At 38.1% G+C, this 72,089-nt stretch overlaps 1 protein-coding gene across 1 annotated transcript; it reads left to right on the top strand.

Annotated features, from left to right (window-relative positions):
- Positions 1–20,721: 20,721 nt before the first annotated feature.
- LOC136864614 (aromatic-L-amino-acid decarboxylase) lies at positions 20,722–46,389 on the top strand. Its single transcript, XM_067141852.2, has 9 exons — positions 20,722–20,834; positions 27,311–27,529; positions 27,650–27,763; positions 29,218–29,269; positions 31,852–31,922; positions 34,245–34,481; positions 34,607–35,146; positions 36,867–37,032; positions 44,119–46,389. Exons 2-9 carry the CDS (start codon positions 27,329–27,331, stop codon positions 44,427–44,429), a joined length of 1,692 nt encoding a protein of 563 aa, XP_066997953.1. The 5' UTR covers positions 20,722–20,834; positions 27,311–27,328; the 3' UTR covers positions 44,430–46,389.
- The last annotated feature ends 25,700 nt before the right edge of the window (positions 46,390–72,089 follow it).

Genomic DNA, 72,089 nt, shown 5'->3' with positions numbered 1-72,089 from the left:
ATGCTGAGGAATGGCGGTTGACGTGGCGTGCGGGGCTGCCACCGCTTGGCGGCGGATGCGCCGATCCTCGCGTGCTGACGTCACTCGGGCTGCGCCTGGACCCCTCGCACGTGCCACATGTCCCTGCGCCAACCATCTTCGCCACAGGCGCTGCACCGTGGACACATCCCTATGGGTATCGGCTGCGATTTGACGAAGCGACCAACCTGCCCTTCTCAGCCCGATCACCATACCCCTCGTAAAGTCCCTTGACGGCGGCCTGGCATTCTTAGCTATACACGTGTCCTGTGGCACACGACAACACGTTCTACAATGACTGTCGGCTGAGAAATCACGGTACGAAGTGGGCCATTCGCCAACGCCGTGTCCCATTTATCGTTCGCTACGTGCGCAGCACAGCGGCGCATTTCACATCATGAGCATACCTCAGTGACGTCAGTCTACCCTGCAATTGGCATAAAGTTCTGACCACTCCTTCTTGGTGTTGCATTTGCTCTGTCAGTCAGTGTATTTAAGCACCTTAAAATACTACCGGACTGAGCCAGGATCGAACCTATCAAGCTGGGGTCAGAAGGCCAGCGCCTGAATCATCTGATCCACTCAACCCGGCGAGGTTAAAAAGTAATTGAGTAAATGTAATCGGATTACTTGCAACGTTTACATTCTTACTAATTTACTTCTTGAAAGTAAAATTGTAATCGTTACTTTCTAGTGCCTGATATACATCGCACGGAAGCAGAAACGGCAGTGGCGACGCGTGACGTTTCCTCTGAGGGCATATTGTCGCTCGCACCGCAACATTTTTATGAGCTGTACAAATGTCATTTTATAAAAGTGAAAGATTTTGTGATTGATATTACTTTTGTATAAGATAACGTCCTTTGAAATTGATGAAATGGCACATAATATATTGAACACTAGTGAGCATCAACGTCATAGAAACTAGCAGTCTCGATCATGCACTAATTGAAAATACTGTAGTTCACATCATGAAAAACGTATGGCCGGCTACTCATGCACTAATAAACATAAAGTTTAAAATTAATTTCTAACGGAGCTTCAAGGTTTACCTCAGTATTTCCTATTTGAACTTCAGGTCGATACGATGGCATGTTGTGGCGTCAAAAACATCTATCACAACAGGTAGAAATTAGGACTCTTCATTAAGTCACTCAGAAATTTCTTCTCAATCGCAATCAGAGAAAGTGCAGAGAGCCTGTACTGTACTTGTGAATTTCTTTGGAACGCCGAGAAGCTTCTTTCAGCGGAAGCGCTGGTTGCCGAGATGGTGAAAATGAGGTCAATCAATTTCGTTGCTTCTGGTGATCCTTTTTCAAGAACACTGGTATGCAAATATTCGTAGAGGTCATATGCATTATTTTTCACAAGGTCGGGCTTCATATAGAAAAGAGACAGCTCACTTTTAAGTTTCATGCAGTCAAAATTTCGTCCATAGGTCTTCACTAACGACTGATAGGTACTGTTCGGGAACTCCTTCGCGAAATTGTTAAACTGGTCAATATCAATTAACTGAAGGAACTACATCTTGTTAATATCAGAAAATCTATCTGATAGTTGCACGGATATGATGTCAATTATTTTCAAATACAATCGGAGATACGCTGTTTTCTTAGTTTCTATAAAATCAATTCTCTGGCGCTTTTGAGGGTAATCTTCGCTCCCTTCATTGTCTTGCAACTTTGACCACATAGTTTCAAAATGATTTCTGGTTGTCTACAAAAACGCTTTAAGTTGCTGGATCTCTTTGGAGCAGAAGGAAATATCACATATTTTCTTCTGAAGGGTCTGATACAGAACATCAGATTGAGAAAGCACTTGAATTCTCCTTCCACCATCCCATTCGTCTGCGTTATCTTTCATTTCTCTGAAGAATTCAAGGAGATCTGTATGGAGAGGGGACACAACATCAACGAGCCTAGAAGCATATATCCATCGGGTACTCTTGGTAATCGTCTCTGTATTACTTTGTCAAGAGCAGCGGCCCTTTTAGGTGATGATGAAAAAAACCGTGCTAACCCGGACAAGGTCTGAAAAAATACTTTGCATTCCTTGACGTGGTTAACAGATTGCTGCAATACCAAGTTGAGCCTATGATCATAGCAGTGAACAAATATAGTCTGGCCATATTTATCCCTGACTAACTTCTGCAACCCACTGTGCTGTCCAGCCATCACTGCTGCGCCATCAAATGTTTCTGCTATTAACTTTTCACCACACTGAAATTCTTGTAACACTCCAAAGAGATGTTTAGAGAGAGAAACAGCAGAACGGTCACCGCTTACATCACTGAATCTCAAAAAATCTCTCTTGAATTTCGCCTTCAGTCGAGAGTTGTGCTCTGTTAGGAACGTCTGTACTTTCATACAAAATAATGGAAATAAAGTTTGTTTTCTTAACCTCGTCTTTAATTTCGCTGCTCATAAAAGTAGCTATGGCTTCAATAATATAATTGTGTATATCAGATGAGAGTCCTGAGAAGACTGTAGATGTTTCTAAGTGGTGCCGAAATACTTCATCTTTCTTTGCAATTAATGCTAGTACGAAGATCGATCAAATATAAACGAGATTTTTGTTCCTGAACATCAGCAGTTGGTAGGACTGGCCCCGCGCTTCTGCTATGCTTAGGCGGGACCTTTAGGAGTGGGGAGAGCGTGCTGTTAGATATTTCCCGCCGTTTCGTCAGTAACACTCACGATGTCGGAGGAACAGGTGCACCTCCAATGCGCATCGCAAAGTTATAAAATTTCTTGCTCGTGAACGCGTTACAGCGGCGGAAATTTGCCGGAGATTGACTGCACAGTTCGGTGATCAAACATTGTCAAGGACGCGTGTGTTTGGCTGGCGTAAAAAGTTCAAGGAAGGACGAGAACGTGTGGAAAATCAGCAACAAAGACATTACTGACGATGATCGTGTCAGAAATTGCAAAACATGTCGGAATCAGTTATGGGGGCTGTCAAGAAATCATCACAATGCGACAATGCCCGGAACCATACTGCAGCTCTAACTGTCTCCCACCGAGCAAGTTGGCTGTGTGGTTAGGAGCGCGCAGCTGTGAGCTCGCATCCGGTAGATAGTAGGTTCGAACCCCACTATCAGCAGCCCTAAATATGGTTTTCCGTGGTTTCCCATTTTCACACCAGGCAAATGCTGGGGCTGTACCTTAATTAAGGCCACGGCCGCTTCCTTTCCATTCCTAGGGTTTTCCTGTCCCATCGTCGCCATAAGACCTATCTGTGTCGGTGCGACGTAAAGCAACTAGCAAAAAAAGACCTGTCTTCAAGCTATAGGAAATGTGCTGGACTACACGCGATCATCCTCATTATAGTCCGGACTTATCGCCCTGCGATTTCCATTTGTTCGGACCGCTTAAAGAAGCTCCAGGAGGGCAGCGATGTGAACATGATGAGAGTGTGGAAGACTTCGAGCGCAACTGGCTGGTGACACGACCCTGTCCTTTTTACGATGAAGGCATCAAAAAGCTGCCCATGCGCTGGGACGAATGCATTTCCAAAGCAAGAAACTATGTGGGGGAAGAAAATTGTAATTGCCTTTTGTTTTTCAATAAATGAATTTAAGTAAAAAATAAAATCCCGTTTATATTTGACCGAATCCCCCCACCCCCACCCCCTGCTCCCCGCTCGTAACTCCCTGTAATTATCTCTGTTGTCGGATTCTTCAGTTTCTCGATGACCCCTGAAAGGTAATCCTTGCTTTGAATGAAAACACACAATATCTATTAAAGTGCTGACAATATATCTGTCATTTTTACTAGCTTATTATGCTCATCAGTTTTCTTTCTGTAAGCTTTACTCAAACAGAAATCTATTCCGAACCTTCCGAACTGAATCCTATCGGCAACAGCGTTGATGTGTGCTTGAGACACTTCATGGCGTCTCTTTAAGACTGAAACTATCTGAACTGTCCACACCGTCTTTCTTCCAAGCATTATTTTCCGAGGAAAATAGAATACATGGCCAATAGTACAGTTTATACATTTTTTGCGCAACCACATAACCAGTCCTTATTTATGTACCATGAGTCATGAAAATATCGTACTGTTATTTTCGATTCCTTGAATACATTTTAAGAGAAGGTATGGGTCTACCTTTTTCAATTATGTTTTTGTTTTCTTCAAACGTTCTCAACGAAAATGGCGTGTTCAATAAGCTTTCTATTATACAAGAACATTCTGGGCCCGCCAACTCAATTATTTTAGAGGTGGATGCGACAGCACTCATTTTAAAGTTTAATACGTTGTACAGTCCTATAGCCCATCCTTACCTAACATGAATTAAATATAAATTCACACTTTCACAAGAGAAGTCACATCGCATTATAAAAGTAAACAATAACACAATAATAGGCCTATAACAATGCACTGTTGAGCGCGGCGGAAAGAACGGGCGGAACAGCTCAGCACCGACGTTATAAGCGTTTGTTTCCACTTTCCACAGTGGTGAAAATGAAATGGCGCATGGCTTTTAGTGTCGGGAGTGTCCGAGGACAAGTTCGGCTCGCCAGATGCAGGTCTTTTGATTTGACTCCCGTAGGCGACCTGCGCGTCGTGATGAGGATGAAATGATGATGAAGAAGACACATACACCCAGCCCCCGTGCCGGCGAAATTAACCAATTAAGGTTAAAATTCACGACCCTGCCGGGAATCGAACCCGGCAACCCTGTGGCTTAAGGCTAACACGCTAACCATTCAACCATGGAGCCGGACGGTAACAGTGGATAATAGCACCCTTCGCCACTGAGAAACGGGCAAAATAAAGTTGTAATCGTCACTTTCTAGTAGCTGATATACATCGCACGGAAGCAGAAACGGGGAAAATAAAGTTGTAATCGTTACTTTCTAGTAGCTGATATACATCGCACGGAAGCAGAAACGGGGAAAATAAAGTTGTAATCGTTACTTTCTAGTAACTGATATACAGTACATCGCACGGAAGCAGAAACGGGGAAAATAAAGCTGTAATCGTTACTTTCTAGTAGCTGATATACATCGCAGGGAAGCAGAAACGGGGAAAATAAAGCTGTAATCGTTACTTTCTAGTAACTGATATACATCGCACGGAAGCAGAAACGGGGAAAATAAAGTTGTAATCGTTACTTTCTAGTAGCTGATATACATCGCACGGAAGCAGAAACGGGGAAAATAAAGTTGTAATCGTTACTTTCTAGCAGCTGATATACATCGCACGGAAGCAGAAATGGGAAAAATAAAGTTGTAATTGTTACTTTCTAGTAGCTGATATACATCGCACGGAAGCAGAAACGAGGAAAATAAAGTTGTAATTGTTACTTTTAGTAACTGATATACATCGCACGGAAGTAGAAACGGGGGGAAAAGTTGTAATTGTTACTTTTTAGTAACTGATATACATCGCACGGAAGCAGAACCGGGGAAAATAAAGCGGTAATCGTTACTTTCTAGTAACTGATATACATCGCACGGAAGCAGAAACGGGGAAAATAAAGTTGTAATTGTCATTTTCTAGTAACTAGTGTTCATCGCACGGAAGCAGAAACGGGGAAAATAACGTTGTAATTGTTACTTTCTTGTGACTGGTATACATCGCACGGAAGAAGAAACGGGGAAAATAACGTTGTAATTGTTATTTTCTAGTAGCTGGTATACATCGCACCGAAGCAGAAACGGGGAAAATAACGTTGTAATTGTTATTTTCTAGTAACTGGTATACATCGCACCGAAGCAGAAACGGGGAAAATAACGTTGTAATTGTTATTTTCTAGTAACTGGTATACATCGCACGGAAGCAGAAACGGGGAAAATAACGTTGTAATTGTTATTTTCTAGTAACTGGTATACATCGCACGGAAGCAGAAACGGGGAAAATAACGTTGTAATTGTTACTTTCTAGTAACTGGTATACATCGCACGGAAGAAGAAACTGGGAAAATAAATGTTGAAAATAACATTTTCTGTTGTACTACAGCAGAACCAGTGGCCAGTGCTCACCGCTACTTCCAAATACATCACACTTTCCCCAACGATGTTCTAAAAATCAAATTAAACACAGCGCTCCTGTCGGGCGCCTCTTCACTATATGCAAAGATCAATGCCCGCAAAGAGGTCGAGTCTTATCGGTGACAATTATAAGAACCAATTGTTCTGTGAGTAAAGTAAATGACAAATTGTTCGAAACCCTACAAGTCATTAACTAAAATAAAAATAATAACAATAGTAATTCCATGTGGCCATTGCTAGCCTGGTTCAGACCTTGTAAGGCAGGCGCTTCGACGAGAGGGCCAGCATGTGCCGTGAATGGGAATCGTGTTATTGTAGAGTAGTTTTGTGTGTGCTGTGTGAGTTCCAGTGTATGGGACCCTCGCCAGGATTACTTGATTCAAGAACTGCAAAAACTCCAAAGAAAAGCAGTTCGATTTGTTCCGGGTGATTTCCGACAAAAGAGTAACGTTATAAAAAAGTTGCAACGTTTTGGGCTGGGAAGACGGGAGAAAAGAGGTGAGTTGCTCGACTAAGTGGTACGTTCCGAGCTGTCATTGGAGGGATGGCGTGGAATGACATCTTTAGACTGAAATGTTTGAATGGTGTCTTTAAAAGTAGTAAAGATAACAATATGAGGATAAAGCTGGAATTCAAGAGGATAAATTGGGGCAAATATTCGTTTATAAGAAAGGGAATTAGGGATTGGAATAACTTTCCAAGGGAGATGTTCAATAAATTCCCAATTTCTTTGAAATAATTTAAGAAAAGGCCACATGGGCGACTGCCCTAAATGCAGATCGGGATTGATTGATTGATTGATTGATTGATTGATTGATTGATTGATTGATTGATTGATTGATTGATTGATTGATTGATTGATTGATTGATTGATTGATTGATTGATTGATTGATTGATTGATTGATTGATTGATTGATTGATTGATTGATTGATTGATTGATTGATTGATTGATTGATTGATTGATTGATTGATTGATTGATTGATTGATTGATTGATTGATTGATTGATTGATTGATTGATTGATTGATTGATTGATTGATTGATTGATGTTGGGGGACATTTCAAATACCCAGTTCCTGAGCCAAACCTGGGGCCCTCTGAACCTAAGACGACTACGCTGGCCATTCAGGCAAGGAGCCGGACATAACAAATGATGGGGAAAGCTAATTTCGCAAGTTCCAAACTATCATGTTTAGTTTCACCTGGTGATAATAGCCACTTAATATAGGGTGGGCAAAGTAAAACTGGCCCGGCAAATATTTATAAAACCGACGCGGAATCAACCCTTGTTAATGAACAGGAGAACTGTCCGTCACAGGAAATGTTGGAAACCGTGATTTCGATGCACCAATCTGTTGTCACATGTCTGCGCGAGCTATGTCATTACGAGTGAGTGAGTGAGTGAGTGAGGGAGAGGAGCAGACGTGTTTAGTGACCAGCTGAACGGCGCTCACGACAAAACAGCGCGTGTTCATTGTCGAGTGTTGTATGGAGCACGATTCGTGAAAAAACTGTGCGAAACTGTTTGCGCAATAGTCTAAGATTGGAAGTGATTTGGGAAACCTCCAGCAAAGTCTGTAACACAAAACTTAGTGGCAAAATGGCGTGAAACGCGCTCTGTGGCGAATAAAAACCGTAACTATCCGAAAAGATTTCGAATACCAGAAAACACTGCTCGAGTGAAGGAAAGCCTTGAACGAAATCCGACGATATCTGAATATGGTTTATCTCTGCAAATGGTTTTTTTGCTATTGGCTTTACGTCGCACCGACACAAATGGGTCTTATGACGACGATGGGACATGAATGGCCTAGGAATGGGAAGGAAGCGGCCATGGCCTTAATTAAGGTACAGCCCCAGAATTTGCCTGGTGTGAAAATGGGAAACCACGAAAAACCATCTTCAGGGCTGCCGACAGCGGGGTTCGAACCCACTATCTCCCGAATACCGGATACTGGCCGCAGCTATCGAACTCGGTCTGTGCAAGAGGGAATTAAGAGAGCATCGTGACGAAACATTATGATGAAATGTCGTATGGCTTTTAGTGCCGGGGTATCCCAGGTGCAGGTCTTTCTATTTGACTCCCGTAGGCAACCTACGCGTCATGATGGGGGATGAAATGATGATGAAGACAACACATACACCCAGCCCCCGTGCCATTGGAATTAACCAATTAAGGTTAAAATCCCCGTCCCGGCCGGGAATCGAACCCGGGACCCTCCGAACCGAAGATCAGTACGCTGACCGTTCAGCCAACGAGTCGGACAACATTATGATAAAAGACCTGCATCTGCATCCTTACACATTTACTGTTGTGCATGCATTACGGCGTCCAGACGAACCTTCGCGTGTTGAGTTCTGCCCGTGGTTTCAGAGTGGAATCAGGACATTTGATTCCTCAGCTTTTCATTTCTTCAGATGAGGCCATTTGCAGCATCTTCTCTGATGTTAATTAACAATCTCGCGCCAGTTTTATTGTAAATATTTTCCGGGTCAGTTTTATTTTGCCCACCCTGTATCTCTACGCTAAAAAATGAATAATACATTTTCCCTGCAAACTTTAGCATTGTTACAGCGCCATGCGAAATAGTACAATAATGGCAATAATTAAGACACGAGTATGTTTACAAAACGAGCGAAGCGAGCTTTATAATTTCCATACGAGTGATGTATGTATAGTATCGTAATTTACGCCGAAACTTCTCCGGTATTTCGTATAGATATCCGTTCAAACTATCGCGAAGGTAATAATTGACTACATTAAAAATCACGATACGCCTGTAAACTTCCATTTAAAAATAAGTTAAAGAGATGAAACGGTAATAATTAACAGTCGTTGTATTGTTATTGACTACTAGCGAATGTACCCGTGCTTCGCTACGGTATTCTACATTGTATTCGGTTATCGAAGTAAATAGTGTACATGCAGTAAATAAGATTGTTTTAAAATTGCATGTCTCTTAGCGTTATCCGAGAAAGAGCATGGGGAGTTCCCCGTACCATGTTTCCAATGTAAAGTGTTTGTTACGGATTTGTGATATAGCGGCAGACTCACTTGCTTACTGCCATTCACAATCGAGTTGGGATGATTACGTAATAATTGCAGGCCCCATTGCCTACTACGCGGACAAAATCGATTTGGGGAGTTTTCGTTAATATGGCAGCCCCCTTCCTACTTCCAGACAGATTTCAGTTGAGGAGTTTTTATTATAATGGCAGGCAATTACCCTACTATCACTCGAAATTGAGTTGTGCAGTTATCATTATAATGCCAGGCCCATTTTCCTACTGCCAGCCAGCTTACTGCCAGTCACACCAAGTTGGTGAGTTTCCATCAAAATAGCAGGCCACTATGCCTAATGCCAGTCACATTTTAGATGAGGACATTTCTTTATAATGATAGGCACCCTTGCCTACTGCCAAACACAATCGGGTAGGGGAGTTTTAAACAAAACTGCATGCTCACTTGCCTTCTGCAAGTCAAATCGAGAAGGGAACTATTCATTATAATTGTAGGCTTTCCTTACTAATGACAGTTACACAGGAGTTGGAGAAGGAACCCTTTCCTACTGCCAGTCAAAGTCGGTGTGGGGAGTACTTATTACAATAGCAGACCCACCCTTTCTCGATCGCTAAAAATCGACATCAGTGAATATATATAGATCGACATACGAAAGTATATGCGTATTTACAATATTGAAGACCTTCATTTACAGATTAACTGCTACTAAACGTACGTCATATCGACAAAGGATTATACCATAAGACACGCCGGATTTAGTGGCCTAAATGGCCGATCCTATGATATGTCATCTATTCTTGGGTCAGATTGAATTAGAAACGTGGAACAGGGTAAAGGTTTTGTAAGATTATCTCACATTACATTACTTTTCGGATACATACATAGCATTTGGCACACATATGGCTACTGGTTGGGCCAATTTTCGTGAAGAGTTTAATGATTCTGTATTTCATATAAGTAATTGAAAGTATGAATTATGCATGTGAAAATTCCAAATTGACTTAACATCGATTAAAGAGAAAAATCAAACGTAAAAGGGATACAGATACGGCAAAAAGTCATAAGACCACGGTTGTAGATCATTCCAAATTGAACGGAGATTGTGCAATCCGTTATAGGATAGGAATTTCCGAAGGTCTGCACCATCATTAAAATTGCCTGCGTATTTCGATATTCTTCGGGGATTCAAAGTGAAAAATTTAATGATCTAGGAAGTTTTCCGTTCGTTACAGGCTTAAACGTATAATTTTGTCAAATTTCAATTATCTTCTTTTTCTTCTGGCAGATTATGGCGCAATTTGGATTTTGGGCGAGGCGGGTAAAAATTAGTACTTTCAGGAAACTAAACCAAAAATTATGGAGATGGTCATTATTACCCCTTAAACGGAAAGCTGTACGGAAATTTCGCCAAAATAGTCAGTGTAGAGGCACACAGTCGTTACGATTTGATTTATATAGATAAGGAATCTGCTCCATGTAAAACACCTTTTGGGCTATGTCCGCTGGACTTAACCTGCAAAAGTGACCATTCATGATATCTCCCTTAGTAATCCTCCTGACGAAAGAATGCACATGAAGAAAAGGTTTAGAGGTGGAATTCCATCACGTTTGGTCGATTTCCAGTCAGGTTGGTCTTGTTCTGTATATGTTGTGGAAGAGTAAAATCACCATTTCGGTTCCCTATAAACCGCCAGTCCATTCCGGAACATGAAATGTTATTTACGTTTAAAACCTACCTTTGGACAGGTGGATGCTAAATATAAATTTTGGTTCGAATGTCTTCAGTAGTTTTCAAATTGTAAGGAGTACGCTTTACACGCACCCGCTCGGGAGTTAAGTCCGATGGGACTTGTACAGAAAAACGGTCCGTTAATGATATCTCCCTTATTAATCCTCGTATCGAAATGATGCACATGAGAAAAAAGGTTTAGAAATTATTATCTACCAAGGTAGGTAGATTTCCATTAAGTTTGGTTGTGTATATTTTGTGGAAGTGCAAAATCACTGTTTCGGTTTCGTATAAACCCCCAGTCAGTTCAGGGATTTAGAAACAATATTTGCCCAAAACCTATCAAGGACAGGTGTATTCTAAATATGAGTCTTGGTGGAAATACATCCAGTAGTTTGTAGCACTCGCGTACATACGGCGTAATTAAGGAAGAAATAATACAGTTAAGAAAGTTGAAAGTAATAGAAAATGGATTATAACTGCGGACAGCCGGATAACGACAAATATGTAAATGCCAAGTGAATGTATTGGAAAATCAAATGCCCCTCAATAAATTATGCTAGTGTGAGTAATGGATATAATAAAGCGGTAACAGAGGAGAAATTTAGGTCAGTGATTCTTAGGTAAACAAATAATAAGAAGATGACTAATGGTGTTATTACTTAATCTATTCGAGGGCGGTTATAATATCCAACGATATTCCGCCAATATCCCGCAGATAGGCCGATTGACGCCTCTCTTGCCTTCTACCCAAGGAACAACCACGAATTTAAAAGCATGATGAGGAAAATGGCAATACGTTACTTCCCTGCTGGCATGCAGTCAGAGACGTTGCCATGGTAACCTGTAGTTTCGTTGTCGGTCTGTCGGTCATTCAATGCAGAGCATGATACCAGCGGAAAATTGTAAATTTCTCCGTCATGTGAAGAGTAAGGTAAATTATGAACATAACGAAAGTTGTTTATAATGAAGAGACGTTTCACGTACGGTAAACGAAGTTTACAGAAAATCAATAGTATAAGAGAAAATGGAGGAAACCCATTCTGGTTTTCCTATAAACCACCCGTTTATTCGACGATTGTAAAATAATATGCATATAGAAACCTTCCCCGAGATGAGTATTCTCTAAATATGAAGTTTGGTTGAGATCTATCCAGCCGTTTCGAAGTGATGGTGGAAAAACCATTCAGGTTTTCCTATAAACCCCCGTCTATTGAAAGATTTTAAAATGATATGCATATCGAAACCTTCCCCGGGATGAGTATACTCTAAATATGAAGTTTGGTTGAGATCTATCCAGCCGTTTCGAAGTGATGGTGGAAAAACCATTCTGGTTTTCCTATAAACCCCCGGTCTATTCAAAGATTTTAAAATAATATGCATATCGAAACCTTCCACGAGATGAGTATACTCTAGATATGAAGTTTAGTTGAGATCTATCCAGCCGTTTCAACGTGATGGTGGAAAAACCATTCTGGTTTTCCTATAAACCCCCCGAGTATTGAAAGATTTTAAAATGATATGCATATCGAAACCATCCCCGGGATGAGTTTACTCTAAATATGAAGTTTGGTTGAGATCTATCCAGCCGTTTCGACGTGATGGTGGAACAGACAAACAAACAGACAAACAGACAAACAGACAGACACGAAACGAAAAAACCACCGATTCGGTCTTGAGTTGACCTAAAACGGATAAATATCTGAAAAATTGGCAAAACTAAAGAAATTACAGACAGCGGACCCCCTACAATTTTATTTATATAGATTGTCACTCTTCATATTCAAATATTGCATTGTTGGCTAAGTCGTGAACAAATAGTGTATAAAATAGTGTAGTCAAGTAAATATAAATAAAATCAGCTGATCTTGTATTCCAATCATTTGTAGTTCTGAGTAGGTAGTTAAAGTATCCGTAATTTATATTTCGCTCCCTCGATCTTTCAGTATTTATGAGCAGTTACCTAATAATAATAAAGTTCATATATCCCAGTAATTGCAATTCAAGTCCCTGGAGTAGTAGGAGTAGTTTTGACAGAAATATTTTTGAGAAATTATTGTAGACAACCTCGTATTTTTCAGTAGGCCTAATTAAGGACACTTTTATTCTCCGTCCCGTGGAGTAGGGAAAATAATAGTAATCCACCAGCTGTAATAATCACATAACCACATTTCAGTTGAGAATTGTAGTGAAGATAAGGTATATTAGATAGTATCTTGCCTGTTATATTCGTGTTTTTCTTTGTGTACGGCCATCCTTTCGATACATAAGCATTTAACCATACGCAAGGTTTCATTTCTATTAGATCATAGTAGGATAAAGTAATACTAAAGAAAGTTCTGTCTACGCGTTTAACTTTGCTGGTAATCCTTGAGTACGGTAGTCCTTGCGAATTTCAAACTTAAGGCCTAATTGCAATTTTCATTTCCATTTGTACTTAATAATAACCTATTTGTAATTAGGATACATCTGAACGTAGTTTTTAAACTGTTGTAGTGTATTGTAGTGACTTATTAGAAATTAGAGTGCTTATTCTATTATTTTGAGTAGTCTTGCAAATTTCAAACTTTAATTGTAATTTCCATTTCAGTTTGTGCTTAGTAATAACCTGTTGTATTATAGTTAGGATACGTCTGAACTTAGTTTAAAATCATTGTAGTGTATTATAGTAGGTATCTTATTATAAATTAGTGTGTGTATTATATTACTGTGAAATGTTTGTGTAGTATAGTATCTGTAGTATCTATGGTATCTGTTGTATCTGTATTACCCTCTTACTAGAATTCTGTATCAGTAATTAGGGTAGACTTAACTGCAGTTTAGAATTGTGAAGACCTAATTCTTGTGTATTACTTTCGGTTTTCAGTAATTAACAGCAATTTTCATTCTGTTAGGGTGTAGTAGAAAAAATCGGACAACTAAGTAGTATTGTAGAGTAGTAGTGCTTATATTAATTACCTGGTTGTTGTGTGATCTTTGTGGACTATCCTAGACAATATTTCTTTCCTTTCATTTTTATAGGCAATATTTCTTTCCTTTCACTTTTATTTGCACAGAATGAGTTATTTTATTTTTCCTTTTCTTCCTATTATTCCGTAATTAATGGCTACGCAGTGCAGTTTAGGAACTGTGGGTGTGGCCAGGCATTAGGGAGTATGAGGGAGGAGTTGGAGAGTTTGAGGGAGATAATTAGGATTCTCTCAGAGGACAGGAAGGAAAGTAGGCCTCCCTCAAATAATGTACAGGATACAGTAGGTGTAGAGGAGGGATGGGAAGGAAAGGGGGGAATTGTGGAAGACAGGTGGTCTAATGTTTTAAGGGGAAGGAGATTGCAGGCTAAGGGCTCCATTCAGGATCAAAATTCAGGACAGGTGTCGATGAGAAATCGGTACGAGTCACTGCAGGTAGAACAACCGAGGGAAGATGAAGAACAGGGAATTGTTGCCGAGAAGTTTGGAAGTAGGAGAAAGGGAAGAGGTAGGAAAGGGAAATGTGGAGTAGTGGATAGGAAAAGACAGGTGGAACAGGGTCATGGGATGGAGAAAAGGGAGGAGGTAGTAGCTTCTGCAGCTGTCAGGAAAGATAGGACTGACCAGGAGGGGAGGGGATCAAATGAGGTGGGTAGGGTTGAGGCTCTGGTCATGGGGGATTCTACCGTTAGACATGTTGGGAAAGTGTGTGGAGGAAAGGGTACCAGAGTAGAGTGTAATCCAGGAATTAGGTTAAGGCAGATGTTGAGGAAAGTAGAAGAGAAGGAGGAAGGAAAGGAGAAGGTGGTAGTGTTTCACGTTGGTACTAACAACGTAAGATAAGCAGGTATAAGTACCAACATAGTTGGGGATGTGTGGGATCTGGTAAATGCAGCATGGGTGAAGTTTATGGAAACGGAGATTGTTATCAGTGGGTACTGTGTAAGAGGGATACTGACTGGAAGGTGATTGGGGATTTAAATGGGACTATTGAGTGGGTATGTGGGAAACTGGGAGCAAAATTTTTAGATCCTAATGGGTGGGTAGGAGAAAGGTATCTGCGCTCAGATGACCTTCACTTAAACCGCAGTGGTACATATAAGTTAGGAAACTTGTTTAGAAGGTTTATAGGCAGGTACATTCAGGCAAACGGAGTGGCCTAGGGAGCGGTGTTAAGCAAACAGGAAACTGGAAATCAAGTAGGGATGACATAAAAATTTTAGTGCTCAATTGTAGAGGCATTGTAAAGAAAGGAATCGAATTAAGTAATTTAATAGATATATACTTACCAGATATTGTAATAGGAGTTGAATCATGACTGAGAAATGATATAATGGATGCAGAAATATTCTCACGGAACTGGAGTGTGTATCGTAGAGATAGGATAGGAATGGTAGGAGGGGAAGTATTCATTCTGGTGAAAGAAGAATTTGTAAGCTACGAAAAAGTTAAGGATGAAGAACATGAAATTCTGGGTGTAAGGCTCATCTCTAAAGATAATAGGCAACCTGATGTCTTTAAAGTGTACGCGCTGACGCTGATTCAGAATTACTTGATTAGATAATCAGCTATGTGGGAAACGATAAGGAAAGGAACGTGATTGTAGCGGGTGATCTCAATTTACCAAATGTCAATTGGGAAGGTAATGCGACCGACAGGAAGCATGAACAACAAATGGCAATAAGTTAATATGGGAAGGGCACCTGATTCAGAAAGTGGTGGAACCAACTAGAGGGAAGAATATTTTGAATGTGGTGCTGATAAAACCAGATGAGCTCTATAGAGAAACCGAAGTAATAGATAGTATTAGTGATCACGAAGCTGTTTTTGTCGTAGTTAAAAATAAATGTGAAAGAAAGAAAGGTATTAAAATTAGGACTATTAGGCTGTACCATATGGCTGATGAAACATGCATGAGAGAGTTTTAAAAAGTAACTATGATCGCTGGAAAATGGTAAATAAAAATGTAAACAGACTCTGAGATGGGTTTAAAGCAATTGTAGAGGAATGTGAAAATAGGTTTGTGCCTTTAAAAGTGGTAAGGAATGGTAAAGATCCACTATATTATAACAGAGAAGTAAAGAGACTAAGAAGGAAGTGCAGGTTGGAACTAAATAGAGTTAGAAATGGTTATGGAAGTAAGCAGAAATAGAAGGAACTTACTAGGAAATTGAATCTAGCAAAGAAGTCAGCTAAGGTTAACATGATGGCAAGCATAAATGGTGGTCATACAAATTTTAGTGGAAAATGGAAGGGTATATATAGGTACTTTAAGGCAGAAACAGGTTCAAAGAAGGACATTCCAGGAATCATTAATGCACAAGGGGAGTGTGTATGCGAGGATCTTCAAAAGGCAGAAGTATTCAGTCAGCAGTATGTAAAGATTGTTGGTTGGTGAGATGGACGGTGGGCAGTGGTATGATGATAAACGGAGTTAAAATTCAGGTTGAGTTTCACAAATGGGAAAAGTCCTCTCATTTCTAATTACTGTGTTGATGGGGTAAACGTTCCTTTTGGGGATCATTGTAAGTACCTAGGTATTAATATAAGAAAAGACCTTCATTTGGGTAATCACATAAATATGATTGTCAATAAAGGGTACAGATCTCTGCACATGGTTATGAGGGTATTTAGGGGTTAAAGTAAGGATGTAAAGGAGAGGGCATATAAGTCTCTGGTGAGACCCCAACTAGAGTATGGTTCCAGTGTATGGGACCCTCTCCAGGATTACTTGATTCAAGAACTGGAAAAATCTAAAGAAAAGCAGCTCGATTTGTTCTGGGTGATTTCCGACAAAAGAGTAGCGTTACAAAAATATTGCAAAGTTTGGGCTGGGAAGACTTGGGAGAAAGGAGACGAGCTGCTCGATTAAGTGGTATGTTCCGAGCTATCAGTGGAGAGATGGCGTGGGAGAACATCAGTAGACGAATAAGTTTGAGTTGTGTATTTAAAAGTAGGAAAGAAGATAAGATGAAGATAAAGTTGGAATTCAAGAGGACAAATTGGGGCAAATATTCGTTTATAGGAAGGGGAGTTAGGGATTGGAATAACTTACCAAGGGAAATATTCATTAATTTTCCAATTTCTTTGCGATCATTGAATAAAAGGCTAGGAAAACAACAGATAGGGAATCTGCCACCTGGTCAACTGCCCTAAATGCAGATCAGTAGTGACTGATTGGTATGTATGTATGTATGTATGTATGTATGTATGTATGTATGTATGTATGTATGTATGTATGTATGTATGTATGTATGTATGTATGTATGTATGTATGTATGTATGTATGTATGTATGTATGTATGTATGTTAATTTTGTAACATGTAGGATTCTAGGTTGTCCTCCAATGGATTGTAACGGCCCAAGTGGATGCCATGTAATGTCTTAAGGATGTATGACTGTGGACCCGCGCTTCCCTTCTTCATTTTCGTTTTGATGACTAAGCTTTTCTGAAATTCTAAATTTCAAATATTTTTATCTTGCATGACGGTCTGTAATGTCTGTCCCGTCTTAGTCACCAACGTAGTATAGTTTATCCTCTGTGTAACCGGACCTTATGCCCCGTTAGATTTTATGGCAATTCATATCTCGAGATTCCTTGGGTGGGTTCAACATCCCATTCTATTTTGTTCTCGGCCTTATGCTTTAAATCGCACCAACACAGATAGGTCTTGTGGCGACGACGGCACAGGAAATGACTAAGAGTGGGAAGGAAGCGGCCGTGGCCTTAATTAAGATACACCCCCAGCATTTGCCTAGTGTGAACATGGAAAACCACGGAAAACCATCTTCAGGACTGCCAACAGTGGAGTTCGAACCCACTATCTCCCGAATGAAAAGATCATTTAAGAAATATCATCAAAATGTAACATTTTTGTGTAGCCTAGGCCCTGCCGTCTCTTCCTATGTGCTGCCCTTGTTGGCGTAGTAATAATAATAATAATAATAATAATAATAATAATAATAATAATAATAATAATGCTATTCAGGCAAGGATTTTCCTTGAGTCTGGCGCCTAAGACCGCTCGACCATCCTGACGTAGAGGAGAATCGGGTAATATGGAATAGTCGGGTAATATGGAATACCACAATATCTTGCCTGTAATGTACTCTTCTCAGGTGGAAACTCGTCGAATTACGGTAAATGTTCTCATGATGCTTTGTATTCAGTTTCGATATGCTCGTGAGTGAGGTTAGTGCGTGGGGCAAGAATATTTGTTTTTCATATTTTAAAAGCTTTTGCAGGTAATTCTTTTAAAGCTTGTATTAATTACCAAAACTGAGTTTAGTCCTGGGAAATCCAATGTTACATATTGTACAAGAGTTGCTTTTATTGCTACACCAGTGTAACTTCCTTGTTGTGCAAAGTTTATGGCATGACGAATCCTTTAATTCAAACATGGTGTGTCGGGGTATATGGAATACTGCTTTAGTTTGAAAATAAAATGACGTTTAAAAGTAATTGCATTAATCCTGGTATAGTATAACATTTAATTACCTATAGATCTCAGTTTCTGCATCTGTGACTTTTGTCACTGAATGAACAAGTGGCTATAAAAAGAAAACTCTGAATAATTAGTGTATACAGATTATCATTTAAGTTAATTACCAATTTTATTCTTTCGATTTTTTAAAATTTCTGTACGTCCACCTGTAAGAACGTTCCTTAAATATAACTGAAAGAATTTATTGAAGCTGTATTTTAATTTACATATTATTTACCCTACTATTCCATATTAGCCGACTATTCCGTATTACCCACCAAGTGCAACTTTTTGAAAGAAATAATTTTGACGTGAAAACAATAAAACTTTACAGTTTAAAAATATAGAGAATCTTGGCTAATTATTTGAATTTTCAAACCATATTAATTTATATTTCATAACTGATTTTGGTAAGAAGTTATACTGCCAGAAGTAAATGGTATTCCATATTATACGACTCTCCTCTATTATTATTATTATTATTATTATTATTATTATTATTATTATTATTATTATTATTATTATCATCATTATTATTATACTATTGTTGTTGTTGTTGTTGTTTTCTCCCACAAGTCCAATCTCACCTCCCCGTGGTGGGGGGAGACGGGCAACTGCATGAAGTGGGGAAGGGCAGGTTTCCCTAAAGCCTAAGGGCGAAAACTCCTACAGAAAACTCCCGCATGCCTGGAAGCGGAAAGGAGCAGCCCCCAACCAGGATAAGGCGCTTGGACCGGTCACCTGCGCTAACCATAATAAACCTCATCAAAGAAACCGGAACAAGAAATAGCCGGACTGATTCTAAAGATGTGACATTCGCTATGCAGGACATTCGAATTGGATTCCGGAACATTCAGACCATGTGGCAGACTGGGAAACTTGAAGTGTCAAGAGAAATGATGCGGTATCGGTTGACAATATTGGGTCTCAGTGAGACAAGATGGACAGGTTTTGCAGAAATAAAAACTAGGAATGGAAGTATTCTACTGTATTCGGTAAGAAAAGATGACAACCATACCGAGAGGGTAGCTCTACTTCTGAGTAGCGCAACAAAGAAAAGTTTGTTAGAGTGGCATTTCATTTCTGAACGGAAGACATATTTCATCCAAAAATGGCGTGGAAGCATAATGTTGGTGATCATAATATTGCATCAGTTGTTTTTCTTCTTTCTTTTTCTTTTTTACAAGTTGCTTTACGTCGCTCCGACACAGGTAAGTCTTATGACGACGATGGGACAAGAAGGGGCTAGGAGTGGGAAAGAAGCGACGTGACGGAAATGGGAAATCACGGAACACCATCTTCAGGGCTCCCGACAGTAGGTACGGTTCGAACCCACCATCTCCCAATACCGGATGCTGGCCGCACTTAAGCGACTGCAGCTATCGAGCACGGTGCAACAGTTTTAGCAGTTTCAATACCATATTTTGTGCCGTTAATACCAAGTGGTTTTGTTTGTGTTTGGTTATTTTGAGCTTTATTTCCTTAGGCGTGTTTTGTGATTAAGTAAGGTTTGAAGGAAATGAGACCTGCGAGCAGTAAGTTGTCAAAATAGAAACAACAAAAGAATGTTAGGAATGTGAGCAGTTTGCTGTTGGACTTCTAAGCAAATTATGTTACCTACAATATTTAATTTCTTCTGCATCATATTTGCAAGTTCTTATATCATACTTTGGTATTTAGTAGGTCAAAACTGGATGTCCAGCTCTTTGTCTGAATGGTTAGCATCGAAGTCTTTGGTTCAGAGGGTCCCGGGTTTGATTCTTGGCCGGGTTGGGGATTTTGATCGCGTCTGGTTTATTCCTCTGGCTCGAGGAATGGATGTTTGCCCCAATACATGTAATTGGTCATATTTGATAAATAAATATGGTTTAGAAAATACACGCCTCTTCATATACATACATCAAATGACACTACCAACCACAACAGAAACAAGCAATACCGGTAGTGAATTCATCTCTCCATATAGGATTAGCGACAGGAAGGCCATCCGGTCGTAAAAATAGAGATAAGTCCACATTTGTGACATTGTTCGCAACCCGCGACCTCAGCAGGTAGTGGGAAAAGCGGAAGAATAATAATAATAATATAGGTCATACGTGGATGCAAATTTCCCGGAATAACACTAGGCCTACTCTTCCTGCTGTGTCTCTGCCTTCGCCCAGAAATTCTGCATACGGTTTTCTGTGCAAAGAAATATGTAAACGAAGGGCTGTAGACTCCAGAATGTCTGTGTGTTATCCTAAGGAACGAACTCCGTTCTGTCAGACGAGTGATCAGCACGTTCTAGTTATCTCAGGATGAATGGCACTTCACTTTCACTCTGGCTGCGATGGTATCTTACAGTACTTCTAGTTCCAGGACATCAGCCTCAAAACTACTTCAGCCACTACAATAACACAGACCATATAGCAACAATGACGCACGAGGTAATCCCAGTGCCTGATCAGCTTGTTCCGTCCTCACCGTAGGTCTCAGGTATTACCCAGTCCGATGCCGGGCCCGACTGGGAGGGAGCAAGTGATGACGCAACCTGAAGTGCAGTTATAAATGCCGTGCAGCTATAGCTGCTCGCCACAACTCCGTCTGGTAGTGCGACGACAGCTTACTAACAGTGAGTACTCCAACATCAACTTGATACAGTACTTTTTAGTGTGCATGCCGGTATTTCAAGTGCTCAAGTTTGGGAATCCTGTCATTTCCGTTCAGAAGCTTGGCTGAAGAGCGCCGGAAGGTGTATCGAACGAGTGGCTAAGATGATCCATCTTTAAAGTGTTCCCGTAACTGATAGTTCAGCTAAGAAAATAATTATCATTACAGAGAGAGATTAATCTAGCATGTTTCCATTGCAATATAATACGTATAAGTGTATTTGCACGTACTATATAGCAACAAACGGCAGATGTATAATTTCTTCACAAACGTTGTTACATGGCGTAGCCTACATTTATTGTTTTCAGATCAGAAGAAACACCTAGGTCAGGAGGTTACCTTATTGGATCTGAATGGTTCCCTTCAAATTCTATGAAATCATTTATACAATCCCTACTGATCTGAATTGGCTGTGGATAAATCTTAAAGTGAATGTCAGCTTATTGGCAATTTTTAAAAACCAAATTTATGAACAAAAATACGGACGCATGGACTTGTCATTATGGCAACCCATAAATCGGGAAGCAATAATAATAAACAGCGCAAAGTAGGTTCCGTAATATCAATGTTCCCTGGAACAGAGGAGATGTGGTAATTATCGCTTCAAGAGGCAAACCAGGATGTCAGCACCCAATAACTTAGAAAAAAGGCAGTGTTTCTCCATTATTATAATCGTCACTACCATTTGGCGGGCTGAATCCCTCCCGCCTTAGCGCCTGTCTGCAAGAACGACTGCATTTCAGTCTCAAATCACCATTTTCTTTACTTCGCACCGACACAGACAGGTTTTACGGCGACGATGGGACAGGAAAGGGCTATGAGTAGGAAGAAAGCAAACGTGGCCTTAATTGTGAAAATGGGAAACCACGGAAAACCATTTTCAGGCCTGCCGACAGTGGGGTTCGAACCCACTATCTCCCGAATGCAAGCTGATAGCTACGTATCCAAACCGTGCAGGTACTGAAACAATCTCTATTGTACTGCACATTAAAGCACAATTCATCGATCACAGTAGCTCAGTAGGTCTCTGGCTATGGGCCTGCCCTTAAGAACAGAACGTAATGAGACAGAATTCACTGATATAGTGATCACACGGCATGGGCGCCCATATGACAGTTTCTAGAGGGGGGCCCAGACCTGTGGGTAAGTAGTAATTTTAATATTTTGGAAGATAAATGGCCATTTGTATTGTGCGATAGAATAACCTACGGTATCCCCTGCCTGTTGGTGGGGGACGCTACTTCCGCTTTTACGTAATACTGACTTTTAAATCATTTTCTTGAAAGGAAAACACGTGATTACACTAGATTTTTGCCTTTCCCTGACAGCTAGAGGGGGACCGTGGCCCCACCTTGCCCCCGAGTATGGGCGCCCTTGTCACACGGGACTGAAATGGTGACAAAGTTTGCTTACGTTCAATTCTGTTTAACTCAGATTTGTAGAGACCTTACCTCGGCTTTAGCTCTTAGACAACGTCTGCTGAATGAAACGGCATCTATATGATGTCTTTATAAATGGACGTAGATTTACCAACATCTTCTCAGAGACAAAGTCTAATTTTCCATTAGTTCTGGGCACAGTGAGGGGTGAAGAGTGACCTAAGTCAAACCAAAGCAAATTGTAACAAATTACTTGCGAAATATTTGAAATATTCCTATGAATAGGAGAGTAGCATGTGTTTGGGCTGTAGACTGTCCTTCCCCGAACCCGCGTCTTCAAAGTGTTATTGTATTGGTTTGATGGAGTTGAGATACCGTATAGGCCTATCATATTAGCATTACTGTTGAAGGGTATCGCATTTATCGGTCCTGCGCACTTGTATAGGCCTATTAGTAGCAATATGAATAATTATTTGGATTTCGGATGGATGGATTTCCGATCTATGACTGGTAGGTTATAGCTTCAGAGTGTAATTTCACCGTTCGGCTATGAAGGTATACCGGTATATCCTACCATACGCTGGTCTGACTGCCACTCGGTTCGAGCAAGACGTACCGCAGGAAGAGCATCTTTCGAGGAGCGTTCAAATAGAAAGAAGTAACAGAGCACTAAAGAAACAGCATTCGTACATAATTTGTCACTCTTAAAAAGGATGCGAGGAACGATGGAACCACTTCCAGTAGCCACAGTAGCATATTCTTGCAGGGATCGAACAACTTGGAGATGTATTGCGAGGGAATAATTACACACAAAAATGGTTTTGGGTTTGCAGTCACGTTATTGCGCACTACAAATCTGAAATAAAAACTATTGGATACATAGTATCACTACTGAATACTGGTCGTCTGCTCTCCCCGTTCGCATGTGTTGTTATGGTAGCGTTAGTTGCAACGGGTAAATAAATTACATTGTTCTTGCCTGTTCTCGATACGCGTGCAACTCCTTTCCATAAAACTGGGGGTGTCTCTCGTTCGAGTCACTTGCTCAACTTTTAGCTAAGTGATCCCACATTATGCTAATGACGGGTTTCTCTTTCCCCACGATCTCTGAGGAGGAGAGGGCTCATACGGGAGACGTATTGGCTCAACGTTAGTACAGTGCTTGATATAACTTTTGTGCTTCGTTTGTAGTAATAATACGGTAGTGGTATTTGTTTAACGACTCTTCAATTGCTATACATTTTATGATACACCAGAGTGTTTGAATTTTGTTCCATACGAAGCCAACTATATGGAGCTGTTGCATTTAAACATACTTAAATGCTTCCACCTTCAGCCGAATCGAACCCGCTATCTTGGTACACTTTTCTTCTTTTTGCTAGTGGTTTTAACTTTGCACCGATACAGATAGGTTCTATGACGACATAATGATGGGAATATAGCAGCCCTAGCCTTAATTAAGGTACAGCCCCAGTATTTGCCCGGCGTGAAAATGGGAAACCACGGAAAACCATCTTTAGGGCTGCCACCTGCGGGATTCGAAGCCACTATCTCCCGAATGCAAGCTCACCTGCTATGCGTCCCTAACCGCACAGCCAACTCACTCGGTATTTTGGGACAGGACAACAGCCACTGAGATCGGCTTTTGTTGGTTTTCTAATATTTCAACATGATGAATGTAAATAAATTTACCAACATGTTCTCAGAGACGTCTAATTTTCCATTAGTTCTGGGTACAACGCGGGGTGAAGAGTATCCTAAGCCAAACTAAATCAATCTTCATTTCGGGGGGGAGATGCTGTCGAACTTTTAATAGCAACTCGAACGACTTCGAAAGCACACATAGGTGGTGGCTTCACAAATAAAGGTTGAGAATACACTCATGTCTGTAATTTGTAAGGTTTCCTTCAACTTACTTTGAGTGAACAAATGAAAATCACCCAACTGCTTAATAACATCTACTTATTTAGTGTAAAATAAAGTATGGTAGGTCTATAAATTGGGGAGGAGGATAGAGGGCAGAATCATCATAATGACAGAAAGCAGGGGGAAAAGTATTATTCTTTACACAAACATAATTTCTCTCTATGTTCATGGTATTAGTCTGAGGAAATTTGCATTGAGTTACTAAAGGGAGCCACCTCAATGGAGTCTTGCTAAATAGAAGACAAAATATTCATATTATTTACCAGTATATTATACGCAGCCAGTCCATGAAATTAATGGTGTGAAAGTATTTTTTACATTTCACTGGGCTGGCCAGACTGATTGGTAATAGCAGTTTCTGGCTCAGTGAGAAAAGCAACAGGAAATTACCTTGCTTCTCATCTACCTAGCGTACCTTTCCAGAGATGTTCAGGCTCTTTGTGACAGCTAATAGTGGATTTGGTTGGGAATTCAACCACTTTTGAGATAAGGACTGAATATAACATACATTCATACATACATACATACATACATACATACATACATACATACATACATACATACGAGTAGAAAAGGAAGTTCGGCCCCTGTAGCCACCCTGCACGCCAGCTCTCAGTTTAGAGTACGCCTGTGTGGGATTCACATGAGACTGATGACAAAGATGTCTCTATACCATAATTAAAGCAACAATAACACAACATGTGGTGTACCATTTATATTAGTTGATAATCATAGCCAATTCCCTAATAACAAATGATTTCTAAAAATCTTAGTTAAAAGATGATAGGAGTTAAACCTGTGTGTCAGCTGTCTTTAACTCTTTGATAATATTGTTGGTTTCTTGAAAGAATGGCAACGGCACACTTGCATAAAGAGAGGTTAAACATTTTTACAAGCAAACTATCATTCACTGATTTTTGTAGAGAAAACTGTATATTATTTTCCTGTCTCCTGTTTTAAAACTGGATGGTAGCAGCAACATGACCTCATAAAACAGGGCCTCTCAAACGCCCAAAATCTCACGCATGCAAACTGAGGTGCAGAGTTCCTGTGCACAGTACAATGAACTGGTGCATGCACCCTGAGAGGTCCTGTCTTAAAAGAAGGGCAAGGTGTATCACTAGACACAATAATGATTGAATGGATGGCCAAATTTATACAAAATAGATCTCAGAGAATTAGACTAGTTGAAGCATTATCTGATCCTGTAACTATTAAGAGGGGTGTTCCTCAAGGCAGTATTATTATTGGACCTTTATGTTTTCTTATGTATACAAGTGATATTTAGTAAAGAACTCAAATCGCAGATAAGGCTTTCTACGGATGATATTATACTCTATAGAGTACAGTAATAAGTTACAGGATTGTGAGTGACTACTAAAAGAGCTCAACAGTGTGATGGTATTACAAGATATTAGAATCATTCCGTATTGACGGTTTTCACTTGTAAAGTGTGATGGTATGACGGTAAATGGGATGAAGGGTCAGGTTACTGTGTCAGTGGGGTGAAAGTACCTCTTGGGGATCACTGTAACTACGTAGGTGTTAATATGGAGCAATCACATTAATGAGGCTGTAAATAAAGGTTACACATCTCTTCATATGGTTATGAGGGTTTTTAGGAGTTGTAGTAAGGATTAAAATAGAGAGCATATAAGTATGTGTGCATGTCTACCCTTTAGTCCCATTTCTTGATACGGGGAGGGGGGGGGATGAAGTGACGTGAATTTATATGGCATGTTTTCACAGCCAGATACCCTTCATGATGCCAGCCTCAGTTGAGAAGCTAATGAAGATGAAATGAATGTTGGTGAATGAAATTGAGTAAGGAGGTGGAAGGAAGGAATCAGCTGTGGCCTACAAATAGGAACTGTCCCAGCATTTGCCTGGAAGTGAAAATGGGAAACCACAGAAAACCAATCTCAGGACAGTCGATGGTGAGGTTTGAACTCACGCATCTCCTGAATGCTGAGCTTGGTTTCACAGCCGTAGCACATTAATGCATATGACAATTCTGCTTGGTAGAGAGCATATAAGTCTACATAAGCATATTAAAATATGGTTCCAGTCCATGGAACACTCACCAGGATTACTTGACCAAGAAATCATAATATGAAGTTGGAATTCAAGAGGACAAACTGGGGGCAAAATATTCATTTATAAGAAGTGGAATTACAGATTGAAACAATTTATCATGGGAAATGTTTGATAAATTTCCAAATTCTTTGAAATTAGTTAATAAACGATTAGGTAAACAATTGACAGGGAATGTGCCACCTGGGCAGCAGCCCTAAATGCAGATCAATGGTGAATGATTGATTGATTCACCAGCAGAAGTAAAAAGACAGATAATTCATGGAAGATACCAATTTGAACAATAATTTGCTATAATTCCCAAACAGAATCATGGCACAGATTCTGATCTAGTTTAACTTTGATGCTTATGAAAGCTGGAGAATTAATGTCTCAGCCGGCACACTGCTTATTGTGTATAATTTGTACGACAATAACAATGATAAATTTGAGGGCCCAAACTATATTGTTGCAAAACTTTTAAATACACTAAACATTCACCATGAGGACATTTAAAACCATTTTAAGGCCTAGATAGTAAATAGTTCACATGAAAAATATAAACCAGGCCAAAGAGTCTGTTTGAACGACCAATTTCCAGGCAAAGTCCAGCATGTACCGTGTTGTATATTTGGATGTCTCTTATGAGCAAGGAGGTATCTGAAGAAGTAAAACAGACTCTTTTTCTATGAACTGCTGTTTCATTTAGTGGGTAGGGACCATATGGCCATCAAACGTGTTCTTTGGTGTGTAATTATAAAATCCCCACTTATAGCAGAATGAATGTGAAAAGTACTTAGAGACTAACCAAATAGCAAACACGCGGTTGAAACTTCCTATAATCCAGAGTATCCAATGCTAGTTATCACACTCAAATTTGCTTCCCGTTGGTTAAAATGACTCTCAAAAGGATAACCATTACATGTCAGTAGTGTTGATAGGCCTATTAAATCATTAAGATTTCTGCTAAGTTAAGTAATTTGCACTTGCAAGATACAGTATGAATCTAAAATATTTTCTGTAGAATTTTCCATAACTTTTCCTCATTTTCTGCTTACAGCATAAACATAACTTCAGCATGGACACAGAAGAGTTTCGTGTGAAAGGAAAAGAGATGGTGGACTATATCTGTAACTATATGGATAGCCTTGGATCACAACGAGTTACACCTAAAGTTGAACCAGGTTACTTAAGAAAGCTACTACCAGGTGAAGCACCTCAGCAACCTGAAGACTGGGACACGATCATGAAAGATGTAGACAATAAAATCATGCCAGGAGTAAGTGAGATATCAGTACTTAAGGCCTCACAGATCATATGAAATTAACAATATGCATTACATTTTGAAATGAATCGAGCCACTTCCGTGGATTACATGGTAACGTTGCCCTTGTTCCAGGTAACCCACTGGCAACACCCAAGGTTCCATGCTTACTTCCCATCTGGTAATTCTTACCCATCAATTCTTGGAGATATGCTCTCGGATGCAATTGGCTGCATTGGTTTTTCATGGGTGAGTAGATATCTTTATAAATTACTAGTTTTTGTACCCATCTTTGACAGCTTACTTTGGTCAACCATATTGACCAAAGAATTCTACAAAGGGCAAGGATGTATGAATATTGGTTTAATGTCTTTATTTTCTGAGGTGTTGAATGTCAGATAGAGTTCCCATCACCATATCTGAATTCAGGATATGAATACAGTGCTGGATCATACATTTTGCCAATACGAAAACACAAGCATTGAAATATGGCAGTCATATTTCTTCCTGCCATCGTGAAGTTACAATCCTATAATCCCATGAATGTAACTCTGATAATTTGATGCTCAGTCTTTCTATGAATGTCTCTTATTCCAGAGCTTTTTACACACAACATACTGTACAGTTGATGCTTTTGTTTTGGGAATGATGCGATAGAAAAAGTTAGAACTGGGAAGAAAGGAACTGTGGCCCCAGCATTTACCTGGTGTGAAATTAGGATACTATGGAGAACCATCTTCAGGGCTGGTGATAGTGGGGTTCGAACCCGCCATCTCCTGAATCCAGAATAATAGCTACGCACCCCGAACTGTGCAGCCATCTTGCGTGATGAGGAGGAGGCTGATCTGAGCCTGGAGTAGCCAATGTAAAGAGAAACAGTAGTGATTCCAATGACATATCTTTGGATAAAGAAGATTTATTGACCTTTATTGACAGTATAGAGCACCCTTAGCAAACAGTACAAATGTACTGTTAACAGATGTGGCAAACTTCCTGCTCCACTGAGCAAATCAATGGTACAGCTGTTTATTAACTACAGGGAGTAGGCCAATAAACACTCCAAGCAATAACTCCTAGTAATACAAAACGAAAACCTTGAGCAGACTTGTTCATCTGGATGCAACCATACGTGGTGAACTTGACAATCAGAATGACTCGGACAGGAAGGTAAATCTGTTGACCCCCACTACACCCTCCCTTTTTCCAGTACATCTTGCCCAGAATTAAGACATACTGTTTTGTTATTTGTCATATGAAGTAATGTATAGGAGATAGATGACAGAAAATAACATTTAATGTAACCTACGTTCTACACATTATTTCTAATATACTAATATTAAATGAGGCATTAACAATTATTTGGTTATCTTTATGTTCATACCATCCTGACACCCTTCCCAAAATGAGTAACTAAGATCAGATTGCCCTTTTCCTCAACTTAAAAACCAAGTTTCATGAAACTCTAGCAGTCATTTTCTGGTGGTGCTGTAACAGGCAGACAAATAGACAAAAATTAAACTGTTCTTTACTTTCCTTAACCAATAGAAAAATCAAGATTCAAGTTAATATTCAAAACGTACAGTCAGAAAGATAATTTTATAATTATATAGAAAGTTATATAGGCTACAGTACATTATTTCTATTAATTTATTAATGGGTTTTGTTGAATTAGATTATAATGACTGTAATCTTACTTTGTACAGGCTGCAAGTCCAGTGTGTTCAGAACTGGAGACCATTGTCTTGGACTGGTTTGGTAAGTGAACTACATATGTTTTAAACTTAAAGAAATTGACATTTGATCCACATTAAATCTCAAAAAAATAATATTTAGATACTCAGTAAAATATTCAAATTGTTGAACAATGTCCTCTAAAAGCAGGAAGTTGCCTAGCTCAGGTGGTAAAGAACACTTATTCCATCTGGAAGGTTAAAGGTTCAATTGTCCCTCAGAAAGTTAAGAAATTCAGGAACAAAACTTCCATTTCTGGAGAGACTGATAACTTCTAAGATTCACTCACCTTACGATACAAATGAGTACTACACCACATTTATACCAGGAGCATAAAAAATTGTCCAGAAAGCTAATTGCAATATCACTCTCAACACCAAGGTTATGATTACTGTAAGCTCTTACCTTCTTCTTTTCCATAGGTCTTCATATTTTGTACGAAGACGACATTTGGTCTCTACAAATCCCAAGAAAGTATGGTAAAAGGAGTTCAACCAAAGCTAATACTTAGCTATTACTTCTTGTTCTCAGGATATGAGGGGAAGTACAGGCACAAACTATTTGCAGTTGATATTGGTGTATAGTTTTGTTTCTTGTCCATTTCAAAGTATGTTCAGTTCCCTTGATCTCAAAGCATGAGGGAATATCTGAGTTTCAATTGAATGTTAAATTAATTGCCAATGAATTCAGATTAAGCAATCAATTTTGAAACAAAAATAACATTATAAAGGGGTGTAATTAAAGCAAGTAAGTTTGTAGCTTTATGTATCTGCTGATATTGTGACCATAGTCACAGAACTTTCAGTTTAAAGTAACTGTTGATATTTTGATCATAGCCACAGGACCTTCAGTTTCATGTGACTGTTGATATTGTAATCATGGCCACAGGACCTTTAGTTTCCTGCGACAGTTGATGTCATAATCATGGCCGCAGGACTTTTAGTTTCATGCGACAGTTGGATGTCATTATCATAGCCACAGGACCTTTAGTTTCCTGTGACAGTTGATGTCATAATCATGGCCACAGGACCTTTAGTTTCATGTGACAGTTGATGTCATTATCATGGCCACAGGACCTTTAGTTTCCTGTGACAGTTGATGTCATAATCATGGCCACAGGACCTTTAGTTTCATGTGACAGTTGATGTCATAATCATGGCCACAGGGCCTTTAGTTTCATGTGACAGTTGATGTCATAATCATGGCCACAGGACCATCAGTTTCATGTGAGAGTTGATATACGGTAATCATGGCCACAGAATCTTCAGTTTGATATGACTGTTGACATTGTGATCATAGTCACAGAAACTTCAGTCTTATGTGACTATTGGTAATGTGATCATAGTCACAGAACCTTCAGTCTTATGTGACTGTTGATATTGTGATCATAGTCACAGAACCTTCAGTCTTAAGTGACTGTTGATATTGTGATCATAGTCACAGAACCTTCAGTCTTATGTGACTGTTGATATTGTGATCATAGTCACAGAACCTTCAGTCTTATGTGACTATTGATACTGTGATCATAGCCACAGGACCTTCAGTTTTACATAACTGTTGATATTGTGATCAAATCCATAGATCTTACAGTTATATGCAACTATTGATATTACAATCTTAGCCACAGAACCTTCAGTTTCACATGGAATACCAACAGTTAGGACGTGACTTTTCATTTTAATAATCCTTCATGCAATGGTTGGGATTGGTGCAAAGCAAGACCTAATCGCAATATCGCTCTTAGTGCCAACGTTACAATTACTATAAGCTCTTGCCTTCCTCTTTTCCATCGGTCTTTACTCAGCCACCCCTGTACCCAAGGGAGGAAGTTGCAGTAGTGTTCACGGTTGTTAAGGTGCCCCCTCATATCCAAATATGAAAAATAGAAAAAGAACTCCAATGTCCGACTCGTTGGCTGAATGGTCAGCGTACTAGCCTTTGGTTCAGAGGGTCCCGGGTTTGATTCCCTGCCAGGTTGGGATTTTAATCACTTTTGATTAATTCTTCTGGCTTGGGGAATGGGTGTTTATGTCCGTCCTAACACTCTCCTCTTCATATTCAGACAACATACCACACTACCAACCATAACAGAAAGACGCAATAGTGATCACATCCCTCTATATAGTGTTGGCGTCAGGAAGGGCATCCGGTCGTAAGACAGGGCCAAATCCACATGTGCAACGCAGTTTGCACTCACGACCCCACACATGTGGGAAAAAGTGGTAGGAAAATAAGAAGAGAAAAAGAACTCAATTATCACATTGGACCACCATTATTTATAGTACCTTGAGTTTGCAAAATTTGTTGTTAAAGAGAAAATACACTCCAACTCACTCTAACTACCTACCAGCTGAATATAAATAATGAATTTCAGCCAATCAATTTAGCTGAAATGTAAGATGTTGTATGTTGTCAAGAATATGAATTTCATAGTAGGTATATTAGTACCAATGATCAAAACTACATGTATTTTACTACATGTTGATTTAGTTTTCCTCCTTGGTGTCTAAAATAAAAATAAATAAATTTTAGAAACCTCTAACTTGTGGTACCTATTGTTGGAAAACCATGTAGGGGTATGTCTTCATGAAAACATTTATTTCCAGGCAAAGCAATTGGACTTCCCGATTACTTTTTGGCATCATCTAAAGGAAGCAAAGGAGGTGGAGTTATTCAGGTGAGAGGCATGATATAGACCCTGCTAATAAACTGCTAATGTGTTTGATGTATCCTAAAAATTGTTGTCTTGTAGTTGTTAATTCATTTTGTGAGTTGGTAATAATGAAAACATCAGCTTCCTTTCCATTAAGCAAGACTAGTATCTTTAAATACAGTTCACTAATTCTTATCATAATGGTTTAACATTCCACCTACTTAGGTTTTTGGCAACTATGGGATATTTATGGGTAAGGGTTGGGAAGGAAGCAACTTCGACGTTAATTAAGGTATAACCCCAACATTTGACTGATGTGAAAATTGGAAACAACTGAAAACAGTCTGCAGGGCTGGCAATAGTGGGGTTCAAATCCACCAACTCCCAAATACATGCTAACAGCTACATGACCCAATCTGTGCAGCCTTTCATTATGGTGTCTGTTGTAGCATGTGTGGCTATAATTCTTCAAAAACAGTATTATCAAAAGAGAAAATTTTATTTTTAGTGACAATATGACATCTGAGTAAGATTAAATTGATCAGCCAATAAATTTATTTTGAAATATTTTGACTGGCTGATTAATTTAGCTTTCTTAGATTTTCTTGGCATGACTTTGAAATAAAGCATGGAAGAGTATGCTCAGTATGATTGTTAAAATATGCCTTGGTCAGGGCTCATACCAGTTGACTCTGGCTTCCAAGTCCTCTTGTGGTATATAAACATGGCTGTAGAAACCAGTTTCTGAAAGGAAACATTATTTTACAAGTATGAGTTAGGTGTTTCATCATATCATCAGCATAAACAGTATTTCCAGATACAGGTCAATTCAAGCATTAAAGAAGCTGAGTGTGTCACTCTTATGTGTTAACCATTAGTTAATGCATCCATCCTCAAAATGGGCAAGGACGGCTTCAATTTTAGCTCATTCATCTTTGAAAAATACCTACACATTATATTCCAGCAAAAGTTCAAAATTCACTAGTGGTGTATTACAGTAACTATGTTCATTTACTTTCCTTCCTCCAAGTTCTTATTTATTACAATGAACTATGTTTGAACCTATCAAACATATTTTCGTAAGGCAATATGTTACCAAGACAGTTACAGGAAAGAAACTGCCTCCACTTTGCAGTCTCAGGTGCCAAGATTTGGCAAGGTTGTTGGCCATCTGTAATACATAAACCCTTTCCTCATCTAGTAATTTGCGTACCAAGTTGCTATCCGGGAGACTCAGTGTTTGATCACCTACACTGCCAGTAGCAGCTATTGGGAATTTAAGGTGCGGGGGAAAAATATATACAGACAAGAAACAGTACCCGGGTTTGTGGGATGCAGCGGAGGGGAGGAAGGGGGTATATACATCAATCCTAAGTACCAGTAGCCTTTTTTTATGCTCTTTCAGCTAATTTCGACAGAGAGGTAAAGATTGACAGTTTACCAACTTAAATGTGGTAATAAGAGTTTGTTTGAGATTTTGATTCAATACTATACAATAAAACTTTCACCAGAGGAACAATATTTTACATTTATTATAATTAAAAAGAAATACGGTGTGATTATGCAATTAAAACAATTTAGTATTTGACTATACACTAAAAAACTAACAGACACTAAAGAGACTGCCAGTTTGACAAATGCACACGGCAAGGTGGTGAATCATACCTCAGTATCTATGACATTAGCAAAAACAATATAGCCCTGGTACCCTTCCTCAAAGCACAGGCAAAGTCTCCACTATTTGCTGTTGCATTATACAAATCAGTTAGCCGGGACGAACAATAGTTTGTGCATATTTCCACTAATAATTTTGGTAATGATTAAAGAAAATAGAGAAAAGAATTATCTGATAAAACAACAGGGCTTGTACAAATTGCTTTTTTTAAATAATTCCTATAATTCCTAGTTTCATCCAGATAAAATGGAATAAAAATGTAATATTTTCTCCAAAAAGTGTGGGGGCAACCCCCCCCCCCCTTGCCTCCCCTAATCACTGCTACTGTACACTGCCACAAATATAATACTGGTTTTGAGGTTGATCTAGAACAGATTTTACTCTCCTCTGTGATGGCAACTGCAGGGGTATCTACTAAATTACTAACTGTGGTCCAGTGAATTGCTATCTGTAACAATGCAGTCCATAAGGTTAACCACATGACATTCAGTTCTTCCCAATAGAAAACAACCATTAGGAACCATAGTACTTTTATCAGTGAGAAAGACAGATAGGTAACTTAACACTGAATTGTGAAATCACTCAGAGTAAGATTAATTAGGCTAATGTTTATCAAAAGTCATTCTCATTTTGTTTATTTCACTCTTACAAAGATATTCATGATGTTACAGTCCTCTGCAAGTGAGTGCATCCTTGTGTCAATGCTTGCTGCACGTAACCAGGCTATAAAATACCTCAAGGAAGAAGAACCAGATGTGGAAGACAGTGCCTTTCTGCCTCGTCTCGTGGCATACTGCTCTCAGGAGGCACATTCTTGTGTAGAGAAAGCAGCAATGATCTGTCTAGTTAAGCTCCGGATTTTAGAGCCTGATGAAAACTGCAGTCTTCGAGGATCTACTTTAGAAAAGGTAAAATAGTGTGTATAATGTAGACAGTTTGAGAGGGAAGTGGGTATCTTCAGTCAGACTCTAGTAATCTTATCATATGATCTCCAAGTGATTATTCATCATATGTGTTTGTTTTGGTAATACAGGCTATGGAGGATGATGTGGCTAAGGGACTGGTGCCGTTCTTTGTATCCTGCACATTGGGTACAACTGCCAGTTGCTCCTTTGACAACCTTCTTGAAATAGGACCTGTCTGTAAGCAGTGGCCAACAGTATGGATGCATGTTGATGGAGCATATGCAGGAAATGCGTTCATATGTCCTGAACTGAAGCATCTAATGGACGGAATTGAATGTGCTGACTCATTTAATACCAATCCCAATAAATGGTTGCTGGTGAATTTTGACTGTTCAACAATGTGGGTGCGAGACCGAATACGCCTTACTTCAGCACTTGTTGTAGACCCTCTGTACCTTCAGCACATGTATTCAGATGATGCTATCGACTATCGCCACTGGGGAATACCTCTCAGCCGCCGCTTTCGTGCTCTGAAACTTTGGTTTGTTATACGCCGTTATGGACTCCAAGGTCTCCAACAATACATTAGGAATCATATACACCTGGCCAAGGTATTTGAGAGCCTTGTAAAGAAGGACAGCAGATTTGAAGTCATCAATAATGTGCAGGTAAGAAAAGCTACTATATGCAGTATCATACATTAACGAACGTTTCCACTTGATCGTTGTTACTATTAGCAAGTGTCACATGTGCATATAACAGTGAGGGATCTATCTCACCTACAAGTACAGGACTTTCTCACAAAGCTTTCCTGTTATATTCACAGACATGTCCCAGTTTCGTGCCCATTTCATTATTTATAATGACTAAATTTTAACTGCAATAACGGAAAGAAAATAAATATTGTTAAAAATTAATGAAGTATGTAGCTGAGAAATTAGCTCCACATATTTTTCTGCTTGTGTTGTCAAGTTCATATCCTTAACTAATCCCCCAGGAACACGGGTGATGATCAAAGTGTCTATGCCTATGATAGTTCACATCAGACTTGGAGCAAAAATGGCAACACAAACTGCTTCTGGGAAAATAATAGCATGGTGACGAGAGACAGTAACATTTCATCAACAGAACAACGGTCAACTGAATTAAAACATTTTATCACTATTAGAACAAGATTGTGGTCAGTCAAAATTCACATATCAGGAAGCAGGGCTAAGTTTGTATCTTTCACAGGGATAATCTAATAATAATAATAATGTTATTTGCTTTACGTCCCACTAACTACTTTTACGGTCTTCAGAGACACCAAGGTGCTGGAATTTAGTCCCGCAGGAGTTCTTTTACGTGCCAGTAAATCTACCGACACGAGGCTGTCGTAGTTGAGCACCTTCAAATACCACCGGACTGAGCCAGGAAGGGATAATCTAAAAGATATGTTGAGTATAGGGTCATAGTTTCCAGTATAGCCTGCTAACCTAATATGTAATTATACAATTTACTTTCTAATTAACTCAAAACTAAATATCAGCAATTTGTAGCTGACTTCATAAACAAAACTGCTTTAAGCCCATCTCAAAGATTCTAGGCTCACTTGCTATTTCAAAGAAGAGATTGGACTTAATATCAAAGGAGAAGCAATTATGAAGTACTGCCTCCAATGATAAGCAAGAGAAAGGAGACTGCATACCTGAAGTAAGATTTCAATTGGATATACTGTAACTGAACATAATACATTTCCAAGATAAGTTCCATAGAATTTAGAAATAATTTTCTTCACTACATGCTTCTTTCTTCCAATACAAGTGAGGATAGACATTCTGTAAATCCATTGGACAATATATGAGTTAACATATGTATAATCAAATTTATTTAACTAAGTCCATTTTTGGAAGTTTATTTTATTACTGCATCAGCTCACCTAAATGAGTCAAACTATGCCATGCTTCTCTTACAATTTTCTTCTTCATGATTTCCTGACAGAATGCATTGAGAGAATATACTGTATTACTACAAATAAATCCAAGTCATTAAATTTTGGGAATACATACATATGTCCTGTTGTTATTTTTTATAAAAGAAATACACCTGTGGACTAAAATTGCACATCAATGCTAGATATGAAATTTTACATTTCAAATTTTGGCCTTAAATTTCATCATAACAAACACATTTTTCACATCCTGCAAACTGTTATGACCAATTTGTTATGACATGTATGTCCCTTGGAAAAATATTGTTTTTTTAATGCACAATTACACAATTACATGTCTTAGAGATCTATACTGACCTCTACAAAAGGTGTAAATCTTACTTTTTACATTAAGAATAAATCTGTTTTCAAAATAATATAACACATGATAGTAATGAACTTCCCTACCTCTTTTTCAGTTGGGACTGGTATGTTTTCGACTGAAGGGTACTGATAGAATCAACCAAGATCTACTTGCATTGATTAATGGCTCAGGCAAACTACATATGATCCCAGCAATTGTTCGTGGAAAATATGTAATACGATTCTGTGTTGTGACTGAACACGCATGTAAAGCTGACATTGGTAAGTGTCGTGCCTAGCTGGCATTACAACTATTGAGATAAGTCTGTAAATAGTATCAGTCAACAGTCAGTGGAATCTCTAGGAAGCAGAAACTGTATTTACTCACTCCTATGAAATTACAAAACGGTATAAAATCATCCTCCTCCTTTCTCCTTATCCAGCTCCTGCCAGGTCAGGGCATTTATGGTATTTCTCCACCTTCCTCTCTCCTTCCACCATTCTTCTTCCATCAGTTTGTCCCATGTTTCTTGCACTCCTCGATCCACCTTGTTCTAGGTCTCCCTCTCACTCTCTTTCCCTCAAACTTCATCATCTATTTCGGTATTCTTTCCTCTTCCATCCTCATTACATGTCCAAACCATCTTAGTTTACTCCTATCAATTCTCTCATTTAGGTTTTCCATTCTAACCTCCTTTCTCACATTTTTGTTTCTCAATCTGTCTTTCCTTGTCTTTTCTATCATACTTCTTAGTTATTTCATTTCACTGGCTTGAATTCTACTCTCCTCCCTACTTGTCATTTTCCATGTCTCAGCCGCATACATCAATACGGATGCATAGTACATTTTTTACATTATTTTTTTATGCTTCTTTGGTTCTTCCTTATTCCAGACAAGGTTTCTTACACTCTGGCAGATTGCACTGCCCTGCACCCTCTTGCTAATCGCCATGTCCAGCCTTGTATTCTGCATTCATTCACTCCCTAGGTATATGAAACTGTCAGCAATTTCAAGGCTTTGATCACCAATTTTCACAATGCCTTTCTCTTGTCTTTCTCCCCTTGATATCACCATGGACTTGCTTTTCTTTGTGCTAATTTTCATACCAAACTCTTCAATTTTCTTGTTCAGTACATCAAGTTGTTCTTGTACTTCTTTGCTGTTCATTCCCCAGCCCACAATATCATCTGCAAATACTAATACCTTCATCTCCCTATTCACATATGCTTCCTTTGTTTTCTTTCCAATTTTGTCCATAACCATTAGAAGCAAAAGAGGTGACAGCACACTTCTCTGTCTTAGTCCAGTTTTATTTCTAAACCATTCTGTCTTTCCAAACAGAGTCTGTACACTGCTGACAGAGGTTTTGTACATTGCTTGCACAATTTCTACAATTTGTGTACCTAGTCTCTTTCTGACCATGGTTTCCCAAACCTTCTCCCTGGGAACATTATCGTAAGTCTTTGTTAGATCTGTGAACATCATGACCAGATCCCTTCCATATTCCCAACTCCTTTCCATTAATTGCCTCATGCTGAAGATTGGATCCACTGTAGATCTTCCACTTAAGCCATACTGTTCCTTTTGCAACTCTCCTTCTACCTTTCATCTCATTCTCCTCTCTAATATTCTTTCCAGTACTTTGCCACTTGTGATAAGAGTGTGATTCCTCTATCATTATCACACACTTTTTGTCCCCATTCTCAAAGACTGGTGTTATTATTCCCTTTTCCCAGTTTTTTGGAAAGTGTTTCTGTCTCCATATGCACTTTAACAAGACCCATTGTAGTCTTACAGGTCCAGCAGTCTTAATCATTTCCACACTAATTTCATCCATTCCTGATGCCTTTCCCATTTTCATTTCTTGGACTGCTAATTCTACCTCTGATATTATTACATCATCTTCTACTGTTGAGACATCACACCGTGTTATTACTGCCTCCCCTACACAATTTCACCACATTCAGCAGTTTATCAAGGTACTCCTCTCCACCTTCATCTTTCATCAGCTTTGTACAAATTCTTTCTTTCCTATTACTACATATAATTCCATACAGCATTCTTTTACTGCCAGCTCCATCTGCTTCCATCTTTTGTGTAAATTCTTCCCAGAATTTCTCCTTTTCTTCTCTTAGAATTCATTATATTTCCTTCTATTATCAAGATACTTCTTTTGCAGGATTACACTTGGTCACCAGTGTAAAATAACCAGCAGAAATAAGAAGGTAGACTGGCTATTCCTTAAGAAAATTTAGTCTCTTTCTGTGGTCATTATCTTTCTTACTGTTAGCAAGTAGATACTAAAAAGCATGGTTTCTCACCAATCACATGTATTACAAAGTTCTCAAACTGTTAATTCCACAGTTTTGCCAACCATACTGGCTTTAGATGGAATATAGGCAAATTTCAATTCAAAACAAATTCCGCTATGGTAGATGGAATGGGTTAGTTCTCAGTTCTCATTTCATACACTAGCCAACCTCAGCACAACAGCTGGTCTTTGTCTTTATGTTCCCAAGATACCAAGTTCAATCCCAGGGTATTTGACTTCTGACATGTTAAAGAATACCTGCAGAATAAAATTGTGATACCCTGGTGTCTACTAAGACCATTATCAGTTTTAACATACAGTATGTTCAACAAATACCATCCTTACATTATTATTATTATTATTATTATTATTATTATTATTATTATTATTATTATTATTATTATTATTATTATTATTATTATTATTATTATTATTATTATTATTATTATTATTATTATTATATCCTCCTTTATAGGAAAGTACGTGCACCCTACTCAGTTTTTTCTCTTCCTTCCACAAAATCTATTGCATGTCTACAAGTTATAGAAAAATTCAAGAACAATGAATGCATGTGTCTTTCAGAGGAGATCATGCTTCAAGTGAAGTTTATATATGCCACGAATTTTGTTACAAACATTTTATTGAAAATTATATTTTAATTTTTATGAATAATGTCAACTAAAATGCAGATGCTTTATATACGATATACAGTATATAGCACCAACAATTTTGAATTTATTTCACTTCTAAGACTTTCTAACATTTCATCCATTGAAAACTTGATGGTCTCAATAAGAAAATCTATCATTACTGATCTCAAGGAGAACCTCAAGCTAACATTGTGGAGTGTACATAATCATACAGACACAGTTCTGAAGTACATGTCACTACTAGACAATCTCTTTGCAAGATAAATACAAGCTGGCAAATTTCTCTGAATCCATGCTTTGGAGGACTTTAACGTATATACCATTGCGAGGACTTACTTGAAACTCCTAAGTACAATGAAATGACATGTTTGATAATATATTCAACATATTGCCATAACAGACTCTGATAAATGTCTCCACACCCTGTTCACAGTCGCATGCCTACCTGCTCTCATGATTCTCACACCATCATTATATTGAGGTAATGGGTACTTCTCACAAATATCTCATGCTCATTTAGTGCATACCTTATCCCTGGAGGTGGTCTTTAGCCTCATACTATAACACCTTGCCTTTTGATTTGGGGCTGGACTTCTTCAGGAAGTACTCCTTTACCATCTTCATCAAATTAGCCCGAAAGGCATATGGTGTTCTAAAATTTAGGTCTAATATTTGTGAAATCAGTGATAATTGTACACAAATACAGTATAGGTAAAATGCTGTATTTTGTATTGTAAATAATAGACTGCCATTATAGGGATAAATAATGATAGAATGCTACAAAATCCTACACTAACCTGATGTAAATCAAAAATGACTATGGTATCAGTACTGTACCAATAATTTTTTTTTGCTAGTTGTTTTACGTAGCACCGACACAGATAGGTCTTATGGCGACGATGGAATAGGGAAGGGCTAGGAGTGGGAAGGAAGCGGCCATGGCCTGAATTAAGGTACAGCCCCAGCATTTGCCTGGTGTGAAAATGGGAAACCACGGAAAACCATCTTCAGGCCTGCCGACAGTGGGATTCGAACCCACTATCTCCCGAATACTGGACACTGGCCGAAATTAAGCGACTGCAGCTATCGAGCTCGGTTGTACCAATAATTATAATGATGGAGGCAGTTGGAAGCTATTGTTAATTTAAGGACTACGAATAACACATTAATCTTGTGTCCTTTGTTTAAATGACTGATGTCTGGGTAAAGAAAGAAGTAGACTAAATGGGTTAATTATTAGTAAAAGATGAGATGGGTGGGACTGTAATGCCTTAGAAGTATTGTTTATAAACTGAAAATACCTTTGAGAGTGACAAGTAGTTCTACACCACAAGTGTTTCAGATTCCTTCAGATTGTATCAAATAATAGTTCTAAAAGTGTGTGTTTATGTCGTTTCTATGTTGAATGATGTATGACTCATGGAAGTCAGCTGATCTAATAGTTTTAAGATTACAAAATTATTTGTGATTATTTGTCAGAATACCATTTGTAGAAAGCTTATAGTCAATTTGATGAATCCAGTATCAGCGATCTTGATACAAAAAAGGTGTGAGACGATGTTGTATCCTCTCTCTAATTCTATTTATACTACGAAGCCATTTTTCGAATTATTCTTGGTGAAGTTGATGAAGGAACCAAGATGATACCATGATACTTGCTAACAATTTAGAAGACTATCAATTCTTTTTGAACAGCATCAGCAAAGTAATCAAGAAGATTGGCCTTAAATTAAACATTCAAAACACTACATTCATGGTAATCAGCAATCAGAAAGTCACCAACACAGTTATCACATTGGACAGAAAAGTCATAGAAAGGTTGTCACACTTCAAGTAGCTAAATTAAGAAGTAAACCTGTGCCAGAGGTGGCACACCCTCAGTGGAAGTGAACTACATATACCATTTTAAGCATATACCAGCCTTCCTGACATTCTGGCAGTACCAAAAATCAAACCGGGGCCTCCAAGGACAGCAGCTAATAGTGCTAACCATTGCGCTGAGTATTTAGGATGTTGGTTCACACAGGAATGAGATCACAAATTTAGAAATAAAAACCAGAATCAACACTGCAAGGAGTGTGTTCATGAAATTAAAACAGATTATGTGCTATTGTGACCTCTGATTTGAAACTCTACGTGTCGTCAAGTAATATGTGTTGCCGGTGCTGCTTTATGGTGTCGAACGATGGACACTAAAGGCTTTGTGAGTGAACCAACTGCAGGCCTTCAAAATCTGGGCAAATCGCACAATGTTCAAGATCCCATGAGTAGCCACATAACCAACAAGGAGCTACTCCATCAAACTGGAAATTCAAATACACAGGTAAACAGCTTATTTCATTTCCATATTCCAAAATGGCAAGTCTAGCCTGCTACAACAATTGTAGAAGTCAAGATAGAAGAGAAATGAGGATGCAGGCAGAGAAGATTATCCTTAATGCGGAACTTCTGATAGTGGTTCAACATCCACGATACAGGAAACACATAATAGAGAAACTTTCTCCATGATGGTCGCTAATCTTCTGTGAGGAGACGGCTTGTGACGACTGTCGCCTGATGTCCTATATACATATAAGGAATGTGTAGCGGTACTCATATTCTTGATGCTTGTATTGGTTTTAAGACATCAGATTCTCAAAAGAAAACATTCTCAGTGAGAACAGTTAAAAACTCAAAAAGCCCTGAAGGTCTATAATACACATATTACTAGTAATAATTTCTCTAAATTTTTTGTTCATGGCATCAGGATCACCCTTGCTTACCATACAATTAGTAATGATTACAGTTATTATTATTATTATTATTATTATTATTATTATTATTATTATTATTATTATTATTATTATTATTATTATTATTATTATTATCATTATTATTATTATTATTTAATCTCCAAAGTGCTGTGAACCCTATTTTACCATAAGGTATGTTAGGGTTGTAGTTTATACAAAATATACAATTTCTCTGATAAAATTCAAAATACATAAACAGCAAAATAGACATGAACAGAAATGGAAAAATTAAAGTATGATATATACAATCCTTAATACTAAGAGTACCGTGCTAATATTTAAAAATACCAGACATACAATATATATACAATATATACAATACATATGGTAAGCAGCTAATAAAGCAGACAGTATCAAATTATATATGTTTGAATACATTGTCAATAAATTCTGAAAACTGAGAAGTGCAGCATTTTTTATAAAATAGGAAATTTAGTGGTTTTTCAAAATAGCAACTGCAAGTTAACAAATGCATCTGAAGTTCAAAACGTGGTCTCTCAAAAGCAGGACAGTTGAACAGAATGTGTTCTACAGTTTGAATGTCTTCAGTGCAGAAGCACAGTGAGCCATTTTGTGTTGGAATTTTGAATCGCTCGAAGTAAGCATTGAATTTACCATGACCTGATAGCACTTGAGTTAAATGAAAGTTGCACACTATATATTTACATCCCAGCCTATATACATTTGGAAAAAACAGGTCTTTGGTTACTGAGCCATTTTTACTTGTTAACCACAGTTCATTCCAGCGAGAGAGCATTTCATTCTTTACGGTTCTTTTGACAAAAGAAAATGGGCATTTAGTATAACTCTCTGACAAGTTTGAATTACAAGCTTCGTTGGCCAATTGGTCAGCTCTTTCGTTCCCTTTTATGGCGGAATGACCTCGCGCCCAACCGAAACATGTATGTTTATTGTACTTTGATATATTCTCTCTTACATGTACTGCCAAATTGTGTAAGTTATATTTATCTTTTATGGAGTTCAGCGCCGCTTGTGAGTCACTGAGTATAGTTGCACACGTATTTTTGTTTATGCACCACTCGACTGCTTTCAGTATTGCAAGCAGCTTGGCTTGAAACACGGAACAGTATTCCTTTAGTTTTATTTTCTCAGAATGAACTTCGTCTTCTCCCTCATATGCCACGAAGGCGCAGCCCACTAGTGTTCCATTGCTGGAAATGCGAGAACCATCTGTGTATATTGAATGGCTGTGATCTCTGGTACATGGTTGGTCAAATACAGATCTCATATAGTCTGCTGGATGTCCGGCGGCAGTATGATGTGCAGGAAGTTCAAGTTCCACTCCTTCCAAATCCCGCAGATGTATTCTGTTCTTCTTATAGTTAACAGAAGTTGACATGCTGAGTCCTGTGAGATGCAGAGGTTCTACAGTGATTAATATAGAATTTCATAAAGTACAGGTACTGTTAATTACTAATGCTGCAGTACAGAGGTTTCAATAACTGTGGTTATTTTTCGTACAGTAGGCTGGAATATGTTTAACAGATTTCTTACTAAGGGTATATCTATATTTGAATAATTAATCATGGTACATTTATAAATTAAAGATAGTATGCACTGGTAACATTTTGCTTCTCATTTTATTACAAATAGATCATGCATGGGAGGTCATTCAGGAGCATGCCAGTGAATTGCTTGAACCTGTTCCTGAGAAGAAACCGGCTCCTGAGGCTGTTTCTAAGCCTGGTCCTCGAAGATTATCTCGGCGTCACAGTTTTACTCGCAGTGTGTCACGAGAAGTTTTCAAGCGATCTATGTCTCGCTCTAGCCTGCATGATGGAGCTACTCCTATTATTGTTCCTGACGATGAAGACAACATTACCACTGACATATTTGATGAGGATGTGTTCAATTCATTAAATCTCGAAGAACCAATTTTACCAATTTTAGAAGAGAAAGAATGAGACGACATCTTGTTTGTTATTGAACAATTTATTTATTCATTCCTTAATTTATTTCCTTCATTTACTTCATAATGTGTGTTGATCATACTGCAATATTTTACTGATACATTGTACACATGAAATACAAATTGCTACTGCTGGGACCAGGAAATTACCATGCACAGAATATTTGTGAGAAAGGAGGTAAACAGTTTGAATACTTTCCACATACTATCTACCAGAATGTCAACATAGTTGTATAGAAAAGATACTTACCAAAGTAATTTTTAAAGTGATAATGTTAGACTTTGAGATGAGTGACAGGAAAAATACAGAGTAATTTAAATTAACTTATACAGTTTCATGTAATATAATGTTATATATGGTACATGTCCCCACTCCATCCTCCCCCATTCTCCTATATACTTGTGAAAATGAAGTATAATAACTGTCCTTCATGAAGAACAACTGTTAACGAACATCAATATTTCTCTGAACACAAGTATGAGGGGAAGGAAGGAATGTAATGTAAATAGCACAGGATTTGTAGCATAATTGTTAGGGATTAGCTCAATATATTAGTCAGTAGAGTAGCATTATAAACAGTCCCTCAAATCCATTTGGATTAGTTGCTGCTGCTCATAAAGAACATTATCAACTGTGTTGTAAATATGTAATTACTGTACTGAAAATCTTACACCCAGTTATAAACAAATTTTAGAAGAAATAATATTCAATTAAAATATGTAATAATAATTTGTTCAGAATGCAAGCAATACAAGTTCATAATATGTTATATTCAAATTTCAGAAATCATCACATTCAGTACATTAAAACAGTACATACTATATGATAAGAAATTTTTGTACATGTTCTAGGTCTAATGACACTTTATTTTTGTATATTATAAGCATTTTTCACCACCATCAACATCACCACCACCACCATTACTATTTAAAATGACAAAGACTGAAAATGCATTTTTTAAATTTAATATATAATGAAAATACTAATTGTAGGGGCAGTCTCATAGCACAGATAAAGTTATTAACCATATTTGATAGATTCAAGTAGGTATAATGTGTCAGACTAGCGATCTGTTTGATAAACCATCATCAGTATTATATTCTGTAAATTTTAGGAAATGTCTAGTAGTGTGTAGCACATGAACTCATTGTTTATGGTATTATATAATTATGCTGAAATATACTCCCAATGAGCATATTTCTAGGGAGATACCACATTGTCATCACTATTGTAATGAAATACAGGGTTAAATGTAAGGTGGAAACAAAAGAAAGAATTCACAAGACCTTATTTTTAAGTTATTGAAAATTATAATACCACTTTATGTGACCCTCAGTTAAAGAGCATTTTTACTAGTAGCCATCACCTTGAATTCTTTATGTTCATTTACAGGTTACTAATGAGGGATTAAAATAAAATACAGTATATGAAAATATTTCCAGTGTTTGTTATGTGGTAATTATGTATCTAAGAGTACCATGTAAATAATAATTGCTAATGCTATAAGAAGAAGTATGTACATATTTGTAAATAATGTTACTTTTATAAATAAATATATATAATACTAGTATTTGGCTTGCAAGTTGGAGTACCATATCTTATATCCTGCTGCATATTCACTCATCTGTTAAATACTCCTCACATACTTGAACATTGCCACTATAAGTTTGTACAAACAGGCAAAATATGAAGATTATCTGCTTCTCAGTCAGATCTAATTTGTTGTTTTTGTTTTGTGACAAGCATACTCTCAGCTAGTTGTCATATCCAGTGCTGACAATTCAAGTTTCATACATTTGCAGAGACTATAGTATCAATTCAATAAAGTGCCTGCTGTTAAAAGAACAATGGAATTTGTCTCTTCAGTGCAAGTACAGAGAGAAAATGGTTTATCTTGACAGAAGACTACATAGATCTGAGTGTTTATTGTTGAAGCTGCATAGAGACAGTAGTTATTATTAGAAAACTCAATGAATACTTAATTTTCACAACCAAATTGTACTCAAAATAAACTTTCAACTATTACATCGTATACAGTACATATAGTCCAGTAAGTACAGAGCCAAAATGGCCAACTAGACACCAGTGAGTTCCAAACCCACAACCTTCACCGAATTGGCCCACAATGGGTGACTTGCACACACTCTACAGTTGTGATGGCTTATAGCTTATATCCTTTCCAACAGAACAAATTTGACCAAGGCAACCAAAGCTCAATTGGTAAGAGCATCTGATGTAAAACTGGAAGGGTTTGGTTTCAGATCACACTGGTGTCTGGTTGCCCATTTTTGTTCTCTGTACTGAATAAGACCAAATATGTTAAAAGTTCATTCTGATTACCAAGCACCTTTGCAAAGTACATATATGTAGCAGGTGCATACTGGTACTCTGCAGTATGTTGTACTGCTGCACTTTGCAGGTGCTTTCTTATGGAAAGTGAAGGAAAATCATAATAATTATATAGGCCTACAATGAATACTGCTGCACATGCCATCACAAGAAAAGTTCAAAATAGCCCCCTCCCTGTTCTGTACACAATGCTACTATTTTCATTGCTGATGTGATAATTGCTGTTGTTGCATGAAGTTAAGCACAAGATCAACCCCATTTGCATAAATTTGATTGTGCAAATAGCCTCCTAAATCTTCCATAAATGTTAAATAAGGCACAAACTGGTAAACCAAAACAACACAAGACACTCAAATTTAAATTTAATGACATAATTTATGCTCAGGTGGGCGCTGTTCTGTTTCTCAGTGGTCCACTTACAGACAACCTTGTGACATATTTTTAAAAATGTTTTTTATTTGTTCCTGGCGTCGACCTCTGTAGAACTTTTGCCACTACTTTCACCATACATGAACCTGCGTGTAAGTGGAATTGCGGAAGTGTAGAGTGCTGAATGTGAGAAATGGAACGTTAAGGACAACACAAACACCCAGTCCCCAGGCCAGGGATATTAATCATTTACAATTAAAAACAAAAGAAAGAAAAGACAGATATACACTAAGTAAGTTCTAAACTTTTGAAAATCACACTGCAAAAGCATGTTTTTAAAATTAAATGCTTCAAGACAAATCCTAGACAAAATGAACACAACAGAAAAATTTAAATTTTGAATGTATTTCCTAAACTTCTCTTCTTTTTCCTATTGTTCTCTGAACAACAATCACAAAGACAGTAGAAAAGTAGCTAAGTACAAGGAATAAATAGATAACAATGATAATTAACAATTATATAACATAGTTAGCTCACAGAGAGAGCTTCATTAATAACTGGAAAAAACCACCCCTCCCACCCCACATCCCCAGGATTAGTAGCCTATGCAAAGTAAATACAAGTCTTTGGTACTTTCTCACAACTAGGGAGAGTGAGTTCCAAATTTGATAGATACTGTGTAATTTAGAATTCACAGGGAGAATGAACTCCCAACCTTCAAGATCCTAACGGGCTTAGTGCCTATATCACAGCACATTCATAACTCATTCTGAAAGGGGAAAGAAACCAGTGACACTCACTGCCCTTATCCCACAGGGAAGCAACAAAATCAGAACTTGGATCCAAAACAAACAGGAGCAGAAGCCCATCCCTGAAAGGCCTAGAGAAATTAAATAGTTCAATAGAAAATACACCAATAAAAAATGGAAGGAGATACTGAACCCACTCAAGCAATACCACAACATGATTAAAATAAAACAAAATGACACAGTGGGTAAACCATACTACATTGTGATTAAGAGAGGGAAATTAATGGTCAAAAGGCAAGAAGGAAAATATTAAATTTAGGAAAATCTTAGTCACTATACATCAAAATGAATAAGGGAAATGAGGGTCCATACTAGTACTTCTTTATGACATTACACCCACTTGGGTGGTTACATCGGTAGTTTAGAAAACTTAGAAAACCTACTTTTTATAAAATTGAACTAAGTTGGAGAAACTCTACATTTTAAAATCAATTTATCACGGCACAACCCTAACTGTTACATGCCAGAGGAGAACACTGGTATCTTCCTGTTGCCGCATGCTAGTAAGTCCATATAGCTGCATAAGAGAGATGCCTACCTTAGATGTTGCATGAGTTTGCCAGCTGCCTTAAGTGAGGGAGACTCTCAAGTGCCAATGCACCAATCACAATAGATACTAAGGGGCCAAAATCAGTCTTCTTTATAATGGTGAGCTGGGCTATGATTAGTTGATTTAAATTTGAAATTTCAGTAGGGAAAACTCAATAACAGAAGAAACCCAGAAAATGCAACCCCTAACTGTTAAAATTCTCCAATAGAGAGAGTTAATTCCAATTCCCTAAGTGACACCCCAAACCAAAGTAGTAACACTTGTTAACAAGCTTCAAAATTATGTAGTGTTTTTAAAGTTAGGCTTGTCTATGCAAGACTTCACTAAACATATATGTTTAAAGTGTGGGCCTAATACTAGGTAGAGACCTTACTGTTGTCACAGACTTTCCCCTCCTAAAGTTTACAATTTCAGTGAAATGGAGAGAAAGAATGAAAAAATTTTAAATGTTGCATTAAATTTTGGTCATTCTTGAAGCTGAATCTATTATGCACTGTAGACTAGTTGACTGATGTCCAATGGTTACTGAAAACAGCAGTTGAATAGTCCAGCCACTTGAACAAAGGTCAAAGGCAAGAGAGGCTGACACTGCCGAGGACTGGATCCAGGGATCCAGGACCCCAAAAGTATCCTCAGATACAATCCTCCCAGTACTATGAGAGATGGTGAGTTGATTCAAAGATCCCAAAAATGGACCTTGGCTCCGATACTCACTCTGAAGTAGAGTCCCCCATTACTGCACTCGTTCCAGTAGCACTGAGAACAGGATGGCACAACAGGACAGCGGCTGTAGCCCAGTCACCAATGGGGCCCTCACGGGTGATAAACAGCCAGTAGCTTGATGTAATGCTCTATCCGTAGTTGTAAGTAGGGGACTGAAATATAACATCACTAGACAACAGAAAACGCTCGTATTTAGTAGCCCAAAAATGTTGAGCATGGCTGATAGGAGTTTCCAAAGGGGCATCATTTGTTGTGGTGGTGATTATCTGGCAAGTAAGGCACAAGGCTATGTGGCTGGGGCAACTCTACAAATCTTGAATGACTTTGGAGAAATTTACAAATTGTATAAAAAAGGCTAAAAAAAGGAGAGATGTAGAAAATCTTACGTGTTAAATCAAAATGGCTGCACCCAACAACTTTAGTAGAGAGATTAGCTTCCCATTGTTGACTTAAATGTAAGACCTTTTGATATTTATCATCATCATCATCATCATATGCAGTTCCAGCTGTTGGCGTGGTCTGCTTACCCTTTGATATTAACACGTTGGGTGCCACGTGCCGCCATATGGCGTCACGGTGGTCTTCAAATTTGAGATGGCGTGACGCCATATGGCGGCACACCGTTCTTGAAATCAGAGTTGGCGTGACGCCATATGGCGGCACAGTTGAGTTTCAGGCGATGCACCATAGATAATCAGCTGTGACATCTATGCGCGTAAAATTGGTACTACGTGAAGGGCGAACTTCAGGGTCTATTCCAGCTATGTATTTTTACTCTATGCCACTATGTGGCGCCACAGTATTCTTCCGAAGCAACTGACTGGCCAGTGATCATTGTCACAGGTGAAAGCGCGCCAGGCATTGTTTATTCCTCGTTTACGTACGTATTATCACTCAGTTTATATAGTTGTGCAAAAAGATAAAAATGGAAGATATTGGTAATAATCTTACGAGGGAACACATACATGTGTTACGCTCGGATTCGGTTGAAATTTGGTAGGAATATTCGTGGGAGGCAGTAGAATGCTAAAGTGAAAACTGCATATACCCAGCACAAGTTTAAACGCCAAAATTGAACAAATAAATAGTCATAAAATTAGAAGTACCGCGGGAGTATCGGGGTGTGGCGAAGAGGTAGGGAGGAGCGAAGCAGCGGACGTGAACCAACCGGGCTGCGTCGAGCTGTGCTAGCAGCCAGGTAGCGTATAGTTAGCGCTTTCCCCTTAACTTCCCGATCAGATGTGCAAAATGTAAATATGAATATAGCACATGAAACAAGTGTACAAAGGACGATGTTTGAACAACGATGCCAATAAGGTTTGAAAAATTACGAGTAACAAGAACTCGGGCGTGCCGAGACACATATTTTCATTGTTTAGAGTTATCAGAAAACTGTTCACAGCAATATGTAATGTAATATAAGTACTTGTTTTGCATTTTACTAGGTTTTCATAAATATTGCGTTAATTTGAATTAGCAGATAAATATCCTGTATTTGAAATTCGTATTGCACATTCCATGACAAAAAATTCTGTGACACCATATGGCGTCACGCTATATTTTACCTTTCCTAAAACTTGATGTGACACCATATGGCGTCACACATGACCATGGTATGGTGAGATAAAATTTACTTAGTACATCATATAAATACATCCCAAGATTATATAAACAGACTACAACGCGTACAATTCCTTTGGCACCAGCGGAATGCAATTCAAAAACATGTCTGGCACCAGTGGAATAGTGTGCTACAATCGGCTCGGCACTCAACGTGTTAAGGTATCAAAATTTGACTTTGAATAATTGATGAATACAACAAAAGAAAAGGCTTAATATTCCTCAGAAACACATAAGTACACTTGGGGTACCTGCTTTAGACTTCTAACACAGCCATACTTCACACATATTAATGTTACTTAAGGGGACCAAGTACTCCCTATATGAAAAATGCTAAATTTGCTAAACTTGGGGGTGCTTATCTTCCAAACTACTGCAGATAGAGCAGTAAAATTTGGTATGGATATACCAGCAGCCTTTACCTCCATGTTAAATTCATTTTAACAAAAAAAAAAGGTAGACTGGTTTTTTATTGTTTACTTTTATCTGATACCGGTAAGCAAAAAATTACCAATTTTTTACACATATATTTTTAATGTAGAAAGTTTCCATTGATATATAATGAATTTCTGTTTAATATGGAGGACTGTGTTTGTTTTAAAGGTGATAAAAATTTCATACTGGTATCTTTAGTAGTTTCCAAGATGAGCACCCCACAACCAAAAAAAAATATTGTTCAGAGAAAATCAACTTCAAAGTTTAGGTAGTAGAAAAAACACTCTTCTTGTGGTTTAAAACTTCCCAGCTTCATACTCGGAATCATCCATGTCTTCATTTGTCCCCTCGGATCCTCTCTTCTTCTTTCTCGCTTCCTTTGTCATCTGTTCTGCTTGTCTATCAGCATATTTTTTGTACAGGTTGTCCACTATCTGAAGCTGTCTGATGGTGTTCAGACCTGCTTCATTCCCAAGATGGTTAAGTACTTGTGGTCTCCCAATGTTTCCTATGTTGAAGAGAACACTTTCCAGTACCCCCTTTTTTAGGGTATTACACCCAATAAACACATTCTTGGGTATTTTAGTCCATATCACATTGTTAAATGACTCATTTGGGTTCTGGGTTTGACCATACAAACCTTTTTTTAGAAGGTCTGGATTAGCCAAGTTCCGATATACATGTTTCATTACATCTAAAATAGCCTCAGGCAGACCATAATGTTTGTGGGTTTCCCTTTTAGCAGAATTATACTTGCACCATGAAGCTGTAGGGCACAGTCCATGTTGAGGCCGATCGTCTGTTGAGAGCTTATGTAAATATGTCCACCATACTGCCTTCCTTATATTTTCCAAATCATGCACATTTTCTCTTATGGCTTTACCATAATAATCCTGCAACTTGTCAATTTCACTACCAGATAATCTATTTAATCCTCCAATAGCCTTGCCATCAGCTAATTTCTTGCCCTTCATTATTACAATATTTACAATGTACAAATTGTCTCAGGGCTTCTGTCAGCATTTCAATATCTAAAAACTGGAAACCTGTTGTCACTTTATTTATATCTACACTGTCACCAAATTCACTGTAAAGAGTTCTTGAAGATGATATTTTCCTGCTTGATGCAAATGAAGCAGTAGCTGCACAATCATTTAGACATGAGCCAAACATTTTTACAACCTCACTTTCAACATCATTTACTTCACTAAATTTTTCACTTCCACTATATGTAATATAATATAACAAATGTGCACATTTGTGCATTTTTAAGTAGTTAGTTCTCCTTGCTGTACTCTATGAGAGATTTCACTCTTTTGGCACAACTGAGTAGATGGTATCTTGTACATGTTTTGTTGCAAAGTTCGCATTTACACTTATCACCTGGCGTATGGAATGACTTGATCACGCATATTTTATGATGGAGGCCATTGACCGCATAACGGGTTACCATATGCCTGAGCTCATAGTTTGCCATCGTCCAAGCTCTGTTCATCATGGCTTCAGTGCTGTAAAAATCTTCCCAAATACTTGATCTCTTTTCATATCTCTCTTTTATATGTTTCTCTGATGCAATTGTGTATGGATGTCCTAGTTTGGATTTGATATCCTCTATATAGAAAGACTCCTTTGCCAGTTCATATACCAGCCTTGTTTGTGTGAATTTTGACACGCACAGAGTGCGTTTGAGGAAGCTTGCTTTCACTCTTTCTATAACTCCCAGGTCTGCAGTTGTTAGATTATTCCATATTAATTGAATCCCGTATGTGATTATGGGCGTTATCTTAGTATTGAAAAGAAATAATGCCGTCTTGAGATCTAATAGTTCTGGATGTGAGATGTCCTGAAAAGCTCTGATTGCTGCTATCGCTTTCTCTTTTACATGCATTTTGAACGATGTTCTTATTGATTGTAGTCGTATTCCTAGGTAGTTATAGTGGTTGACTACCGTGAGTTCTTCTTTTCCATATTGTATGATATCCTTTTTGGCTATTTTGCCACCCTTTCTGAATATCATTTGCACGGTTTTGCTTCTGTTTATATTGAAGTCATTCTGCTTAGCCCAGTCTTGTAGTCTGTCAAATGATTTTTGTAGTTCTTCTTTGTTACTGGAGCCGATGACCATGTCATCTGCATACATGCATATTACTACTGGTACATTGTCAGCTATGATCATCTCCACAATATCTGCAGTTGCCACGTTGAATAGTATTGGGCTTATTGGGTCTCCTTGTAGGACTCCATTTGTTTGTATAATACTGTCTGAGATACTGGTTCCATCATCTATGGTTATTGCGTTTACTGTGAGAATGTTGTTTATTATGGTGACTAATCTGTGATTTCCTCCTAAGATCGCTTCTAGTTTCTTAATTAATTTCTGCCTATTTAGGAGGTCAAACGCTTTGTTGTAATCAATGAAGATGGCAAAGAATTTTTTGTTTTGGGTGACTTAACGTGTCGTCGATACTATCTAGTAGATTCTGTACTGCATGCAGAGTCGATCTTCCTCGACGAAAGCTGAACTGGTTGTCCGGAATCTTTTCATCTACTTCTTTTGTCAGTCGTTGTGTAAGGAGTCTGGTGAAAACTTTGAATATATTGCTCTCCAGAGCTATGCCTCTATATGAGTCCGGTGCGCTTGTATTACCTTTGCCTTTGTATAAGATTTTTACTGTAGATTCTCTCCATATTTGAGGTATATCCCCTTTCTCAATGCATTTATTGAATAGTGAGGTCCATGCTTCAATAAAGGATCCCATTGAGGTCTTTATATGTTCATTGTATATTCCATCGGGGCCCGCTGCTTTATTAGATGCTATGTGTTTTATTGTTGTTTCCACTTCCTCTTTAGAGAAATTCTGGAATGTCTGATCTTGTTCAGTGACTATCTTCTTCTCTGTTGCATGCATTCTACCTTCTCTATTTAAGACACCAGAAAAATGGGTCTTCCATGTATCCATTGTTATGTCATGAGGGAATCGTGGTTTTCGTGGGTTTTGGGCTTGGAACGGTCTTTCTCTTGCTATTTGCCAATTGTTTTGTCTTATTCTCAAGGTATGATTGTTTCTTTTCTTTTATCATCATCTTAAATGCTTTGCGTTTAATGGCGTATTCTGCCAGGTTGGTGGTTGTATTATCAGCTTTAACTTTGTGTAGTGCTTGTAATACTAGTCTTCTGTGTGCATAACATTCAGCATCAAACCATTCATGTGCTCTCCTTGCGTTTTGCTTGACTGGAATGAGAGCCTGCTTTAGTCTGTCTGTGATGTCTCTTGCTGCTTCCTCAATCGTATTCTGTTCTACTTTTTGTATTAGTTCTAGTGTTTCCTCTGTTGATGGTAGTTTCTCTTCGTTCAGTTTCCTTGAGAATTTTGGTCTTTCGTGCGAGATGGAGAATCCGACTTTTGATAGAGTAAAGGTTATGATCACCGGAAGGTGCTTCCTCAATGGATAGTTCTCAATCTTGCATGAGTGTACATGTATGTTCTTGTTTGTGAATATTAAATCAATCGTACTGGTGCCATTGTAGCAGATATAAGTTTTTGTATTTACCAATTGGAAGCCTTCTTCTTCAAGGAACGAGAACACCATATCACGTTTCTTGTTTTGGATATCAAGTCTGCAGTTAAGGTCTCCCACTATTATAACTGGATCGTTTTCATTTGTCTTACTTATGGCCTCACTTAGTGCCTCTATCACTCCTTCCGGTGCGAATTCTGGCTGCATGTATATTCCAATGATTGTTAAGTATTTAGTCTTGGTGATCAATGTATTTTCCCCTCTGAATAAAACTTCTATTGGTGCCAGATGTGGTTTGGACATACATGTGATACCACCACTGGGTCTGCCGCGTTGACCCTGTTGTGCCAGGTTGTGCGTACCAACACATTTAGTTCTAATTAAAGAGGTTTTCTTGTTCTTATGCTGGTTTCCATTTGCCTTTCTTTGACCGAATTTCTTTAGATTTCTCATTTTTCAACCCGGATAACTTGTAATTTAGATCAAAACAAACAACTTTCTGTGCTTTGGAGAAAAACAAACCAACTCCCTGTGTAAAAACAAAACACAGAACTTTGATAGCAGTATGACCAACTTCAGCTACGTAAACTCCTCTTCCAAACAAGGGTACATTCATAAAAAGACACAAAATCTCGTGGAGTAGTAACTTATGAAAGGAACGAAGGATCTTCATGCTAAAGTGGGCGTATCCAAATTGAAGCATGCAAGCATGCACTAAATATTAAAAATGAAGCATTTCCTATAGGATTTAAGAGTTTAAACTTTGAAATTACACTTGTTACACATCAGTCGACGGGAAAATGAAACCCAAAAAAATCGTCCAGTTTACCCGGTGGAAGGATACTTGGTCCCCTTAAAATACTTAATACTAATCTTAAATCTAAAACAACCTGTTAATAATACCAATGAATCAGGCTACACACTTAACTTCCATAGACGGCTTGAAATCATGGATAGCCTGTGTTCTAGACTGATCAACTGACACTCTGCTAGGAGAAACAATGTTTCCTAAGGAGGATATATTAGGTTCAGCAAAGGAAACCTTGGACAATTTGACAGTACGACCAGCCGTCTTAAGGCGCTGTAGAAATTATCTTACGTGAGAAAGTTGTTCCTCGAAAGTTTCACTGTACACAACTACGTCTTCTAAATAATGGTAAACATAGTGAAATTTGACATCAGACAGGATTTGGTCAACTAGCATAGTGAGCACAGCAGCTCCTGTCGATTACAAGAAAGGCACTCTTTTAAATTCATATAAGTACCAATCTGTAACAAAGGCCGTTAGGTGTTTAGACTCCTCAGCTAAGGGGATCTGATAGTAAGCCTGATTAAGATCTAATGTGGTAAAATACCTTGCCTTGCAAAAGCAAGAAGAACATGAGTGCAAGTTAGGGAGGGGTACAGACTGCAAGATGAATTTCTTATTCAAAGCCCTATAAACTACCAATGGGCAAAAACCACCATTCTCGTGATTATATCAATATCAACTGCTATGCCAAAATTTGAACTGATTATATCTATATTGTACCAGGAAAGCCTATGTCCTAGCCCATATCAATCGAAAGAAACGTTATTCCAGCATAAAATACCCGTCCGACGTACGAACATTTAAATAAAGGAATATTCCAGCAGGTGCCAGACTTCACGAGTGCACTAGGCGAAGTCAAGTGACGTCACCTGTCGCTCGAAGCTCACCTCCCCTAGAGATATTTCTCGAAAAGAATTTTCTTTTCGCAAGCTTTTCAACGCCTTAACCAATTTCAACGGGGTCCGACTCGTTGGCTGAACGGTCAGCGTACTGGCCTTCGGTTCAGAGGGTCCTGGGTTCGATTCCCGGCCGGGTCGGGGATTTTAACCTTAATTGGTTAATTCCTACGGCACGGGTTCTGGGTGTATCTGTTGTATTCATCATCATTTCATCCTCATCACGACGCGCAGGTCGCCTACGGGAGTCGAATAGAAAGACCTGAACCTGGCGAGCCGAACCCGTCCTGGGATATCCCGGCACTAAAAGCCATACGACATTTCATTTCATTTCAACGGGACAGACGCTGAATCGTAGCGGACGTCATAAAAGTTAATCCCTGTGAATTTCGAATTAATCCATCCGATGGTTGTTGAGTTATAATAATTTAAAGTCTAAGAAATTTATACACACACGGTCACATGGCCAAGATAAACCACCCCTCCCAGCGCCGGCATATATATGTCAAGGCTAACAAGCAGAGCAGCGCAGTACAAGGACGAGTACACAGATGTGTGTGAGTGAGACAGAGGAGAGACCGACCCTCGTACAGTATGTCCGCACAGTCACGGTGAAAGTACTTGCCGTCGCGTTTCCGGAACACGAAGTTATATCGCCGACAAAATTATAAAAGACGTCGCACTGTATTTAGTACATCGCGTCGCGACTACAGTCTAATTCTAAAGACATTTGAGAATATAATACGAGTGAACTTATTGAAGTGCAAATACCAATTATTTAACGTTCACAGAATATATCATTACGTGTAGACTTAGTTTACTTCACATGATATTGAACTTCTACAGAAACTAATGTGTAGAATTACCAGAACTCATTTCTTTTCGAGTATTGAACTGTATTTCTTTATTCACGCCATATTAGTATACGACTTACAGTAGTAATCTGGGTGAATACTAAGAACTTTTTCTGAGGTAATATGACGTTATAATAACAAGATAATCAGAAAATAATCCTTAGTGACTTAATGTCCGTGTTCAAAGACTGTGATTATAGACTATGATTTGCCTTTTCTAGTGTGAACTGTGTAATTATGGACGTTTCAGTAACGACTTTAAATAGTATTTCATACAGGAAGGACTGTGATTATTCATTTAACGTCTTAAAGTTCAATTACGTCATAAACTGTGTTCAACAGTAAATGACAGTGTCAGTGATAACTACTCACACTAAGTGAATTTTTCGTGTGCGAAAAATCACCTTAACGAGCTGCAATTCTACACGATCCAGTTCCAGCTATCATCACCTCATCGGGGACGTCAACATGGTGTGTTAAGGGAACATCGCCGACCCTGATTCTCCACGGAACATTCCAGATGTCCATCCTTCAACATTTGTAGCAACATTTCTTTCATAAAGTGAGTAGTAACAAACTGACTAAAATTTTCTCATTAATTTTGAACAGTGGAAACTTCAGTGCTGCGTGTGAACAAATATTTCAGAGTTCTCATAGTTCCTCAGAAGTGATTAATTTAATTTTCAAATTTAATTTTCATATCTCATAGAAAGACTGTGCTATACATCAAGGTTTACAAACTGAAAAACTGAAAACTTTTAACAGAAATTTAATTTCTCATGTCAATTTGCAATTACAAGTGTGTGCTCATATTTAGAAAGAGTTTAGGTGGAAATCTAATTCCTCGTCTTCTCACATATGAAAGACTTTGGAATCAGTGATATTCATTTAATTTTCATGAACAGGATTCAAGAAGATTACGTTCAAACTTTTAATTTCAATGCCAGATTTGAATCCAATAATCATATTGCACGGTGAAGAATTAATAAATTGTTTTAAAAAAATTTTTACCATCTATTATTCGCTCTGCGAGTCTATCCTACTCTGTACCGGCTCCAAAACCAAGTTCCACTCCCTGAGGTCCTGCTCATGCCCTTTCCCCAAAAACGTTTCCTGGTACAATATACATAAAATAACATCTCCTGGCTGACTGACTGACCGACTGACTGACTGATTCATCATCGCCGAGCCAAAACTACTACTAGACAAAGAAATGAAATTCTGGGGATACATTTGTATTAGGGTGTATATACTCACTAATAGAGGATTTTTGTATATTCCATCGCTGAAGGGGTGAAAAGGGGGGTGAATTTTTAAAATGAGAATATCTATATCTCAAAAACTTAAAAGTTTACAGACGTAAAAATTTGTATTTGGAATCTCCTTTAAAAATAAAAAATGTGCGTTTTGTTTTCGGAAAATCCCATTAAGGGGGTAAAAAAGGGAAAAGGGGTTGAACACCTTTTATGAGGAGACTCATCTCAAAAACTGAAGATTTTAACAGACATGAAATTTGATATTTGGAATCTCCTTTGGAAATAAACATGTATTTTTGTGTTTTTCGATAATCCAATGAATAGGGGGTGAACAGGAGTGACAAACGGGGTGAATTTTTAAAAAGACTACATCTGCAAATTATCTCAGACACGTAATATATTACAGATTTTGAAAACTGGTGTTTGGAATTTCCTGTAAAAGTAAAGAAACATATTTTTTTGGGAAATCCAATTAAGCGGAACTGAAAAAGGGGTGAATTAGTAAAATTAGCATATCTACAGTATATCTCAAAAACTTAACATGTTGCAGACGTGAAAATTGGTATTTGGAATCTCCTTTGAAAATAAGGAAACACGTATTCTTTTGTTTTTGGAAAAAACACTTAACGGGAGCTGGGGGGGAGGATTGAAAACTTAGTTGAATTATTTGTATGAGAATATATACCAAAAAACTAAAGATCTTACAAACGTGAAAACTGGTATTTGGAATCTCATCTATACATATAAAATAACATGTCCTGACTGACTGACTGACTGACTGACTGACTGACTGACTGACTGACTGACTGACTGATTCATCATCGCCGAGCCAAAACTACTGGACATAAAGAAATTAAATTTAGGGGGTACACTTATATTACGGTGTAGATGCTCACTTAGGGAGGATTTTTGGATATTCCTCTGCTAAAGGGTGAATTTTCAAAATGAGGATATCTATATCTCAAAAACTTAAAAGATTACAGACGTAAAAATTTGTATTTGAAATATCCTTTGAAAATAATGATACACGTATTTTTGTGCTTTTAGATAATCCGATGAATAGGGGGTGAACAGGAATGACATATGGGGTGAATTGTTAAAAAGACTATATCTGAAAATGATCTCAGACACGTAACATATTACAGATTTTGAAAACTGGTATTTGGAATTTCCTGTAAAAGTAAAGAAATATAAATATTTTTTCGGAAAATCCAATTAAAGTGAACTGAAAAAGGGGGTGAATTATTAAAATTAGCATATCTACAGTATATCTCAAAAACTTAACATGCTGCAGACGTGAAAATTGGTATTTACAATCTCCTCCTAAAATATGGAAACACGTATTCTTTGGTCTTCGGAAAAAAACACTTAACGGGAAGGGAGGGGTGAAAGAATTGAAAACTTAGTTGAATCATTTGTATGAGAATATGTATATCAAAAAATCTAAAGATGTTACAAACGTGAAAATTGGTATTTGGAATCGCATTTAAAAATAAAGAAACACACATTTTGGGGGTGATCAACTTGGTATGGGGGATGAAGACGGAGATGAATTCCTTATACGAGGATACATATTTTTCAAAAACTTCAGATGTTACAGTCGTGATAATTGATATTTGGAAGCTCTTTTAAAGAAATGGGTACTGTTTGTTTTTGGAAAATTCACTTACCGAGCTCGATAGCTGCAGTCGCATAAGTGCGGCCAATATCCAGTATTCAAGAGATAGTAGGTTCGAACCCCACTGTCGGCAGCCCTGAAAATGGTTTTCCGTGGTTTCCCATTTTTACACAAGGCAAATGCTAGGGCTTTACCTTAATTAAGGCCACGGCCGCTTCCTTCCCACTCCTAGCCCTTTCGTGTCCCATCGTCGCCTTAAGATCTATCTGTGTCAGTGCGACGTAAAGCAACTAGCAAAAAAAAGAGAATTCACTTGAGTGGGGAGTGTCAAAGGAAGTAAATACAATTGAATTCTTTTTCTCGAGCAACTTATATCTCAAAACCGAAGGTTACAGACGTGGAAATTGGTATTTGTAATCTCCCTTAAAAATAAAGTAGCACGCATTTTTGGGTGGGGGGAAACCAACTTATCGGGCGCGGGTGAAGTGAAAAAGGAGTTGAATTCTTTTCATGAGGATACTTATATCTCAAAAACTGAAGATGTTAAGGCATGAAAATTTGTATTTGGAATTTTCTTTCAAGGTAAAGAATCACGTAATCTTTTGTCTTTGGAAAATCCACTTAAGGGGTGGATTATTTGAAAATTGGTTGAATTCTTTATATGAGGATACTTATATCTCAAAAACTAATGATGTTATAGACGTGAAAATTAGTATTTGGAATCTCCTTTAAATATAAAGAAACACGCATTGGAGGGGGGGGGGTATCAACTTGGGGGCGGGGACGGTGATGGAGTTTGCATCCTTTTTATGAGGATACATATATCGCAAAACAGAAGTTGTTATAGTCATGATAATTGGCATTTGGAATCTCCTTTATAAATAAAGAAACGCGCATTTTTGGATAGGGGAGGATAAACTTAACGGGCTGAGGTGAAAAAGGAGTTCAATTCTTCTTATGAGGATACTTATATCTCAAAAACTGAAGATGTTAGAGGCATGAAAATTTTTACTTGGAATTTTATTTCAAAGTAAAGAAACACATAATATTTTGTCTTTGGAAAATTCAACCTAAGGGGGGGGGGGTAAATTAATTGAGGGATTACTGGAATTCCTTGTATGAGGGTACTTGTATCTCAAGAACTAAAGATGTTACAGACGTGAAAATTAGTATTTGGATCTCCTTTAAAAATAAAGAAACACACATTTTGGGGGGAAAACAACTTGAGGGCGTGGACGGTGAAGAAGGAGTTTAAATCCTTTTCATGAGGATACATATATCTCAAAACTTAAGATGTTACAGTCATGATAGTTGGCATTTGGAAGCACCTTTATAAATAAACAAGTATTTTTGGTTTTTGACAAATTCACTTAAGTGAAAGGAAGTGAAAAATTTAATTCTTTTTACGGAGAAAGTTATATCTCAAAAACTTTAGGTTACAGATGTGAAAATTTGTATTTGGAATCTCCTTTAAAATAAAGAAACATGCCATTTTGGAGGGGGGAGTATCAACTTATTGGGCTGGGGTGAAAAAGGAGTTGAATTATTTTTGTGAGGATACTTATATCTCAAAAACTGAAGATGTTAGAATCATGAACATTTGTATTTGGAACCTTCTTTCAAAGTAAAGAATCGCGTGTTCTTTTGTCTTCGGAAAATCCACTTAAGGGGAGGGGGGTGAATGAATTGAAATGTTAGTTGAATTCTTTGTATGAGGATAATTATATCTCAAAAACCAAACATGTGAAAGTTGATATTTGGAATCTCCTTTAGTAATAAAGAAACACGCACCATAGGGGTGGGGGAATCAAGTTAACGGGTAAGAAGGGGGAAATGAAAAAGGAGTTGAATTACTTTTATGAGGATACGTATATCTCAAAAACTGAATAGGTTACAGACGTGAAACTTAGTATTTGGAATCTCCTTTAAAAATAAAGAGATGCGCATTTCTTTTTTCGGAAAATCTGCGTAAGGTGTGTGGAGTTAAAAATAAGTAAATAAGAAGTTGAAATATGTTTATGAGGATACTTTATCTTAAAAACTGAAGCTGTTACAGACGTGAAAGTTGATACTTTGAATTTCCTTTCAAAATAAAGAAACGCGTATTTTTTGCTTATGGAGAGTCCACTTAAGGTGGGATAGGGGTAGAAAGAAGTGAAGAAGAAGAAATTTATTTATTTTTATGAGTACACATTTAACTCAAAAACTGAACGTGTTCCAGACATACAGTCATGAAAACTGGTATTTGGAATCTGCTTTAAAAATAATGAAACACGTTTTCTTGTTCTCGGAAAATCCAGTTAAGGGGCTGAAAAAAATTGGAAAAGCGGGTAAATTTTTAAAATGAGTACCGGTATATCTACATTATATGTCAAAACTTAACATGTTAGGAACAATAAATGTGGTATTTGGAAAGTTCTTTAAAAATACAGGAACATGTACCTTTTTGTTTCAGAGAAGGCATTTAACGGGGGCTGAAAAGAAGTGAAAAATAGTAGAATTATTTTTATGTGGATACTTATATCCTAAAAACTGAAGATGTTACAGTCATGAAAATTGGTATTTGGAATCTCTTTTAAACATAAAGAAACTTGTATTTTTGTTTTCGGAAAATACACTTAGATCGGGGCGGGGGTGGGCGATGGGTTGATCAAGGAGTTGAATTCTTTGTATGGGGATACTTGTGTATATCACAAACCGCTCACTGAGAGGCACAGTGTACAGCTCTTTATCAAGAGTGTATTGAAAAGAAGCAAGAAGCGTGTGCGTGTATTATTAATATTTTATTTATATTTCGTAGCTGAAAGTGAATTTGTTGTAGTATGATATTCAGTGTACGTAGCGATGCCCCCGTTTCGTTCTAAATTAGCGAGTGCTAAAACTTTACACAGTCAAACTAGAGAAGTTATTTATAATGTGTATAAATTCATGAAAAACGAAACACACCCCACTGAAAACTTATGTGCTATTCAAAAGAAAGTGGTCGAAGCAACAAGTGTACCGGAAAGGTCCGTGCTGAATGTAATACGAGACGCAAAGAAGATCGAAAGTGGTGAAGTGGATTCATTTTCAACGCCTGGAAAGAGAAGACCGAAGTCTGTCAAGAAGTGTGAATTAGACGATTTTGCGAAATGCGCGGTCAAGCGCACGATTCACAATTTTCACAATACCGAAGGCGAGAGACCAACACTTGAAAAGATCCTTAAGAAACTGGTTGAAGATATACAGTTTAAAGGTTGCGTAAGAACACTAAGCAAGATAGTTCGAGGCCTAGGTTTTCGATAGAGGAAGACAGAAGACATGCGTAGAATACTTATGGGGAAGCCTGACATAAGGCTCCTACGTGTGCAGAACATACAAAGCATAAAGCGGTACCGACAAGAGGGTAGGCCTATTGTTTACACTGATGAGACATATTTGCATTGTTATTATTGTTATTTCATTCAATGTTTCTGATTCTGCATGTCCAACAATATCATTATGCTATAGGGTAATGTGTCCTGGCTCTGGTTATAACTACAATAAGGCATTACATACACGCGCTGAGATTTCACTCGAACGCTGGTTACAGTTCAGCTGGCCAGACCGCCAGCGCAGACGGTTCATTAAGAACTGCTGGCAGTAAGGCGATTTAGCGAAGTGAAGGGGGCGTGCAGTGCTTCTACCGAGCCCACCCAAACACTGCCCAAGTTCTGTGCAGCTTTCATTGGCAAGCACTTCTTGCGGGACCTATAATCTTTTGTCTTTGGAAAATCCTCTTATGGGGGCTGAATTACTTGAAAAATTAGTTGAATTCCTTGTATGAGGATACTTATATCTCAAAAAGTAAAGATGTTGCAGGCGTGAAAATTAGTATTTGGAATCTCCTTTAAAAGTAAAGAAACACGCGTTTGGGAGGGGAGGGGGGTAGGCGGTGAAAAAGGAGTTTAATTCCTTTTTATGAGGATACATACGTCTCAAAACTGAAGATGTTACAGTCGTGATAACTGGCATTTGGAAGCTCCTTTATAAATAAAGAAACAAGTATTTTTGGTTTTCGGAAAATTCATTAAGGGGGGAGGGTAAAAGGAATTGAAAAAATTTAATTCTTTTTATGGAGAAACTTATATCACAAAAACTTAAGGTTACACACGTGAACATTTTTATTTGGAATCTCCTTTAAAAATAAAGAAACACGCATTTTTTGGAGGGAGAGATCAACTTACGGGCTGGGACGAAAAAGGAGTTGAATTCTTTTAATGGGGATACTCATATCTAAAAAACTGAAGATGTTAGAGGCATGAACATTTGTATTTGGAATCTTCTCTCAAAGTAAAGAAACATGTGTTCTTTAGTCTTCGGAAAATCAACTTAAGGAGGGTGAATGAATTGAAAAATTAGTTGAATTCTTTGTATGAGGATAATTATATGTAAAAAACCAAACATGTGAAAGTTGGTATTTGGAATCTCCTATGAAAATAAAGAAACACGCACTTTTGGGGATGGGGGATTCAACTTAACGGGTAGGAAGGGGGGGGGGGGAGGGTGAAAAGAAGTTGAATTACTTTTGTGTGGATACTTATGTCTCAAAAACTGAAGATGTTACAGACGTGAAAATTAGTAATTGGAATCGCCTTTAAAAATAAAGAAACACGCATTTGTTGTTTTTTTAGATAATCGACGTAAGGTGTGGGAGGTTGAAAATAAGTACATAAGGAGTTGAAATATGTTTATGAGGATACTTTATCTTAAAAACTGAAGCTGTTACAGACGTGACAGTTGGTATTTTGAATTTCCTTTCAAAATAAAGAATCGCGTATTTTTTTCCGAAAGGCTGGAGATGGGTGGAAAGAAGTGAAGCAGGAGAAGAAGAAGAAGTTTAATTATACTTATGAGTATACAATTATCTCAAAAACTGAAGGTGTTACAGACGTACAGACATGAAAACTGGTAATGGAATCTCCTTTAAAAATAATGAAACACGTATTTTTTGTTTTTGAAAAATCCACTTAAGTAACTGAAAAGAATTGGAAAAGCGGGTGAATTTTTAAGATGAGCACCGGTATATGTACATTATATGTAAAAAACTTAACATGTTACAGACAAGAAACTCGGTATTTTGGAAAGTCTTTGGAAAATACAGGAACATATACCTTTTTGTTTTCGTAGAAGGCACTTAACGGGGGGTTAAGAGACGTGAAAAATAGTTGAATTATTTTTATGAGGATACTTATATCTTAAAAACTGAAGATGTCACAGTCATGAAAATTGGTATTTGGAATCTCCTTTAAACATAAAGAAACATGTATTTTTGTTTTCGGAAAATACACTTAGATGTGGGAGGGGGTGGGGGAAGGACTGATCAAAGGGGTTGAATTATTTCTATGAGATAATAATTATTATGTATATCTCAAAAACTGAAGATGTTATAGATGTGGGAATAGGTATTTGGAATATCTTTAAAAATAAAGAAATATGTATTTATTTTTTCGACTTGAGAGGAGACTGTTTCTCACATGTACAGTTCTATGTTGCATGGTCGTCTTAGCCCCAAAAGGTAATACCACAAACATGGTTTATAAAGAATTTCTGGGGTAAATGAAACCCGATTTTTTGGTGAGTTTTTCTACTTAAGGAATTTTCAGATAATGTCTTAGTACAATGCCGAGGGACTATTACTTTGATCAAATTACGAAATCCACGTGAGCGAAGCCGCGGTAATTGCTGGTATAAGATAGTTCCCCTTGTGTTTATACCCGCATCTCTAATAACCTTCTCCAAAATTATATTGAACCAAAGGCATGATAATGAATCTCCTTGCCTAACTCCGTTCTTGGTCATTACAGCACTTGATAACATGTTCTGTATTTTAATTTGATTCCGAGTATTTTCCATTGCAGCTTTCACAAGGGCGATCAATTTCTTTGAGATTGCTACATAGAGATTACTTCTATCAATACTTCTATCTTCCATTGTTACATAGAGATTACTTTTATCAATACTGTCATCAGGTGATCTGAATGCAATGAAGAGATGGTGTGTATCAATTCCAAATTCTTTACATTTTTCAAGTATCTGGCGGATTGTGAAGATCTGATAAATAGTAGATCTTCCTTGGCGAAATCCACATTGATAGTCACCAACTGCATTTTCCACGTAAGGCACCAATCTGATAAAGAGAATATTGGAAAATATTCTATAATAGGTAGATACCTCTATAGTCATGATATCTCCTCTCTTACGTATCGGGCAGATGACACCTACATGCCATTCATCAGGGATTGTTTCAACTATCCATATCTTGGTCACTAGTTTGTGAAAGTGTTTAACAAATTATTTTCCAGCGTTTTTCACAAGCTCTGAATGTAGTAGATCCATTCCCAGGTACTTAAAATAGGTACTGCAATGTAAAAGTATTTTATAATTGTGATCATTGGATTCATCAATACGGAAAATGAAGTCAATAGATTATGACTAGGTTAAATAATTGAACCATGGAGTCAGTGATGAAGTTAATTTGTGAATCACTGTTCAACAGAGCTCGACAGTGATGTAGCATACCCTTAAGATCCTTCAATTTCACGATGGCGGTTCAGAGAAGAATATGAGTGGTCGGATTCATCTTGGAAGTGCAGTTACTGCTCGTTGACCTCTCTCCATTTTGACTGTGTGTTACAGCGTTACTGGTGGTAGCCGATTGTTGTGAAACTGGAGTAAGATGATCAGAAGTACAGTGGGGACTTCGAGAGCCATGGGACTGCTACGGTAGCTGTGAAGGCCCTTCAGGAACTCTGAAAAGTGGTGGCAAAAGGGGCTCTGGTTAAGATGCAGCAGGTCGTTATGCTACTTAGGTTCCAAAATGGGTAAAAAAAATGAATAAGTAAATAAATGCAATGTAAATTTTAATCTTATACCAGTTGTATAGTATTATTTGAAGTAATTCCACATACTGTATATGAGTTGACTATGTTTGTAAGTACAGGTGATATTATAAGTAGAGTTTTGTAAACAATATAAATTTATTAAGGATGAGCTGTGTGTTTAATAGAAAAAATTGTTAGCGTAAATTGTATAATATTGTATTCTAGGAAATTTTCTTCTTCTCTTGTTAATTTAAAATTTAGTGCTTGACAATAATGTATTTTAGCGTACCATTTGCCACCGAGGCAGACACCTCATTTGCATATAAAGAGATTTTGATTTGATTTGAGAAGCATTGGCAGTTGCAGGTTCCTGATGATTATGGTGGAGGAGCGTATGGTGTCTGGTACCACATTTCCTACAACTACTTGACTGGCAAGCCTTCTGATCACGGGAAGACTTCGTGCAATTGAAACATAGTTTATTATGCTTCACAAACTCGTTCCGATCTTGAACACTTAATTGCGTAAATGGGGAACATTTATACAGGTTGTGGTTTTGTTGACAATAAGAGCAGGCTACAAATATATTAGTATCTCTAAATAAATTATTGTATTTTGGAGTGGTATAAGCAAGCTTGTGGTTTAGCTTAAACTGAGCCAACTTCAAATCACGAGTTACTATCAAGCAGCTACATCATCAGCATAACCCACTAGCATAGTGTCTTCCGGCATCTCCAACTGCAACAAGCTGTCATACATGATGCTCCAAAGATTTGCGCCAAGTATTGGCCGTTGTGCTGCATCAGCTGTGAGACGTTTCATTCTCTGAACATATTCTGTATAATATAATAGAGTACGATCTTTCAAATAGCTTCTCAGTATGCACATGAGATACCCTGGTAATATGAATGTTTCTTGAAGCGTTTCCCGCACGTCATTCCATCTTGCCGAATTGAAAGCGTTCTTAACATCTCAGGTCACAAGAAGCATCACTTTTGATTACCCGTTCGTGCACTTTCTACTGTGTTCACTACTTCTCGCACTGCATCGATTGTTGAATGTCCTCGTCGAAATGCATGTTGACAATCAGATAGATCCCCAGCCGACTGGACTGCTGACTGCTGCAGAATTTTCTCTAAGTCTTTCCCAGCAGTATCCAGCATATATAAAGTCCTATAACCTTCAGATTTCCCTTTGCTTATTAAAACTAGTCAAGCTATTTTCCAGCGGGCACTAATAAACCCCGATGTCAGGCAGTTGTTATACATTTTCAGCAGCAGCTGTGGACAGAATTCTAATATCATCTTTGGTATCTCTGCTGGAATACCATCTGTTCCCGAGGATTATTTTTATTTCTAAGGGAACTAATCGCTCTTGTAATAAAAAAAGTAGTACATCATCTATCTCCTTTTCGTCCACGACATCAATCCTCTCAGGGTGGTCTGGCAATAGTGTGTTCACTATATCCTCAGCAGTTTTTGAGTCCATATTCGGATTTGAGAGATTCCCAAGTTTATTCATAACGATCTTATAACCTAACCCCACGGGTCGTCATTCACTTCATTAGCAAATTTCCACAATTTGGCAACTTTATACTCCTTTTAATTGCATGTGAGTGAGGTACTTTCCTGTCTGATTTGCACTCCCTGTGCCCTCCTTCTAAGTCGCAGAACACATCTTCTCAGTTCAGCAATTTTTTCAGTACACCAGTACACTGAACGTTTTCTGTTTTGTGGCGTGTTTCTCGTCATATACAAATCACATGCTTTCTGAATGAGCTGCATGGAGAGTTCAACACATTCCTCAGCTGCTTCATTTCCCTTGTAGCCATAACCTTGTTCTGTTATACTCTCCATTCCATTCTTTAAAACTCCAAGAAATTTAGTTCTGCCCATACAATAATAATAATAATAATAATAATAATAATAATAATAATAATAATAATAATAATGTCGTGCTGAGTGGCTCAGACGATTGTGGCGCTGGCCTTCTGACCCAAACTTGGCCAGTTCAATCCTGGCTCAGTCCAGTGGTATTTGAAGGTGCTCAAAAATGTTAGCCTCATGTCGGTAGACTTACTGGCACGTTAAAGAACTCCTGCAGGACAAATTTCCGGCACCTTGGCGTCTCCGAAAACCGTAAAAAGTAGTTAGGGGGACGTAAATCAAATAACATTATAATGATTAATAATAATAATAATAATAATAATAATAATAATAATAATAATAATACATACATATATACATACATACATACATACATACATACATACATACATACATACATACATACATACATTATCATTATAGACTGTTATGCCTATCAGCGTTCAGTCTGCAAGCCTCCGTGAAGTTACTAAACGTAGCCACAATCCTCGATTTCCAACTAGTGTCGTGGCCTCATTTAGTTCTATACGTCTTATCTTTAAAAAGTTAGAAACCGAGTCTAACCGTCGTCGTCTTGGTCTACCTCTACTTCTCTTACCCTCCATAGCAGAGTACATTATTCTCCTAGGCAACCTATCCTCCTCCATTCGCCTCACATGACCCCACCACCGAAGCCGGTTTATGCGTACAGCTTCATCCATCGAGTTTATTCCTAAATTAGCCTTTCTCCTCATTCCGAGTACCATCCAGCCATTGTTCCCACCTGTTTGTACCAGCAATCATTCTTGCTACTTTCATTTCTGTTACTTCTAACTTATGGATAAGATATCCTGAGTCCACCCAGCTTTCGCTCCCGTAAAGCAAAGTTGGTCTGAAAACAGACCGATGTAAAGATAGTTTCGTCTGGCAGCTGACTTCCTTCTTACAGAATACTGCTGATCGCAACTGCGAGCTCACTACATTAGCTTTACGACACCTTGATTCAATCTCACTTACTATATTACCATCCTGAGAGAACATACAACCTAAATACTTGAAATTATCGACCTGTTCTGGCTTTGTATCACCAATCTGACATTCAATTCTGTTGAATTTCTTACCTACTGACATCAATTTAGTCTTCGAGAGGCTAATTTTCATACCATACTCATTGCACCTATTTTCGAGTTCCAAGATATTACACTGCAGGCTTTCGGCACAATCTGCCATTAAGACCAAGTCGTCAGCATAGGCCAGACTGCTTATTACATTTCACACCTAACTGAATCCCTCCCTGCCATTTTATACCTTTCAGCAGATGATCCATGTAAACTACGAACAGCAAAGGTGAAAGATTATAGCCTTGTCTAACCCCTGTAAGTACCCTAAACTAAGAACTCATTCTACCATCAATTCTCACTGAGCCCAATTGTCAACATAAATACCTTTCATTGATTTTAATAATCTACCTTTAATTCCATAGTCCCCCAGGGTGGAGAACATCTTTACCCACGGTACCCTGTCATATGCTTTCTCTAGATCTACGAAACATAAACACAACTGCCTATTCCTCTCGTAGCATTTTTCAATTACCTGGCGCATACCAAAAATCTGATCCTGACAGCCTCTCTGTGGTCTGAAACCACACTGGGTTTCATCCAACTTCCTCCCAACGACTGATCGCACCCTCCCTTCCAAGATACCAGTGAATACTTTGCCTGGTATACCAATCAATGAGATACCTCGATAGTTGTTACAATCCTTCCTGTTGCCTTGCTTATAGATAGGTGCAATTACTGCTTTTGTCCGATCTGAAGGTAGCTTACCAACACTCCACGCTAATTTTTCTACTCTATGAAGCCATTTCATCCCTTCCTTCCCACTATACTTCACCATTTCGGGTCTAATTTCATCTATTCCTGCTGCTTTATGAAAATGGAGTTTATTTACCATCCTTTCCACTTCCTCAAACATAATTTCACCAAAATCATTTTCCTCCTCCCCATGAGCTTGGCTGTTCGCAACACCACCAGGATGATTTACTTTTACATTGAGAAGATGTTCAAAATATTCCCTCCACCTCTCCAGTGATTCCCTGGGATCTATTATGAGTTCACCTGAATTACTCAAAACACTGTTCATTTCCTTTTTTCCTCCCTTCCTGAGATTCTTTATTACTGTCCAGAAAAGTTTCACTGCTGCTTGACCTAGCCTTTCCAGGTTGTTACCAAAATCTTCCCATGACTTCTTTTTGGGTTCAGCAACTATTTGTTTCGCTCTGTTTCTTTCATCTACGTACAAATCCCTGTCTACCTCGGCCCTTGTTTGGAGCCATTTCTGATAAGCCTACTTTTTACGATTACAGGCTGCTCTCACTTCATCGTTCCACCAAGATGTTCGTTTTTTTCCCCATCTTTACACACAGTTGTTCCTAGGCATTCCCTCGCTGTTTCTACTACAGCATCCCTGTATGCCACCCATTCACTTTCTATATCCTGAACCTGCTTACTGTCTACCGTTCCAAACTTCTCACTAATCATATCCATGTACTTCTGTCTAATTTCCTCGTCCTGGAGATTTTCTACCCTTATTCGTTTGCAGACAGATTTCACTTTCTCTACCCGAGGCCTAGAGATACTTAGTTCACTACAGATCAGATATTGGTCTGTATCATCGAAAAATCCGCGGAAAACTCGTACATTCCTAACAGATTTCCTGAATTCGAAGTCTGTTAAGATATAGTCTATTATGGATCTGGTATCCCTAGCCTCCCATGTGTAGCGGTGAATAGCCTTATGCTTGAAGAATGTATTCGTAACAGCTAAACCCATTCTAGCACAGAAGTCCAGCAAACGCTTCCCATTCCCATTAGCTTCCATATCTTCCCCACATTTATCAATCACCCTTTCGTATCCTTCAGTTCTATTCCCAACTCTCGCATTGAAATCGCCCATTAGCACTATTCTATCCTTGCTGTTGACCCTGACCACGATGTCACTCAATGCTTCATAAAACTTGTCAACTTCATCCTCATCTGCACCCTCACATGGTGAATACACGGACACAATTCTAGTCCTAATTCCTCCAACTGACAAATCTACCCACATCATTCGCTCATTTACGTGTCTAACAGAAACT

This window comes from Anabrus simplex, chromosome 2 (assembly GCF_040414725.1).
Source record: "Anabrus simplex isolate iqAnaSimp1 chromosome 2, ASM4041472v1, whole genome shotgun sequence".
NCBI classification, from domain to species: Eukaryota; Metazoa; Arthropoda; class Insecta; order Orthoptera; family Tettigoniidae; genus Anabrus; species Anabrus simplex.
This window is presented reverse-complemented; position numbering and strand designations above follow the sequence as displayed.

Excerpts from the sequence above, each read along its gene's own strand:
- LOC136864614 (XM_067141852.2), top strand. The coding sequence starts at position 27,329 with ATGGACACAGAAGAGTTTCGTGTGAAAGGAAAAGAGATGGTGGACTAT. Across the intron at positions 34,482-34,606 it reads GAGGATCTACTTTAGAAAAG|GCTATGGAGGATGATGTGGC; the intron begins GTAAAATAGTGT and ends TTGGTAATACAG. Across the intron at positions 35,147-36,866 it reads AAGTCATCAATAATGTGCAG|TTGGGACTGGTATGTTTTCG; the intron begins GTAAGAAAAGCT and ends CCTCTTTTTCAG.